This window comes from Sorghum bicolor, chromosome 4, assembly GCF_000003195.3.
Source record: "Sorghum bicolor cultivar BTx623 chromosome 4, Sorghum_bicolor_NCBIv3, whole genome shotgun sequence".
In the NCBI taxonomy this organism is placed as follows: domain Eukaryota; kingdom Viridiplantae; phylum Streptophyta; class Magnoliopsida; order Poales; family Poaceae; genus Sorghum; species Sorghum bicolor.
The window spans coordinates 13798411-13869037 of record NC_012873.2 but is presented as its reverse complement, the minus strand read 5'-3'; the positions used below and the strand labels follow the sequence as shown (position 1 = coordinate 13869037).

At 44.7% G+C, this 70627-nt stretch overlaps 6 protein-coding genes and 1 pseudogene across 6 annotated transcripts; 5 read left to right on the top strand and 2 right to left on the bottom strand.

Moving 5' to 3' along the window:
- LOC8059096 (transcription factor MYB3R-1) lies at positions 10424 to 19719 on the top strand. The gene is made up of 6 exons (XM_021458622.1): positions 10424 to 10641; positions 10881 to 10941; positions 11142 to 11199; positions 12115 to 12176; positions 12262 to 12365; positions 19176 to 19719. The coding sequence occupies exons 1-6, from the start codon at positions 10607 to 10609 to the stop codon at positions 19306 to 19308; spliced, it is 453 nt and encodes a 150-aa protein (XP_021314297.1). The 5' UTR covers positions 10424 to 10606; the 3' UTR covers positions 19309 to 19719.
- On the top strand, positions 26978 to 30290 carry LOC8080391 (rop guanine nucleotide exchange factor 9). Its single transcript, XM_002453633.2, has 6 exons — positions 26978 to 27696; positions 27848 to 28119; positions 28245 to 28319; positions 28423 to 28674; positions 28830 to 29150; positions 29306 to 30290. The coding sequence occupies exons 1-6, from the start codon at positions 27471 to 27473 to the stop codon at positions 29717 to 29719; spliced, it is 1560 nt and encodes a 519-aa protein (XP_002453678.1). The 5' UTR covers positions 26978 to 27470; the 3' UTR covers positions 29720 to 30290.
- On the bottom strand, positions 30456 to 36936 carry LOC8059095. The gene is made up of 4 exons (XM_002451894.2): positions 36775 to 36936; positions 36296 to 36746; positions 34691 to 34771; positions 30456 to 31360 (listed from the first exon to the last, which is right to left on the bottom strand). Exons 2-4 carry the CDS (start codon positions 36693 to 36695, stop codon positions 30921 to 30923), a joined length of 921 nt encoding a protein of 306 aa, XP_002451939.1. The 5' UTR covers positions 36696 to 36746; positions 36775 to 36936; the 3' UTR covers positions 30456 to 30920.
- LOC8059094 (gamma-secretase subunit APH1-like) lies at positions 44092 to 48318 on the top strand. Its single transcript, XM_002453632.2, has 6 exons — positions 44092 to 44289; positions 45918 to 46073; positions 46154 to 46239; positions 46890 to 47015; positions 47205 to 47332; positions 47928 to 48318. Exons 1-6 carry the CDS (start codon positions 44177 to 44179, stop codon positions 48069 to 48071), a joined length of 753 nt encoding a protein of 250 aa, XP_002453677.1. The 5' UTR covers positions 44092 to 44176; the 3' UTR covers positions 48072 to 48318.
- Positions 50187 to 54007, top strand: LOC8059092 (D-amino-acid transaminase, chloroplastic). The gene is made up of 5 exons (XM_021458474.1): positions 50187 to 50491; positions 51526 to 51581; positions 52126 to 52304; positions 52538 to 53211; positions 53705 to 54007. The coding sequence occupies exons 1-5, from the start codon at positions 50305 to 50307 to the stop codon at positions 53797 to 53799; spliced, it is 1191 nt and encodes a 396-aa protein (XP_021314149.1). The 5' UTR covers positions 50187 to 50304; the 3' UTR covers positions 53800 to 54007.
- Positions 56841 to 67120, top strand: LOC8059091 (annotated as a pseudogene).
- LOC110434751 (putative nuclease HARBI1) lies at positions 67653 to 68579 on the bottom strand. The gene has a single exon (XM_021459471.1). It carries the CDS (start codon positions 68577 to 68579, stop codon positions 67653 to 67655), a length of 927 nt encoding a protein of 308 aa, XP_021315146.1.

Sequence of the window (70627 nt, the reverse complement as noted above, 5' to 3'; positions counted from 1 at the left end):
ATGGCTAGAGGTGAGAAAACCCTATAGATCGCAAGATTAGATAAAGAACGGGTGCGAACGGCTTACAATCCAAAGACGAGACGCGTTCCGGACGAAAGATTACAATCGAAATCCGCCGAAGAATACGAATCGACTCCTCAAGGTGCTGCACAGATGAGACGAACCAGATCGAGATCAAAAACCTCATCCTAATCCAATGACACATATAATCAAACACCTTGAGGGCGCAGTTAAGAGAACTCACCCCAAACCCTTGAACTCACGCGAGAGGAGAGAATCTCTACCCAGGGAGGAAGGAGGGAGTCTCGGGGACGAGATCTGCGTGGGGGAGAAGAAGTCACCGGAGGAGAACTCGAAGATCTCGGCGGTGGTGGCTTCACGGCGACTGGGGCACGGGCGCGGTCACGGGGAAGAAAAAGAAACTGCCGAGCCAAACCCCCGAGGCGTGGGTTATATGGGCTGTCCGCGGGGTCACCGGACGCTCTTTATGTGGCACCGGACGCGTCCGATGACCACCGGACTTAAACACAGAGAGCTCCGCAGATGACCCGATCACCGGACGATGGCCACCGGACGCTTTCCTTAGCGTCCGGTGCCCTAGGGCATGCCTGGCTGAGCACCGGACGCACCTCACCGGACGAAACAGGGACACTGTTTCTGCGTCCGGTGAGTGCTTTCCAGCAGGCTCACCACACCGGACGCACCACAGCAGCGTCCGGTGCTTCATCGGGTGCACTCCTGAGCAGTTTTTCAACTTCGAACTTCGCCCGACTTTTACCCAACCAAGTTCCAACTTCAAGAAAACTCAAATAAACACAAATTGGAACTGGTATGAGTGACCTCTCTCAAACCCTCAAATTTTCACAAATATTTAGCCTTAGGTTTAGTAGTTTTTATGAAAATAGTCAAGTGAAAGCACCGAGGAGCATCGTGTGGCCATAAAGCTAGGGGTTTAAATCATAATGAGCTTTGAATGCTCCCCCTATATATGGACGAACACAGCGGATGCTCAAAGAATAACCAAAAAGAAACGGTCAACTAACAAGCATGCATATGATATGAGGTGAAATGCAATACTTGAAAGTAAACTAAAGCTTGTCAAGTTTGATCCAAGGTTAAGCTTTTTCACACACACAAGGGGGTTATCTTAACCATGTTAGACAAGCCCTACAGATAATTCTTTTTGTATTTTAGTTTTGGTATGCAAGATATGCAAAGCAAAAACTATTTACAAGGTCAACACACAACTTCATTTTTTAGTGAAGTTAGAAAGATCAAGCACATGAAGTTCATTTCTCAACATACAAAACCTAGCTTCATCTAGGGGTTTTGTGAAGATATCCGCCAATTGATTTTCCATTCCCACATTCTCTAGAGATATGTCACCTTTAGCAACATGATCCCTAAGGAAGTGGTGGCGGATGTCAATGTGTTTTGTGCGGGTGTGTTGAACCGGGTTGTTAGCAAGTTTTATGGCACTTTCATTGTCACACAACAAAGGTACTTTGTCTAGTACTACTCCATAGTCTAGGAAAGTTTGTTTCATGTAAAGTATTTGTGCACAACAAGCACCGGCGGCAATGTATTCCGCCTCGGCCGTTGACAAGGCAACACTATTTTGTTTCTTTGACATCCAAGAGAGAAGTGATCTACCTAGGAAGTGGCACCCTCTGGATGTGCTTTTTCTATCAATGCGGCACCCGGCATAATCCAAATCGGAATAGCCTACAAGTTTGAATCTTGCACCTTTGGGATACCACAAGCCTAGGCAAGGTGTGTATTTTAAATACCTAAGAATTCTCTTGACGGGAATCAAGTGAGATTCCATAGGCATTGCTTGATATCTAGCACACATACACACACTAAACATAATATCAGGTCTAGATGCGGTGATGTAGAGTAGACTTCCTATCATGGAACGATAGAGAGTCTTGTCAATTGGGTTACCTCCCTCATACAAGTCGAGATACCCATTTGATGCCATGGGAGTCTTGATTGGCTTGCAATCCATCATCTTGAACCTCTTGAGAAGATCTTGAGTGTACTTCTCTTGAGAGATGAAGACCCCTTCCTTCATTTGTTTGACTTGAAATCCTAGGAAGAAGGATAGCTCGCCAATCATGGACATCTCAAACTCCTTAGACATCAAATCACCAAATTCCTTGCAAAAATCTTCATTAGTTCAGCCAAAAATAATATCATCAACATAAACTTGGCAAATAAAGATTTCCCCATTTATTTTCTTGGTGAAGAGTGTTGTGTCAACTTTCCCAATCTTGAAGACCTTCTCAATGAGGAAGTCCCTAAGCCTCTCATACCAAGCTCTAGGAGCTTGCTTGAGACCATAGAGAGCCTTGGACAACCGGTAGACATGCTTGGGGTACCTAGGGACTTCAAAACCGGGGGGGTTGCTCAACATACACAAGCTCATTAATATAACCATTCAAAAAAGCACTTTTCACATCCATTTGAAACAACTTGATATCATGACTAGATGCATATGCAAGTAGGATACGGATTGCTTCAAGTCTTGCCACTGGTGCAAAGGTTTCACCGAAGTCAAGACCTTCCATTTGTGAAAAGCCTTTTGCCATGAGCCTTGCCTTGTTGCGCACCACTTTGCCTTGATCATCCTTCTTGTTCCGGAAGACCCACTTTGTTCCAATCACTCTTGCATCTTTGGGTCGCTCTTCAAGTGTCCACACTTGGTTGCGAGAGAAGTTGTTCAACTCCTCTTGCATGGCAATGATCCAATCCACATCACGAAGAGCTTCCTCTATAGTCTTTGGTTCATCTTCAAGAGACACAAAAGCGTGATGTTCAATAAATAAAGCATGTCTAGAGCGTGTAGTTACACCACATGATGGACTCCCGATGATGAGATCTTGAGAGTGGTCTTGGAGGAGATGTGATGATCTTCTTGGCGCCACTTGAGGGGTTGCTTGGGGAGCATCAACATCTTGTGCTTGTGGCACCGCTTGCTCATGAGTGACTTGGGTGTCTTCATGAGCATCTCTCACATCCTTGTCTTCATCTTGTGGTACATGTGAGGTGGATGGTGGCTCAATGACTTGCACATCATCATCTTCTTTTGGCTTGATGTCTCCCACTGGCATGTTCTTCATGGCATCCCTCAATGGTTCACCACCTACATCATCAAGATTATCACTTGCTCCTTAGGAGCCATTAGTTTCATCAAATTCAACATCAAATGTCTCTTCAACCATGTTTGTGGCATGGTTAAAGACCCTATATGCCTTGGACTTTGATGAATAGCCAACCAAGTAGCCAATGTCACATCTTCTTTGGAACTTGCCTAAGTTTTGGCGCTTCTTGTAGATGTAGCATTTGCACCCAAACACTCTAAAGAATGAGACATTGGGCTTCTTTCTATTGAGCAACTCATATGGTGTCTTCTCTAGGAACTTGTGAGGAAAGAGCCGGTTTGATGCATAGCATGCGGTGTTGATTGCCTCGGCCCACATCTTCTCCGAAGTGTTGTACTCATCTAGCATTGTTCTTGCCAAGGTGATCAATGTCCGGTTCTTTCTTTCTACAACCCCATTTTGTTGTGGTGTGTATGTTGAGGAGAACTCATCTTTGATTCCAACTTCATCACAATATTCTTCAATGTTGGTGTTGTCAAACTCTTTGCCATTATCACTCCTAATCTTCTTGATCTTGACATCAAATTGATTTTGGGCATTCTTTGCAAACTTCTTGAATATTGATGCAACTTCGGCCTTGTCTTGCAAGAAGAATGTCCAAGTGTACCGGGAGTAATCATCAACTATGATCAAGCAATATTTGTTGCCTCCAAGAATAGCATATGTGGTTGGTCCAAATAGATCCATGTGAAGTAGCTCAAGCACTCTTGAAGTAGAGAGATAGGCCTTGGTTGGATGAGTGTTTGCAACTTGCTTGCCGGCTTGACATGCACTATAAAGCTTGTCTTTTTCAAATGTCACATCCTTCAAGCCTCTAATCAGTTCTTTCTTCATCAACTTCTTGAGGGTGCCTATTCCAACATGTGCTAACCTTCTATGCCACAACCAACCAAGTGAGGTCTTGGTGAATAAGCAAGTCTTGACATCAACTTCATCGGATGAGAAATCAACTACATATAAGTTGTTGTGTCGGAAGCCTTTGAATACCATTTCATTGTCATCCTCCTTGGTCACTATTACTTCTTTCTTCTTGAATAAGCATTCAAAACGAAGATCACAAAGTTGTCCAACCGAGAGCAAATTGAAACTCAATGATTGCACATAGAGCACATTGGTGATGGAGTTGTCATTTGATATTGCAACTTTTCCTAGACCCTTGACCTTGCCTTTTGAATTGTCACCAAATGTGATCTTCTCTTGGTTGTCAACATCTTTATCAAGTGAGGTGAACATCCGGGGATCTCCGGTCATATGTTGAGTGCATCCACTATCAATTACCCAATGTGATCCACCGGTCTTGTAGTTCACCTACACACAAGAGATCAAGCTTGAGATTTAGGAACCCACATTTGCTTAGGGCCCTTGACCTTCTCTACTAGTTGCTTTGGCACCCAAATCTTCTTTGGCCTTTGTTTGTTGGGCGGCCCCATGAAGCTAACCTTGACCTTGCCACTCTTGTCTTTCCTTACAATGTAGTGAGCATTGAAGGCAAATGGTCTAGCATGCTTGGGAAAGGGTGGTGGTAGTGGTGCCTTACACTTATGAGCAAAGTGTCATTCTTGACCACACTCAAAGCATCTCTTTGGCTTTGGCTTGCTTGGTTGATCATGAGTGGCTAGTGACTTGATGAGCTTTGTCTGATGAGCCTTGTAGCCAATCCCACTCTTGTCCATCTTCATGACGGTGTTCATGAAAAGCTCACTTTGAAGGTCCTTCCCTTTTGTGAACTTAGCCAACCCCTTGGTTAGATGTTCCTTTTCTTTTTTGATCTTGCTATTCTCTTGAGTTAGCTTCTTGATGATTGGGTCATTGTTGCTTACTAACTCATCTAAGAAGAATGACTCATCTTCTTCTTGCTTGTCATACATCAAACCAAGCTTGAGATATTGATTTTCTTCTTTGAGTAACTTGTTTTCATATGCAAGCTTCTTCTCTTGATCAAGTGACTCAATCACAATTGTCTTGTGCTTGGCTTGCTCTTGCAACTCTTTCTTGAGCATGACAACTTCTTCCTTAAGCTTGATAGTGTCCTCATAGCTCTCGGCCACTACCACTTTCTTGCCCTTGCATTCAACACATTTGCTTGTGCTCTCCACAAATAAGTCATCACAAGATGTGGCTACATTAAGCTTAGCAACATGTGTTTCATTAATTGCAAGTTCATAAGCTATCTCAAGGTTGTCATAGTTTGCTTTTAGAGTTGTTAGCTCTTCTTTCATTGCTCTATATCTAGTGATAAGCTCATCATGAACACTCTCAAGTTTATCATGTTTTTCTTTGAGCTCTTTTAAAGAGAGTTTGAGCTCCTTGAGCTTAGTGGTCATGATCTCATTTTGATCTCTAAGCTCATCACTAGATTTAAGCTTTGCTAGAAGTGCTTCATTTTCAAGTTCAAGCTTTTCATTTTCACTTCTAGTCTTTCTTATGACTTTTGTATATTTGTTTAGCAATTTTACAAGTTCATCATAAGAGGGTGATTCATATTCACTATCACTCTCACTACTCTCATCCTCACTTTGTACCTTCCGGTCACCCTTAGCCATGAGGCATAGATGTGTAGAGGATGTAGATGGTGGTGAAGATGATGGTGATAAAGCATCAATAGCAATGGCGGCAACCTTCTCATCATCACTCTCATTGTCGGAGGAGTCACCACTAGAGCTCTCAATGTCGGTGAGCCAATCACCAACAATGTAGGCCTTGCCATTCTTCTTCTTGTGGTACTCCTTCTTCTTGCCACCTTTCTTCTTGTGTTGCTTCTTGTCATTCTTCTCATCATCACTTGAGTCATCATGCTCTTTGTTCTTCTTCTTGTACTTGTCCTTCTTGGGCTTTGGACATTGGTGAGCAAGATGACCAAGGTCACCACAATTGTAGCAATCCATCTCGGAGATGGGCTTTCTCTTGCTACTTGTGAAGAACTTCTTCTTATTGGAGTCAAAGTTGACTCCATTCTTGTTGAGCTTCTTCAATATCTTGGTGGTTCTTCTCACCAAGAGGGCAATGGATGCATCATCATCACTTGAAGTTGATGACTCAACTTCAATCTTCTTGGCTTTGCCCTTGTGAGAAGCTTTGAGGGCCAAGTCCTTCTTCTCCTTCTTGGCCGATGAGGAGCCATCTTGGGGGTTCATGTGCATATACATCTCATGAGCATTGATCTTCCCCAATATGGCCGTTGGTGTAGCGGTGGAGAGATCGCCTTGATGAAGCACGGTTACTATGTGCCCATATTTCTCAATGGGAAGCACACATAGTATCTTCCTTGCGACATCCACCGCACTCATTTGAGTGAGCCCAAGTCCATTCAGCTCCTCTACAATCACATTCAAGCAAGAATACATTTCATTAGCATTTTCTTTAGGAAGCATTTCAAATGTATTAAGCTTGTTCATCACAAGGTGATAGCGTTCCTCGCGTTCACTCTTTGATCCCTCATGGAGCGCACAAAGTTCCTTCCATAGAGCATGGGCGGTTTTGTGGTTTCGAACGCGGTTGAACACCTCTTTGCAAAGGCCTCTAAAGATGTGATTTTTGGCCTTCGCATTCCACTTTTCATTTTCTTATTCTTGTGGAGTAAGAACGGCATCTTTTATCGGAGGGGTAAACCCTTCGGTCGCGGCTTTTAGGCACTTTGAGTCACATGCCTCAAGGTATGACTCCATCCGTATTTTCTAATACGGGAAGTCATCCCCATCGAACATGGGTGGCGGTCCATCCCCGTTAGACATCTTTCTCTAGGCGATGAAGCCTAAATAATGAGCACTAGGCTCCGATACCAATTGAACGGATCAAGATGCCCAAGAGGGGGGTGAATTGGGCTTCTCTAAAAATTTAAGCAACCTATAAGCTCCAATTCAACCCCTTGTGCCTAGTGTGACTAGAGAGCTACCGATAAAAGTTTTGCAACCTAGTTCCAATCCTATTCTAGCATGGCAATTCTAAGAATGTAAAAACACAAAGTAATTGCACAAAGTAAATGCTAGAAAGTAAAGGAGTAGTGGAAGAAAGTGCTCGACGATGTTTTGCTGAGGTATCGGAGAGTCACCACTCTCCACTAGTCCTCGTTCGAGCACCCACGTAAGGGTCTTGCTCCCCCTTGGTCCGCGCAAGGACCAAGTGCTCTCTACTGGTTTATTCTTCGACACTCCGTCGCGGTGAATCGCCCAAAACCACTCACAAGCTTGACACGAGCCACCCACAAGAACTCCTGGCGGTCTTCGTGCCTCCAATCACCACCGAACCGTCTAGGTGATGGCGATCACCAAGAGTAACAAGCAAAGAACTCTCACTTAACCCAAACAAGGCACTAGAGTGTGGTGGATGCACACTTGACTCTTGGAATTCAACTAGAGAAGGATTCTCACAAGAAATCTCTCAAATCTCAATCCTCTCTAGGATCTTACTACTCTCTTGCTCCACAACAGGTTTCTCAGATGTTCAAATGGGCAAGAGAGCTCTCATGGATGAGGTGGAGGAATATAAATACACCCCACGAAGTCCAAGGGTCGACCGACCATTTTCCACTGAAAACGGGGTCACCGGACGCTGTTGATGTTGCACCGGACGCTCTGCATCGAGCGTCCGGTGACACTTCAACGGCTAACTATACTGCATTACCATGACCTCACTAATGACTTTGCCTCTGCAAAACACACGTTAGTCACAGTAATTAATATTGTCATTAATCACCGAAATCATTAGGGGCCTAGATGCTCTTTCACACTTGATGGATCGCGAGCTAATTGGCAATCCAAAGCCAAACCCTCAGCGGGTGCCGCACATCCACTCACAAGATGGGGATCCTCCAAGCCACGAGCAATCCACTAGAGTAGCCAATTGCGATCTCTCGCGGGGAAGGCTCAAGAACCCCTCACAAATCACTTGGTGAGGCTCGAAACAATCTCCAATCACAAGCTCAACACCACCGCTGCTCCAAGCCGTCTAGGGCGTCGGGAAACACCCAAGAGTAACAAGAAATCCCCAGCAAACTCAAGAATCAAGTGCCACTAAAAGTAACTCTCAAAGCAATGCACTTGAATCTCACTCAATCACTAGGATTAGCAATCAAGCAAGGAGATGAGTGGAGGGAGTGTTCTCTAGCTCAATGTATGTCTCAAGTAATCAAATGTGCAAGAGATGAGCTCCCAAAGCCGGCCACCTTCTATTTATAAGCTCTCTCAAGGAACTAGTCGTTGGCCACTTTCACTAGGCTGAAAAAGGGGGCACCGGACGCTACTAAGTGATCATCGGACGCTCGAACCCCAGCGTCCGGTGCTCAGGGGTAGGCCACGTGTCCTTCTTGAATCCCGCGTGTCAGTTTCTAACGGCTACCTACAACACACCGGACGCTCTGTAGGTCCACACCGGACGCGTCCGGTGCACATCGGACTCATGCGCAGAGAGTTCCGCAAACCTGCAGAGTCACCGGATGTGAGCCACCAGACGCACCCTGAGCGTCCGGTGCTCACCGGACTTAAACACAGGGAGGGTTGCAAAACGCCCTCACACCGGACGCTAACCACTGGACGCTCTCAGAGCGCGTCCGGTGCACAACCCTAGCAGGGTCAAGCACACTAGACTCTGAGGCCAACGTCTGGTGCCTCCGCACTCAGCGTCCGGTGAGTGTTTCTCAGTGAGAAAACACTCCCACGACTTCTCCAAATTTCCCATCGGCGCAATAAAAAATATGCACTTCATTTTCTCAAAAGCCTAGGAACTCCACCTCCTTTGTAAATGTGCTAACACCAACAAGTGTCCACCACCAAAGTGCATATGTGTTAGCTTTTCACAAACATTTTCACCAAAGAAGTTAAGTTAGCACTTTACTAGATCCTAATGCATATGCTCAAGATATGGACCTAGTAGCACTTGATTCGAGAGATAAACGTGATTTCCCCTATTGATAGTTGGCTATCTATCCTAAACCCGGTCAATCACTTCTCTACTCATCTTAGACCGGCAAAAGTAAAACCCTATGTTTATACCTTTGCCTTGATAACTTTGCTTCTCGTCTATCACCATAATCTTCACTTCATGCTTCATCCCTTTGTGATCATGTGGCTACCTTCCACGCCACCTTGCACCTTCATCACATGTGTTGCTATGCCTAACTTAAATCACTTAAACACACGACATTAGCAACTTGGTGTCATTAATTACCAAAACCAAACTTGGACTTTCAACGGTAGGTGGGGAGGGTGGTGTGGCGACAGAGCGCTGCCAACCATGGTAGTAGAGGCGGAGGTTTCGATGGAGCAAGTGTGGAGAACTCTCGTCAATTGATAGAGGCAATGGATTAGCGAACGACGGAGTCAACGGGCGAGGCGGTGAAGTGCATGTCGCTGCCAGCCACTAGTGGTGGTGGGAGGCGGCAGCAGGCAGGGTTTGTGTGCTTGTGTGGGAACACGGAGATAACTCTACCCTATGATAACCATATTTGCACGTGTATTGCTACTAGTACTCATAAATAGTATATTTTAATGGACTATTTGACTATTTTTATGTGCAAACACGGGGATAAACTCTACCCTAGGATAACCATATTTGCATGTGTATTGCTACTACTAGTACTCATAAATAGTATATTTTAATGGACTATTTGACTATTTTTATGTGCAGACAAAGTTTATACGGTTCAAAGTATTTGGCCTAACTTATTAAACAAGAGCTGGATATGGGCCATTTTCATCACAGAAGAAATACATGTGGGCATGTGTCAGCATGTTAATCGAGGAAACTTGCCTCTAGCAGATAGAAGAGCTGGACATGCGCCATTTTCATCACAGAAGAAACACATGTGGGCATGTGCTGCATGTTAATCGAGGAAACTTGCCTTTAACAGATTATAGAAGTTAGAATGCACATAGACTTAAATATTTTTCTCTCATAATAAATTAGTATCAGCATCACCCGAATAGGGCCACGGCCACTATGGGTACTCAACCATTCAACGGTGAATCAACCAACCCTACACAAGTGTTGTAAAAAAACAAAATAAACCCTGCACATGTTAAGCTGCAATGGTAAATATGTAGAGCATCTCTAACAGTTTGGCAAATGACTTCTCATCTATAATTTTTTTAGTAAAATAAGAAAAAACCCTCTCTAGTAATTTGGCATTCCAATTCTCCATCTTTTGGAAGCAAAATTTGCAAATCGTTGGCGATGAGTTTTTTTTCTCTCCATATTTTTTTAGGAGTTAACAAATACCAAAATCTGGAAAACAAATTTTGTCAAACGGTAAGAGATGCTGTGCCAACGCCCCTCCTTGTTGGCAACGCCACCGCGCGTCCACGCCGCCCCCACCTGGCGCTGCCGCCAGCCCGCCACCTTGTCCTCTGGGAGTCGGAGTGCCGGCAGCGGGCAGGCATTTCCCGTGCTTCGGTGCGGGCTTGAGGATTGAGCGATTGGTTCTGTCCCTGCACGCGGCGGCAGCCATGCGGCGGAGCGGAGACGGCGTCACCACGCGGCGGTGAATCAATGAACCCTTCCTTTCGATGTCCCCATTGGCCCCCATGATTTCCTTCTATATGTTCTGTCCTGGTGTTTGAGCACTTTTAGCGATTCTATTCGACGCCCTCTGTTTCTTGGATTAAACCGCCCGAACAGCATTGTTCTTGTTCATATTATCGCTGTCCGGAAATCCATCCAGAGAATCGAGTACAAAAGCAGGAGCTTTCAGCTGACCATTACCCTGTCATGTTCCTGCAGGAGCTCCGGCAGCGGCAGGTCCTCGAGTTGCTCGCGCGAAATCGATTGGATTGCAGACGAGGTGCGGCCACACATGAATGGACTATTTTACTGTCCTGAATGAAGTTTACAGTGACTGGAATCAGAGCTGGCACGAGTAGATCAGAACTAGAATTACTTTGTTAGTCTGTTCCATCTTTTTAAGCCTTCTAAATCAATTCCGATTTGGCTTCTAAATGAATCTCACCTACAAGTTTTATTTCTTCGTAACTGTTAATGTAGCATGGGGGACTCCAGAGGCCTTCTAAACGATTCAAGGCTCAAGAATGGAAAAAGACAGGTAAATGTAGTCTAGTCATAGGTACATCTGAATTTTTGTACTCACATGTCTCAAAGTTCATATGTGGCTGTTTCATGGAAGATAGGTAGTGCCTTTTCTTGATCTAACTAAAACAGACTATATTAATCGATAGATTAGTCTCTCTCTCTCTCTCTCGAATGTAATGGCAGGAGCTCCGCCTTTCAATTAAGAAGAATAGAATTGGCCTAGTTTATAAGGAAAAGAAGTTGATAGATTAGTCATAGTTGAGGGGATGCATCAAGAGTGAGTAGGAGATTGCTTCTATTGAAAGTACTTTCTCTGCAACCAAGCTAGAGCGAGTCACCCACAGCCACAGTGCATCTATATGGTACAAAAAAGATTGTATTGCCTGGAAGCTATTTGTGAAAACTGCATGTGATAATGTACAATCCCAGCATGCTGTACATTATTAAAATTGATTAAGTAGGATAAAATTATGCTATGAGTGTACTGGCCCTGAAAGTACTGGTAAACTGACAGTTTACAGACCACTTGGTTGTAGTGCATCAAGTCATGGTTCCAATTCCTCATTCAGGCATAAGAATAAAAAATGCAAACTTAGTGTGTATCATGAAAAGGGTGTAACCGTGTAAGTTGGATATGAGAGTAGGCAGACTTGTTTCATGATGACTACTTTTGCAGACTGATACTAGTGCCTTTGTTGTGGCATGATGAAGCTAATGGTAGGAAATTTGGATGATATGGGTGAATTTGATTAGCTGAATTGGAGTTGACCATTTTTGCAATGAATATGCATGTGTGTAATTGTGTATATCTCCATTCCATCATTAAATCATATTTCTGGTTGACATTTATTTGACTTTGTAACACTCGCAACCCCAATTTATGCTTTTCAACATCCATATTTGATTTCATTTTGACTCTGCTGTGTAGCTGAGTGTCTATCCCACAAGACAGGTAACTCAGTCAAGAGGAGGAACACATGGTCACAAGATGTAAGTTATTAGTTTATTTCAGCTACCTTCAGTTATTGTATATTTTCCTCCTGTTCACTATTGCTAAAAAATGAACATATGTCAGGAAGATGATATTCTTATTCAAATGGTAGGCCCACATTGCAAAAACAAATGGTCAGATATTGCACGCTCTATACCTGGTCGTAGTCGACGACAATGCCAAGAAAGGTAAAATTTACAGGAACATTGTTGGGTTGCTTCTCTTTATGATTCCAAATGAAAATGATTTGTCCTAGCCATTACTTTTGGTTTCTTGATCCTTTGGCAGCCTCATTGAAGGCATCTCACCACACCAGCATGTGAATACCAGTCTACCACCTTTTAGCTTGTTTGATTTAATCCCGATAAAGGCAACTAGATGGTTGTTTGAGGAAAAGTATTGCTTTCGAGGTCTTGATATTTTACAGTGCAGTCTTTGGTACAAGCAATGCAACTTCTTTTTTATATACTCTCAAGCCAGGGTCTTTTTGTCTGTTTACAGTGTGGTGTGTGGTGTGTGTTGTAAAGGGTTCTTAACCCATCTTTCTTCTTAATATAATGAAGCGCAGCTCTCATGCGTTTTTCAAGAAAAAATATAGTTTATGATGTTTTACACTTTCACAGCATGTCCAACCACACTTATAGCTATATCCAAAATAGTTTGTTCAAAAAACAACTAAAGTAACAATAGAATCTTTGTTGCTGGACTTCCTATCCTTCATAAATTGATGGCTACAACATTTATATTATTCCACAACACCTGTAGAACTATAAACATCAGATGATGGTCCCAAAAAATCAATTAAAATATTAACTCTGAGGTCTTAAATATCTAAGAGAAACCTTGATTACCATTACAACGTTCTATAGCACCGTTTATAAAACCTAAGTGCATGTTTTCCTGAGAACGCATTCTTTAACTAAAAGACACTTTGTGTTCATGTTAGAGTATGTTAGGGGCCTATTGGGCCTGGTCCGGTGGCATAGCCCATTAGTATTAGGATTAATTAAAGATAAGGATCGGTTGCTTAGGGGTTAAGTAAGTCTTGCTTGTAAGTCAAGTAAACCTCTCTATATAAAGAGAGATGTATCAATCTAATCAAGCAAGAATTAAAAAGGAAATCCCTTCCTTCTTGCTTGGCCGTGGGCAAGGCCCACGGTGGTCGGCCCTCTCTCGCCCTCGCAGCCCTAACCCATGAACAGTACCCGTGGTACTGTAGCACCGCAGCCGTCGTCACTCCCCTCAACTCTCACCTCTTAATCCTAGCAGCCACATAACAATCTGGTATCAGAGATGTCAGGTTCTCTTCCGCAGCATGCCTCCACCGTTCCTCCCCTACGGGATGCCAGGCTATGGCATGATGCTGCTGCCGTTTTAGGACGTGTAGCCAACGGTGCTGCCGTTCCTACACGTGCACCACACGGCGCTGCTGCTCCAAGGCGTGCAGGCAACCGCCCCGGTTCCCATCCATCAGCTGCGGATGCCGCCCTCCCCCTTGCCGACTTCGTCTTACGTCATGGCATCGACAACGGGGCCGGTGTTCACCATGGCGAGCGCTCAGCCCTCCGTGGCCACTGTGGCAGAACCGCTCGAAATAACACACTTTTAGAGTACTTGTCTTCCATTAAACACTAAGTATTCCAAAAGATAGCTATTCTAGCCAGCTCTGTCGAGTACAGCCAACAGGAGAACTCGAAACAATCCACGTTTACATCCAGAATCCAATAATGAGTAGAGCTTACAATACTTAATCCATTTCATACAACAAGTCTTGAAATTTATTTATTACAATGCCAAAGTTCAGAGTGCATAAATAAAACAGTGGAAATAAATCTACATCGACGATACAAGGACATCCAGCTGTGTCCACCAGCGGAATCCTCCACACAGAAACCACTCCTCAAGCTGCACCTACAACAGGATAAAATAAACCCTGAGTACACAATGTACTCGCAAGACTTACCCAAAGGGATATATTTACATCTCTCAAGGATTATGAAAGGCTTTGTGGCTGGTGTGCTATTTATTTTGCAGAAAGCATTACTAAGAGTTCATCCTTAGTTTTCATTTTGATCAGCTGTCAATTTTACTTCATTAGCTAACCATTCTAGATAAGCACCTGTTCTACTTTCAAGCAAGAGTTGAGCAAGCAGAACCATTTTACCAACTTCCACAGCTCCACATTCTTACTACGGTGCTAGACAATAGCCAAGTCGGACCGTTGATAACAACGGCGATTCGTGAACCAATGTATCCCAGCTGGGTACCCTGAAACACACATCTCGCTTGCACCCCAGGTACAAACAAGACCAACCCACTCCGCTCCTGTCAAGGGGTCCAGGTCCCCGTCCAAACTTAGACCCTAAGCCCCCGCACATAAGGCTCGGCCTTACTACGGTGCTTAGACCTCCACCTGTTCCCGCCTCCAACCAGTCAGTCCGGAAAGAGCCGGAACCCACGACAAGAGAGTAATGAGCCTTCCCGCTCCCATAAGCAAGTATGTGCTCAAGATAAGTCTGTGACATGACCACCATCAACAGCAACGAACGGTCCTCAATCGACACGGACAGGGAAAACAGTGTAACCAAGCTAAGCCCGTGGTTGCGGGACATAACTTCTCACACCCACCAGTACCCAAACCTTATCCCTGTCTGGTCTCCATTTTCCATTCTCTTTTTATCATAAGTAAGTAGTATTCACCTACTTTGTGAGTAACAGCAGGTTACCCACGCTACCGATAAACCTAAGCAAAGCAGCTATCGATCCTGTACTAGTAAGACTCATAGGATAAATATATTTATGCATGTAGGTTTCATACCATTCCTGCAACATAAATGCACAACACATATATATATATATATAGTGACATTAAAAATAGGGGTTATGCACCGGGGCTTGCCTTGGGCAGGCGCAGTGTCAGAAGTGTCAGCTGCTGGCGGCTCTGGGAACTCTCCGGGCTCGAGCACCTTCAGGTACTCCTCGACGATCTCCTCGAACTCGGGGCTGCCGGGAGACGCGTACTCCACCACTTTGTTCTCTACATGTATGCAATGATGATGCAAACTTAGCAACTAAGCAACAACCACACTACTAAGAGACACACATGCTACTCTCATTAAGCTAACTCTAATGGCTAAGGTATTATTCTGACCAGCAAGGTATTTCATACAGATTTCACTAGCTTTGCCAAGCACTTGATTTATTAATCAATTTTACTTTATTATTCAAGCTTATATAAGGCATATTTATCTACCCTAGTAACCAGTCTAGTCTTAAGCTACAAAAATTACAGTAAACTCCTAATATTACAACTAGGCTACTGTAAAAGTTTCAGGACCAAAGCTATTATAAATTAATCACAAAAGTTACCACAACTTAATCATTTAGCTAATAAAGCATTTCTAAATGATTTTATGATTTCTAGAACTACTCAGATAAGTATTAACAAAGCATACTATCAGATAGAGCATGATTTTAGGAACACAACACTAATTTTGGACATCTATACGATTTCTTATGACTTTCCAAAGTTTGGCACTGAAACTTAAATATTAAAGCATTCTTAATTCTCTAAAAATGAAAAGGCATTCGACCCATCGCGGCATGCGACGGAGCGGCCCACGCGGGAAACGCAGCCCACAGCGGGCGGAACCCGCATCCCCTAGACATTTTGCAAAAATGCCCTCGAGCTATGGCTTAATTATGCGACGGACCGAGGCACTATTGACACAGAGACAAGTTTTGCAAAGACGACCCTAGAAGAAGTCATCTTCGCCACGGGAAGGTCCCTGGCCATGCCTGCGCGCTCCAGAGCGGCAAGGCTGGCACCCGGCCGCTACGCCAGCCACCTAGGGGACTGGTAGAGGGAACCAAGGGGCCGATGCTCATCTGGAAAGCTTGCGCGATCGATTGGCAACGGTTGGAGGGCTTGGGGGGCAGCACCACAGCTCGACCACGACGATACCGATCTGCGAGGAAAGGCGGTCGTGTTCCGGTGAGCCGAGGGGCGAGGGGACCAGAAGAGCGCGCGATAGAGCACCAGCGACTTACCCAGACACTGGCCGCTGCAGTGGTTTGGTCGGATTTCTCCCACACCGAGCCGACCACATGCGGGTGGGATGTGCGGTGGCGCTCTGGCGGTGACAAGGGTGTGTCACCGGTGGCACGGTGCGGTAGAGCACGAATGGGAGTGAGCACGCGGTGGAGAGGGTTGTGGCAAGTCTGCTGGCACGACGAATTTGAAGGGGGAGGACGCACGAGTGAGTGCTGCTCAAACACGGCTAGCTCTGCATAAAGCGCGATGGAAGCTCCACCCAAAAAAATTGAGGCTCACCTGAGCACGAAACCAGGCGGGGTGGGGTCGAGCAGCTCGGTGACATGGATGCGACGTTGTGGACGCGATAGCTCGGGACAAAGTGACCTCTCCTGGCCAGGCATTGAAGGGCACCACGACGGGAAGATCGGTCGAACACAGACACCCACGCTGCGACAAGGCTCGGACGTGAAGCAAGTTAAGGCGGGGTTGGTGCTGGCAAGGAGACACCTCACGTGGTCAACCGACCTTGCGCCATGTGCCGAGACATCGGTGTCCAAGTGCGTGCTCAGACACGACGGCGGCCACGCGGTGGACGCGACGTGAGGGGGGGGCAGCTGCAGCGGAAGAACACAGGCATGGCAACAACGAGGTCGGGGCATGCAGCGCGTAGCGGCGGGGCAGAGAGGTAGCAGCGCGGTGCAAAGAGGTGCACGTGGGTGCGAACAAGGGCACGACGCCGAACGCTGCTCGCGCGGTGATCGCGCACAGAGACCTGTCAGCCGGAACACGTGGTCGTGCACAGATTTTAAAACGAGCACAATGGCTAACTCGATCAACCTGTTACTCAACCAACTGCACTATGACCCAGAGGACAGCTAGGACTGCCAAGGGGACTCAAGACATCGCCCTAGTACTTAACTAGTTTACTCAGAATTAAAATGAGAACTAGCTTGTCTGCAAACTCAAAACAGCACTTAAACCCTAGGTTGAAAACCTATTTTAGATTCAAACTTTGATTCCTCGAAAGAACTAGCTAGAGACATTATTTTTCGATGCCACAAGTTGCATTGCTTTCTTCAAGACTTGTACTAACAACTTTATTAAAGCACTTTCTCATGTTCTATAGCATTTCTGTTCGCAAAAATTACAAGTGCAACCCTACGCAGTAACAGCGAGACGAGAGATTGATTTACGGTTTCCGATTCTCTAAACTTTTTCTTTCCTTACGATGTCACGCATGCATTCACAACCATAAACATGATGCTTATGACAGTTTCAGTGGTTGATTATGCGGTAACACCGAGGGTGTTACAACCACGATGACGATCGCCCTAGCGCCCACCACCAGCGACGTTGTCCTTCACGGTGGACCTAGCATCCAGCACCCATTCCCTGATGGAATCTTCTGTAGGGGCACTGGCGCCCTGAAGATCCAAGACGAGGGAGAGAAGTCGCAGCTGATAGAGCAACCAAACATCGTGATGGAGCCGGCGGGGAAGATGCTTACCCACCAAGTGTGGGCGGCAGTGCGGCTGCAGGCTGCTGCGCGGGGCCTCCTTGCACGTCAGCGGATGCGCGATCTGCAACAGATTAAGCCTTGCACCCCTTCGTAGCTCCTCCAAGTTGCGCTTCGCCGCATGGAGGACTTCAATTCCATCCGTTGCGTTGGGGATCTTCGACATACAATTTCCCCCACAGGCAGTGGGCATGCTGTTTTCCCCGAGGGCGGCGAACTCAAAGTCTGCGGCGTTTGTGGTTGGAAGCCCTCCGCTCTTCTCTGTGCGGTGCAGACTAGCAGCTGTCCAGCGGGGAGAAGGCATGGTGTCACCAGCGGGAGTGCACCGCGTAGCACCGCTGCATTCCGCTGCCGACCACTTCCAAGTGGCCATACACATGAACCCCTTTCGTCCAGATGGTGTCCATTGGATCCAAGAGGTTGTACACGTGCAGGTCTGGCATGCGAACAATGTCCACCTTATGTTCAAGAGTAAAAAATAAAGAGTCCAAGTCCATTTCAGGTTGAGAATAATAAAATAAGTCGAGATGTAAAAGGCTTGTTTTTAGGTGTTAGGTTTGTGTCGAGTCGATTCATCGCTATAAGTTAGTTAGGTTGCAGCTCGAGGACGAGCTGCATGTCCAGGTGGGGTGTAGTGTTAGAGTATGTTAGGGGCCTATTGGGTCTGGGCTGGCGGCATAGCCCATTAGTATTAGGATTTAGTATTAGGATTAATTACAGATAAGGGTCGCTTGATTAGGGGTTAAATACGTCTTGCTTGTAAGTCAAGTAAACCTCTCTATATAAAGAGAGGAGATGTATCAATCTAATCAAGCAGGAATTGAGAAGGAAATCCCTTCTTGCTCGGCCGTGGGCAACGCCCGCAGCGGCCGGCCCTCTCTTGCCCTCGCACCTCTAGCCTGTGAACAGTATCCGCGCTACTGTAGTGCCGCGGGTACTGTAGTGCGGCAGCCGCCAGCGCTCCCCTCAACTCTCGCCTCTCAATCCTAGCAGCCCACATACCAGTTCATTCAAGTAACCCTAGCAAAACTTGGTGATTATTCTACTATGGTTCTTTTCTCAGTAATAATATGTCATAACCCAAATCTAGGACCAATGACCGAGAGTACTTTCTACATACTACAGTCTAGCAAAGCCTGGCAATTAGAGAGCCAACACATATTTTTCAAAACATTGTTAACTTGTTGTGCTATATACCTATTTACACAATAGTTTTTTCTTTTCGAACATGCCTGGCATGTATTTCATTAAGAGGAAACTCATTACTGGGTCGCAAATTGCGTTCAAAAAAAATTACTGGGTCGCAAATCAAAAAAATTGAATCAGTAGTTTCAGTTATACCTATATATTGTAATCCTTGTACAGATTTCTATCTTTGAAATTCATCCTTTCAAATCTGTCTCAGAACTAACTGAGAATTTACCTTTGTGAAATTTGATGATCCAGATGGATGTATTATCTTGACCCTGCTGTGAACAACCAGCCATGGTCAGAACAGGAGGACATAACATTGATCCGTGCTCATCGTATTTTCGGAAACAAATGGTGTAAACTGGCTAAACATTTTCCTGGCAGGTGAGATCATGATGTTGAAACAGAACTTGAAGGACCAAATGTCACCTGTTCAGTTTGTATCAGATTCCTACAGAATAGTAAATAGTAACTTGTACTGAATTATTGTTACGAAACGGGAGAGGGCGAAGGCGATAGGGATGAGAGGGAGCCGGCAGCAAGCGAGGGCGTCGCCGGCGTGTGGGAGGCGCCGTGATCGGTGGCTGCTGGGAGAACGAGAACAGGGAGACAGGGTCCTGACGCCCAGGGGAGACTTATGTCTCAATCCAGGCTTAATCTCCTTAAGAGAAATAATCTCAGCCTTATAGACTTGGCTGGTTACAAAAATAGAAACAAACCTCCTACTTTCTCTCTTCCTAAACAAAACCTCCCTGGACTCTAGAATCCTAACAGCACACGGCCTGGACTCTAGGTCCCTAACAGCCCACGGCTGGCTGCCCTCCCTCAGCCATGCGCCTTCCTTTTCCTTTGATAGGTGTTGCCTACCATAACATCTCTCCCCTCCTCGGGAAACAGCTCGTCCTCGAGCTGTAAGTCCGGGTGTGCTGCTTGGAACTCCTCCCGGTGCTCCCACGTGGCTTCAGACGCTGGCATATCAGCCCACTGCACAAGAACGAACCATTCCCCGCGACGCAGGCTGGAACTGAGGCGCTGAAGAGTTTTCTGGATGCCTTCATGCGCCCCGGTGTGCGCAAGCTGGAGAACGTCGTCGAGGGCCTGCGCATTAGCAGGGATGAACACCCGGCCGTTGTGGAGGATGAGGCCGTCGCGCACGCTCCAGCTGGGGCCGTGCGCGCCCGCTGCGACCGCATCCCGTCGAGCGCGCAGGTCGGAGTTCGCCTGCAGCTCCGCGCGCAGGTCTGCGAAGAGCTGGAAGGCCGGCACAGACAGCGCTGCCAGCGCTGGCTCTGTGATCAGGGAGTCCAGCAAGGGGGAATCGCCGTCCCGACGTGACAAGGCATCGGCGACCACGTTGAGGCGGCCTTGTCTGTACTGCACCTGAAAATCATAGCCGAAGAGTTTGCTCACCCAGTGGTTCTGCGGGATTGTGGAGAGGCGCTGGTCGAGGAGGAACTTGAGGGCGTAGTGGTCGGTGCGAACGATGAACGCGCGCCCCCAGAGATACGGCCGCCAATGCCGGACAGCCTGTACCAACCCGATGAGTTCACGCTCGTATGCTGCTGACTTGAGATGGCGAGCAGCGAACGGGCGGCTGAAGTAGGCGATCGGTCCTTCCCCTTGGTGCAGCACCGCACCGAAGCCGGAGCCGGAGGCGTCGCAGTCAACGATGAAGTCCCGCGTGAAGTCTGGCAGGTGGAGGACCGGTGCAGCCGCGAGGGCTGCTTTGAGCTCGTCAAAGGCCGCAGTCGCCGCGTCGGTCCACTGGAAACCGGCCTTGCGCAGCAGCTGCGTTAGGGGCGCAGCAATGGTGCTGTAGTTGTGGATGAAGCGCCGATAGTACCCTGCGAGGCCAAGGAAGCCACGCAGGCCTCTGGTGGAGCGGGGCTGCGGCCACGCCTGGACCGCAGACACCTTTGATGTGTCCATGGCCACACCGGTCGCCGTGATGACGTGCCCAAGGTAGTGCACGGCCTGTTCGGCGAAGGAGCACTTCGAACGCTTGACGTGGAGGTGGTGCACCCGAAGGGTGTCGAGGACGGCGCGGAGCTGCTGCAAGTGTTCTGTCCACGAAGCACTGTAGACAAGAATGTCGTCAAAGAAAACAAGGACGCACCGGCGGAGGAACGGCTTTAGGACGAAGTTCATGAGCGCCTGGAACGTTGACGGTGCGTTGGAGAGGCCGAACGGCATGACGAGGAACTCGAAGTGGCCGTGGTGAGTCCGGAACGCCATCTTGTGCACGTCATCGGGATGGACGCGCACTTGGTGGTAGCCGGACCACAGATCGAGCTTAGTGAAGAACTTGGCACCGTGCAGCTCGTCCAGGAGCTCATCGACGACCGGGATGGGGAACTTGTCTTTCACGGTCGCTGTGTTCAGCGCCCTGTAATCCACGCAGAAGCGCCATGTCGCGTCAGCCTTCTTGACCAGCAGGACGGGGGCCGAAACTGGTGAGGTGCTGGCGCGAATGAGCCCCTGCTGCAGCATGGTGTCGCACTGGCGTTCCAGTTCATCCTTCTGCAGCTGCGGGTATCTGTATGGCCGGACAGCCACCGGCTCGGTTGAGGCCTTGAGGTGGATCCTGTGGTCACATGGTCGGGCCGGTGGGAGACCCGATGGAGCGGCGAAGACATCGGCGTAGGCGTCGAGGAGCCTCTCCAAGAGCGCCGCTTCGGTCGCCTTGGCAGCGTAGAGGTGGCCTGCATGGGTGCGTGGTGCTGTCTGGTGCGCTGGGCGGGCAGCACCAGTGCCCTGCCAGAGCACGCGGCGTCCGTGGCGGAGGAAGGCCATCTGCAACGCGTCGAAGTCCCAGACGACGGGTCCCAGCGTGCGGAGGAACGCGACGCCAAGGACCATGTCGTAGCAGTCGAGCGGAATGGAGTAGAGGTCCACCTTGAACGACTCGGCGCCAATTTGGAGGGGGACGTTGCTGGTGAGGTCGCTGCACGCGACACGGTCACCGTTGGCCACGACCACGTGCGCGCCCTCACTGTCGGCGAACTGGAGACCCACGCGTGTTGCTGCTGCGGTGTTGATGAAGTTGTGCGTGGATCCCGAGTCGAGGAGGGCTGAGAGTGTCAGCTTGCCGACGCGGACGCGGAGCTGCATCGTCTCCTCAATGCGGATGCCTGTGATGGCAGCCAATGAGATCAGAGGGGCGTCTGGATCGAACGCAGCCTGCTCCGTCGTCGTGGCCTCGGCCGTGTCCACGGCGTCATCCGGTTCCTCGACGATGTAGTCAGCGACCTCCAGGAAGAAGAGGCGGGCGCACTTGTGCCCGCGGACGTAGGGCTCGTCACAGTTGTAACAAAGCCCCTGCTTGCGGCGCAGGGCCATCTCCTCCGGCGAGAGGCGCTTGAAGGGGCGCGCAGGGACGGCGGCCGTGCCCGCAGTTGCTGGAGCTGGCGCCTGCGGGGCGACCGGAGCATGCTGCTATCCTGGAGCGCGACGCGCAGGGCGCTGCGGAGGTGCCGGCAGGGCGAGCTGTGCTGGTGCATTCCGACGTTCATAGGCCCGGGCGAGATACATCGCGCGCTGCAGGTCTTGCGGTTCCAGGAGTTCGACGTCGATGCGGATGTGGTTCGGGAGGCCACCGGTGAACAGCAGCGCCTTCTGGCGAGGCGCGAGGTGGCCCGCATGTGCCGCCCGTGCCTGGAACGCCTCCATGTATGCCTCGACGGTCGACGTGAAGGGCAGGCGTGCCAGGTCGGAGAGGTGGTTGGTGCTGAGCGGCGGTCCGAAGCGCTAATGGCACAGGCTCCGAAAATCCTCCCATGTCGGCCGGCCGTAGTCACTCTCCAGGACCAAGTACCATTGCTGCGCGACCCTGTTGAGATGGAAGGACGCAAGCCAGACCCAGTCGGCGTGGCGTGTCTGCTGCGCCCTGAAGAACTGTTCGCATTTGTTGAGCCACCCGAGCGGATCGTCCTTGCCAGGTGGGGAATTCCAGCTTCTGGTAGCGAGGGACGATGGGATTCGCAGATTCAGGGACAGAAGGCTGGGCAGCGGTGTAGTGAGCGGTAGGCGGCTGGGTTGGGGGATGGGCGCTGCCCATAATGGAGGACATGGTGGGAACTGGTGATGGCGAGTGAGGAAACGAGATTTGGGTGATGGGAACGCCCCCAGTCCTCGACGGCGATGCGATGGAGGGCAGGGCGGGGGTGGTGGATGTGTGCTGCGGCGGCTGAAACGGCAGCATAGCGAAGAGCTCGGAGATGGCTGGCCCTGGTGCTGGCAGCGCCGGTACGCCGCCGTAACCCGGCAATCCGTAGGGGTAAGACTGCGGTGGTGAGGACTGGCGGCCTTCCATGGAGGACATGCGGACCGAGAGATCGCCGATCTGCTTTTGCATCCCGTAGATGGCAGCGACCAGGTTGCCGAAAGCGGCGGCGGTCGGTTTGATCGGCTGCCCAGCTGGTGGCGAGGATGGAACGATCCCCGCGGCGGACGAGTTGGCAGCGCTGTGGTGGTGGTGGGCGGCGGGCTGGTGGTGGTGGACGGCGGCAGCGTGGTGACAGGGATGCCCGACGTCGGCGGCGCGGAGGTGGTGGGTGCTGGAGAAGACATGGTCTCTGATACCAGGTTGTTACGACACGGGAGAGGGCGAAGGCGATAGGGATGAGAGGGAGCCGGCAGCAAGCGAGGGCGTCGCCGGCGTGTGGGAGGCGCCGTGATCGGTGGCTGCTGGGAGAACAAGAACAGGGAGACAGGGTCCTGGCGCCCAGGGGAGACTTATGTCTCAATCCAGGCTTAATCTCCTTAAGAGAAATAATCTCAGCCTTATAGACTTGGCTGGTTACAAAAATAGAAACAAACCTCCTACTTTCTCTCTTTCTAAACAAAACCTCCCTGGACTCTAGAATCCTAACAGCACACGGCCTGGACTCTAGGTCCCTAACAGCCCACGGCTGGCTGAGCCCTCCCTCAGCCATCCGCCTTCCTTTTCCTTTGATAGGTGTTGCCTACCATAACAATTATATCATTTATAAACTTCCTTTGATGCTATTTAAAAGACCATATAGCTCATATCCAGTGATTAAAAATAAAGTACTGCTAAAAATATAGATGAAAATTACTGAAGCTTACAGGTATATTTTTTTCTTTTCATAATGTAAGTGTGGTTATCCTTTGTTAGGTTATGTTGCTTTCAGTCCTATCTTTGAAACAACTCAGTGCACTTTTAATCACTATATCATGTTGTCAATGGTTATGTGATTCCAGGACAGGGAAAGCAATTAAGAATCACTGGCATACACTTATGAATGGAAAAAGGAATTCGGATTATGTCAGAGGTTTGACTATAGATAATAAATGCTCTGGCAGCATTAAGAGTGGCCAGGATTCATGCATAAATATTCAAGTCGCAGTGGATTGCCCAATAAGACCCAAACCAGAACAAGGATTCACAGAAGATGGTAGGAATGCAGCACTGAAGAAAAAGGGTTCTGATTCTATGTCCAGCGAATGGTATGTTTCAGTCAATGTCTCTGAAGGGCAAATTGCTAGGTCTAGTTTGCCTGTGGTAACCAAGGAAAAAGAAGTCTTGCCATCAAGTTCAGTGGATCAGAAGGTCTCTTGTGTTGCAGCAAAATTTTCAACATCCCTGCCAAAAAAGGAATTGGCAAATTGTCTTGAAGCTCCACTTAACGGTTTAGACGCAGGCTTATATCCAGCTCATGATCATGTATCTATTCATGATCATTTTGATGACATATGTAGTAGTGCCAATCCAGAGTCACCAGAGCTACATCAGTTGGCAAACATAGCAGAGCTTCTGGACATGTCATATTGTGATAGCTTGATGATCGTTCCACCTGATTCTCCAAACGATGGAAACTCCATGGAAGGGATGTGGTATTAGTTAAAAAAAAGTTAGGAAGTGCACCTGCACTAGGTCAAGAAAATCAAGAATCTGTCCTTGATCTGAGATCCATGTAACATATCTTCTACTAACAATGAGCATGTTGACCCTTGTACCTGTAAATCCCTGTGTTGTTTAGTTACACACTTTCCTGCGTCGTAGAATGATGGATGCACATGCATTGATGCGTCAGTACATGTTGTGTAATATAGTCTACTCCCTCTGTCCCTTTTTAATTGTCGTCGTTGGTGTGTGTGCCACAAGTTTGACTCGATTTGTAAAAAATACGTGCAACATTTGTATCTCTAAATAAATTTGTTAAAAAACTAGATTCAAAGATCTTTCTGATAATACTAATTATCAAAGATCTTTCTAATGATACTAATTATGTATTATAAATATTAATATTTTTTAATATATAATTGTTGGCAGTTATTTTTCAGAAAGCGCAAGCGCAATTAAAAAAGGACGGAGGGAGTATATAGGCTATGTAGAAGAGCAATGCTGGCTGTCTGCTCTGTTCCTTAATATAGGCTACGTAGAAGAGCAATGCGTGCTCATGCATTGATGCGTCCACAAGATTTCTCAGGCGTAACATCTTCAGAGAAATATTCGTACCCCAAGGCTGAAAACCTGCGGTTGAGTGTTGAAAGATTTCTGCGATTTCTCTGTGCCTTAAATGCTGGTGGTAATACGTACTACTTCAGAGTTCAAACATAAGCTAATCGGTTTTATTATAAGGTCAATCGAGTTTTATTTGTATTTAATAGGCTGTCACATAAGTTTTTTTATGATGTTGCAACATTTCTAAGAAGAGGAAGGAATTCTATTTCGAAGAAACTCTGTTGACACGATTACTAACTCTAATGAGTTATGAAATTAAATGTATATTAAATTATAGAATGAAACTATGAATTGAGTATGGGTGTTTCATTTATATTTTATTTTATTTTAATAATATTAAAAGCAGCGTTATCAAATTCTCCATTGAAAATAGTCTAACGAATATAAAGCTCGGTGGGAAATGTACTTTACTGCCGGTTTAGTACAAAATCTGTAGCGACAATTTGTTGTCGTGCATAACTGTATAACAAGTTAGGTTATTAGACTCCTCTTTTTTTTAAAAAAAAGGTAAAAGCTTTGTTGTAATTTCTATTAGATAAAGAAAGAAAAAAACGACAAGTGCTAGCTTAGTTTTTTTAAAATGAAAATTGGGCCAGAAAAAATATACAACTGAGTAGAGTGCTTCACTCATCGTGCACAACTTTGGTACAACTATCATAACTTACAACACCACTTACAATTTGGTCAAATCAACTAACTAAGGCCTTGTTCAGTTCGCGAAAAATTTTGGCTTTGACTACTGTAACACTTTCGTTTGTTTGTGACAATTATTATTCAATTATGGAGTAACTAGGCTCAAAAGATTCGTCTCGCGAATTATAGACAAAGTGTGTAATTAGTTTTTATTTTTGTCTATATTTAATACTTAATGCATGTGTACAAAGATTCGATGTGACGGAGAATCTTGAAAAATTTTGAAAACTAAACAATAACTTGGCCGAAGAAAAAAAAAACTATGATGCCTCAACTAGAAAAGATCGACAAAATTAGAGCACCGGGCACCATCAACGAGCACCTATGAAAGTTGTTTCAACAATTAAGCAAATGTCATCTTTTTTTATTGTCTCATGTGAGTTTCCTTACTGGAAATCAATAAAATGAAATTGCCCATTGCGATGGGCCCAGTAAAACTTGATTTGAAACAAGAGTGCGTGGTGAGGGGGAAACGAAAAGCAGAAGAACAAAATACGGTCGTTGTGAATACTAACATTTGTGATTTTTTTTTTGTGTGTGTGTCATTGTCATTTCTCAACATTTCAGATAGTCTAAACACAAAACTAATTTCAGTAGGCCAAGAACCGCATTGACAATCAGCTGATCGTCGCACGTCAACTACAGGCATTGGACCGACCGATTTGGCGCCAAGGAGAGGAGTGGGCGGGAGCCTTGTCCCGCCGTTTTTCCCGGGCTCTCTCTCTCTCTCTCTCTCTCTCTCTCTCTCTCTCTCTCTCTCTCTCCCGTCCCCGTCCCGTCCGGTGCGGCTCATCATCACCACCGCAAATCTACTCCTTCGTACCTACTAGGAGGAGGAGCTCCAGTACGTATATCCCTCCCTCGTGCTGGTGCCCCGGCCCGGCCGAGATGCGCCGCACGTTCGTCCCCGGCTTAAATTAGGCGGGGCCGCCGCCGCCCTCCGCTCCTTTTTTTAGTTTTCCCTCGGGCCGGCCGTGTCCATCGCCCCGCTCGCCTAATTCAACCCCCCTCTCCTCGGCCGTCGTGCGCGACATGCTCTCTCCTCCTCCATCCCGCCCCGCCCACCGCTGCTCCCTTGCGTGAGCTGCCGCCCGCCGTCGCCGTGGGATCGATCGGTACGAATCGGTCCAGAGCGCGGTGCAGCGAGCGGCCGGGAGCGAGGGGGTCGTCGTCGCGTCGCCGTCGGCCGTACGTCCGTCGTGCGTTCTTGGCCTAGCTTTGGTCGTCCGCGCGCGCGGCGGCGGCGTCATCAGGTGTGGGAGCGGAGCCGGAGCCAGGGTGGCGCCTCGTGAGGCGGCGCGGCGGTGTAAGACCGCCGAGTGCCGCGCGCCCAGGCCTTGCGCGCCAAGCTCGAGGCGGTGAGCTGGGTGATGGTGCGCTTCCTCCGGCGCGGACACAGCCTTGACAAGACCGGATCGCACAACAGCAGCAACCAGCAGCAGCGAGAGCGCCACCTCGACAGGAGCGGCAGCGACACGGGCGAGATGCACGAGTCCCTTGGCAATGGCGCCGGCGGCACACCGCCGCTTCCCAACGGCCGGGCTGCGGCGGCCGGCGCGGCGCGGACGCGCCTGGGCCGCGACGGCCCACCCTCAGGTACCGTACTATATGCAATGCAAGCAAGCTCTTCTTCATCAGTTCATATATATGCATCTTCGATGGACGACGCCCCCGATTTCATTCGTTTTATTGTCATCATGATCCCATCCGAGATCCTCCTCATCCACTCATTGTTACTTGGTTCCAGAGCTGGACACCATGAAGGAGAAGTTCGCCAAGCTCCTGCTGGGCGAGGACATGTCCGGCACCGGCAAGGGCGTGGCGTCCGCGCTGGCGCTGTCCAACGCCGTCACCAACCTGGCGGCGTCCGTCTTCGGCGAGCACCGCAAGCTGGAGCCCATGGCGCCCGACACCAAGGAGCGCTGGAAGAGGGAGGTGGGATGGCTGCTCTCCGTCACCGACCACATCGTCGAGTTCGTGCCCACGCGCCAGACCGCCGAGAACGGGACAACAATGGAGGTAGGCCGCCGGTGATCATCATCACATTCACATCGTGGTTTTGCATGCCCAGCCTTTGGCAGTTTCGATCGCATGCCTGTCAGCTGCCCCCGTCGTCGTCGTGAACATTCTTGACTGGCACGCAGATCATGTCCACGGCGCAGCGGCGCGACCTCGCCATGAACATCCCCGCGCTGCGGAAGCTCGACGCCATGCTCATCGTGAGTGCTGCGTGCTTGCACGATTATCTGTCAATCATTCTATATACTAACAATTAATGATCCATGGATCAACGATTATATTGAAAAAATTTGGCGCATGCAGGGCTACATGGACAACTTCGTTGACCAGACCGAGTTCTGGTACGAGAAGGGCGGTGACAACAAGCGCGACGACGACAAGTGGTGGATGCCGACGGTGAAGGTGCCGTCGGAGGGGCTGTCGGACGTGACCCGCAAGTGGCTGCAGTACCAGAAGGAGTGCGTCAACCAGGTGCTCAAGGCGGCCATGGCCATCAACGCGCAGGTGCTCGTGGAGATGGAGATCCCGGAGATCTACATCGAGTCGCTGCCAAAGGCAAACAAACCATAATGCTAATCCTTCTCCTTAACTTTCATTATTTTGGATCAATCAATCAATTCAGTCGATAGATCGTCACCTCGATCTCTCAAACCAACATGGCATGCATTATTGACATGACATGATGAATGGCAACGTACGTATGTGTACAGAAAGGGAAGACGAGCCTTGGCGACGCAATCTACCGCAGCATCACCGAGGACACGTTCGACCCTCTGGAGTTCTTGGCCGGCATGGACCTCTCCACGGAGCACAAGGTGCTGGACCTCAAGAACCGCATCGAGGCCTCCACCGTGATCTGGAAGCGCAAGATGCAGACCAAGGACTCCAAGTCCTCGTGGAGCTCCATCGTCAGCTTCGAGAAGCGCGAGCAGTTCGAGGAGCGCGCCGAGACCATCCTCCACCTGCTCAAGATCCAGTTCCCGGGGACGCCGCAGTCGCAGCTCGACATCTCCAAGATCCAGTACAACAGGGTATGCGATGCAATTGTGATGCTGTTCATTATATGGAGCTATGGATGGCCATGGATCAATGGCCGGCGCCGGCATTGACATGGATCCATCCTCCCTTTGATTTATTTCTCGATCCCTGAATCTATCCCTGCTGCTGCTGGATGATGCACTTGCAGGACGTGGGTTACGCCCTGCTGGAGAGCTACTCGCGCGTGCTGGAGAGCCTGGCGTACAGCGTCATGTCGCGGATCGAGGACGTGCTGAGCGCGGACGCGGCGGCGCAGAACCTGACGGCGACGGAGGCGGCGCGGCGGATGATGGAGTCGGCGGAGCTGCCCGCGGCGCGGAAGCTGGACGCCAAGGAGGAGCTGGAGAAGCTGAACGAGGCGCCGGCGTCGATGACGCTCTTCGACTTCATGGGCTGGCACTTCGACCAGGACGAGCTGATGAAGCGCAGGGAGGACGGAACGCTGGACGCCGACGGCGAGGCCATGCTCCTCAAGAAGGCGCCAAGCATGGCGCCCAAGAAGTTCTCCTACGTCGACAGCCTCGCCGCCGGCGGCATGAGGAGCCCCTCGGCGCGCCACTGATAATAATATATATATATATATATATGATCGTCGTCGATCGTCGCGCCGCCGCGTGCAGCCGCCATTGACCGGCCGCCGATCGACGTGCTAGCAGCAGCAGCTCAGTCATCTACACCATGGATTGATCGTCGATGGTTCAGAGGAGAAGAAGCGACGACAATGGAGAGGAGACGGCGGACGGCTCCTCTCCCATCCGATTCTTGCTTACGTGTACATAGCTGAGGCGCAGCACGTACGTACCCATTGTTTAGTGATGTTCTCGATCTCTTACTGATTCCTTGCCTCTACGTTCTAGAACATTCTAGATGAGGGGAAGAAGAGGGCCGGGTGATTTCATCCACCTACTACGCATTCGCATTCAAGGGTTACCGCTGTGCGTAGCTACTTGCTTAATTTCTCAACTAGTACTACGTATTTTGGTTGGACATACATGGCTGATGGATCTCAAGAGCGGTTCTCCAGAAGAGGAGACACTTTGAGCTCTGGAGTATATATGTATCAAACTTTGCAGAGAAAAGAAAAACAAACGTGTATTCTTTGATTCGTTTCAAGCTAATCATTTTTCTGGACTCGGGTTTTCCAGTTCAATTCGTGGATAGTACATATGGAAATGTATGCACTCTATGTTTTCACGGATTGACATCAGAAAACAAAAGTAATCTGGTCCAATCTTCGACGAAAAGTGGACAACATGACATCACCCTCGCTAATTCTCCTAAATAGCGAAAACCAAACAGCATGCACAACTTATATGTACCATGAATAAACCGACGAAAAATGTGAAACCATACATCTTTAACCGTGTCAAATGTGTACAGAATGATCCAATTTGCATGAACAGGTCCCACTCATTCAGCACAATGATCCAATTTGCATGAATAGGTCCCACTCATTCAGCACTTCCTGCTTATCTCAGCATACATCCTCAAGAGGATTCTAGGTGACCTTTGACTTTAGTGAACAACGTGCCCACACGTATGTTGCTATCTACTTTATCTGTGCATGTATATGAATGGCAATGAAACAGCAAAACCCAAATATGAACTTATGAAGCTAACTAATCCCTCATTTTCTCTCTTCTCTCTTATGGAAAAAGAACAAAGACAATCAATTGTTAGTAATTGAACCCGAACCAGGCATTTACAACATCAAACCTCAACGAACAAGTGGGAGGCTCTATGTACATTTATTTATACAGCAGTCAGGTCTCTAGATCATGCTCCTGCTGGTGCTGTTGACCCAAGGCAGTCGGGCTAGGAGCATCGTGCTCAATGTAGTCATCCGTGGCTTCGTCCTCGTCATCAGAAGATAGAAGGGATGAACCCATCCACTGCTTGAAACCATCGTTGATGCGGCGCTGCATCTCTGGAGTCACTTCCATTTTGGACTCCAGCATCTCTAGACCCACATTGTGGGTGGTGTAATCGCCCTCGTCAAGGACAACTGCAGCTTTCCGTCTCAAGAAGAAGGCCGTGCCACCATACAAGACTGCCAAACCCCAGGCTGTAATTTCATAGCACCAGAAAAGAGGAACTGAACAAGTACTTCCAAGGGCCAGCAGTGTTGATCCAAGAATAATTGCCATGAGACCAAATATTACAGCGAAAACTACATTAAGTATAGCCAGGCAACGAACACCACCTGCAATTCATGAAAATATTAGTGACCCAACTAAGAAATTACTAATATCAGTGACCCAACTAAGAAATTACTTGTGTATTCATGTTAGGATTTACATATATCTAAAAGAGATACAGCTGGCAGTGGTGCTACTGCATTATAAAAGTGTATGTATAGTTGAACCAGTAGCTAATGCATCAGCCACATATAATTTCCTTCGCACATAATTAGTCAATATGTTGAACAGGTTGCATTATGGCTTTGTGCAGATATTTCTCTAACATAATAGCGCTCATAAGCTTGAAATTACTAATATCTGGACATTAATAATTTAAACTAAGTAGTCAATATGTTGAACAGGTTGCTAGTAATGGCGCTCATAAGCTTGAAATTACTAATAATGGCGCTCATAAGCATGGCACTATTACATTAGAAATTTACATTAGTTTAGTAAATTTCTCTAACATAATGGCACTCATAAGCTTGAAATTATTAATTTATCTAACATAATGGCGCTCATAAGCTTGAAATTGTTAATAGGAAAGCCATCTACGATATCTGGACATTAATAATTAGTCAATATGTTGAACAGGTTGCTAGTAAATGACTCACTAAATTCCAATCTCGTGCACAGTGAACAGACACCATAAAAAAGGTGGATACATCAAACAGTGAGAAATAAAAATGTCAAGAGCAAATTTTTAAAAAATGATAGCAAGTGGACCTAATAAAAATAATCGTATCCTTGTTTTCCTTTTTTTCGCCAGAGGAAGAGACAGCCCACCGCTTCTCTTAGTAAGAAATGTACTTGTTTATCAACAGACTTATTCAAACGTACTGTTTGCAAGATTCAAAACAGTTGCGCCATAAACTCCAGGTTTGCAAACTAGCCTATAAATAATGCAGGCCACAGCAGGTGCTACTACCAAAAACTAAAGCTCAGTACATTCATTTTCCATATTTCACGAAGAAAAGTAGCTTGAAACACATAGAAAGTGGGAGAATGTGACTGAAGGAGTTGAAGGTTATGCGCGAAGTCATGGTATGTTCACTAGAGAGCCTGCAGCATCTTAATATAACAGAAGAAAAAGGAGAAACATGTCTAATGAAAGGACCAATAGATGCAAGCATGCATGTTTCTTCTGCAGAGCAAATAGAAACATTTTCCCATCCTAATGTCATCATAGCAGCAAGAAGAGGGGAGAAGAGTCCCTCCTGCTTAAGCATGTATACTTCAGTCCTAAGCCTGCCCATACGCGTGGATTGATGGTTGCACTATGGAAACAAGGACCCATGCCAGAAACACGAGGACATCTGCTTCAAGGCTGCCTCCCACACTCGTACCCCTAGTGGCACATATTCAAAAGCCATCCACCCAAATATTCCTACTAAATTGCCATCGGAGAGAGAGAAAAGATATGTTACATTTGTGCCATTTTCACAGACATGGGAAGACAACTCAGAATGCCAGCATGGTGCACAGAGGACGTATGCAAAAAGACATTCTTGCCACTTGGGGTCTTCTTCCCGATGCTCTCATTTCTCCCCTGCCGATCTCCCATCCACTGGCCACCAGCCATCATGACATGCACAAGCTCACATCTGCCTCCCCTGCACCAGCCCTGAATCCTGATCTCCTCCAGCTGGACCCGATGGGCCTGGTCCTTGATGCCAGCAAACTTGACACCAGAGGGAGCGGTGGCCGACCAAGAGGGCTCTGCGACCACCTCAACCTTTGTTCATGCACATTCTCCCATCATTAAGCTCACATCTGCCTTCGTCTCTGCCAACCACCATGTCATGCTTGTTGATGCTAACCCGATACGCCAGGTAGGTGCCGTATCCCATATCGGATACATATTCGACACGGATACATGGCAGATACGAAGTGGATATGTATCCATGAAGTATCCAAAATAAAATTTAAAATCTAATTTTGGATACTTGGGCAGCCCATGCGCTTCGCTCCAGTAGATAAATGTTGTAGTGCCTTGCTATCCATTCGCCCATGTCTGGTACATAGTCAAATTAATCTGAGGTCCAGCCTAACACCCCACATCCAAATTTTGCTTATATGGTGCAGCTCCTCACGTGGAACGGGCCTGCACACACATAGCACCTATCTTACACTTTCGTCCTCACTTATGCAAAAGGGTTAACTCAGACGTGTTATGTTTGGAACAACAAGGATTATAAGCTGACCCTCAACCTAACTTCCAAGGTGGTATTAAACCCACAAACTACAACTCAACATGCCACATGGGTCATATGGGCCAACAATACAATTACTACAAGCTTCTAATGGGCTGGGGTGTTACATTCACCACCCCCCCCCCCCCCTTCCCTTAAGTTGTAGGGACTTATAAAGTTATAATGCATATAGTGAAACACATGCACGGGTAGGGACCTATACGGAGTTGTTCTGTGGGGATAAGAATACCAAAAGAAGGCCTTTATGCCAAAGAAATAGAAAATGTGCAATCTCTATTGGTGAGAGGGGAAACAGTTATCATACATAAGTTGGATTTGTTCGCAAGGAAACTTAGTGATATATAGGGCATGGCTACCCAAACTTGTGGGAATAGGACCAACTTGTTCCTTTTTATGTGATCTCATTAATTGACAAACAATAATAATTTTGGAGAAATAATTAATGCTGACAAGTGCATTACACTCTATAGTAGTATAGTTTACTATGCATCTCATGACCATGCATGGTCTTTGCAACACGTTTAGTAACAAATTTCCTACGCTAGCAAGTTCAACTTGTTTCAGTGCACAATTACTTATTGCGATGTTCTGCATGACACATAAATGATGATTTTGTTGCGTTGCCTGGTAGACAACAATCTCCACTATCCAGACATTAGAACAGCAGAATTTGCTTTCTGCAAAATGCATGCGGACAGCAATTACCAGGAAATACCAGCAGGAGCAATTCAAGATAGAGATGTAGGATTTGCATCAGTTAAACTTTTACTTCGGAATAATTATCTTCCAAGTTATGGCTAGCCATCCCAATAGGCATATTGAATCAAAATATTTGTTCTACCAAACTAATATATTTCTTGCCTGCTTTGCATATCTTAGTGCCATCTTACAAGAATGCAATATACCTTTATAGAGTGCAAAAGATAAGGGTTTCTGCAGATCTAGGGTGAGAATGCGGAATAATGATAATGCACAAACAATAGACCAAACAGGGGTAGTAATGTATCCTTTCAGAAACATAACACATAATGCCTTAAACCCTGAAATGGCCTCAGATAGCTCATAGTTTCTTAGTACCACCAAAGAAAGATTGAAGACAAATCATAAAGATCTTCGAGAAGGACGCATATGTAAACTCACCTCTTCTAGAAGCACAGAAATTATTCTCAACAACACAGATCATTGGATGCCTTCTTGGAGCAGCATATGCAACAGACATTCCTGCAAGTATGTACTGGTTTAATACTTTACTAATGTTCAAATGGAGAAGACGAAAATGAATTTTATCTGCCAAGAAAAGGGCATGAGTCACAAAGGGAATGCCTAATACAAGGCATATATGAGCTATACCAATATGCACCATCTACAAAATATACAAACAAAAGGCATAAAGCTACTGCAGCATAAATATCCCTTTAGAGTAAATTACACGGCCGGTCCTTAAACTATTACGTGGTTTTCATCTAGGTCCCCAAACTACGAAATCGCACGTCTGACTCCCTAATGTATTTAAGTGATCTCATCTAGGTCCCCAAACTACAAAATCGCACGTCTGACTCCCTAATGTATTTAAGTGATCTCATATAGGTCCAAAATACACATAAGGAGGGTTAGAGCTGACATGGTCATCCACATAGATAAGATTTAAGCACATGACCCCTGATTTAAGCTCACGTGTGCGGCCGCTGGCTCGTCCCTACTCACCATCACAGCGCCTGCGGCATACGACCTGGTCATGTAGGCAACAATGGCGGCTGGTTACACTGCCGAGCGAGGTAAGGTAGATATGGGAGAAGAGAGGCTTGGTTTGCGGTCATCCGGTGTTACGCTCACTCACGTGACCCGCCGCCATTGCCGTACACATGACCAGATGTATGCCGTGGGCGCTGTGATGGTGAGCAGGGACGAGCCAGCAGCTGCACGCGTGGACTTAAATCAGGGATCATGTGCTTAAGTCATATACATATGGATGATCATGTCAGCTTCTAACCCTCCTTATGTGTATTTTGGACCTACATGAGATCACTGAAATACATTGGGGAGTCAGACGTACGATTTCGTAGTTTAGGGACCTAGATGAGAACACCTAAATACATTAGGGACTCAGACGAGCGATTTCATAGTTTGGGGACCTAGATGAAAACCACGTAATACGTTAAGGACCGGCCGTGCAATTTACTCATCCCTTTACTTCAGCAAAGCATAAGTATCACCTACAAAAATAGCAATGTAAGAAACCAATCGACCGCTCACCTGCCTAGATGAGTACTGCCAGAGAAATAAAACCATGAGAAGGCTGATTTGTGTTGTTGCAATGTGGAATCTAGTTGTGTTCTTGCAATGCAGAATCTAGTTGCCCTAATTCCAGTATTATTTTGCAAATATGAATAGATACAAAACAGGTTCTCTAACATAACTTCTACATCCATAGCAAAGTTCATCAATATAAAAGACCGTAAACAAAATGAGACGTCATGCCCATTTAGGCTGCATATACAGACAGCAATAACAAAAAAAAAAGGGGGCCCAAGTTCACATGGTGAAGCAAGACAAACAAAGACACATCATGTTCTATTATACATAGAAGAAAGTCTCTTCAAATTGCAATCGACACACAACTTTCAGTCCAAGCCCAATGTCCAATACAGAAAAGATAATAAACACAGCAGCCTATCTAGTATAACACATACAGTTCTACAAAAAAAGAATCACAACAGTGCCGCGGGGAGCGAGATTGTGGCTCACCAGCTACAAGGTAGGTGAACGAGGCGCCAAAGAGGACGGCGGATGGCACGAAGACGACCATCCAGTAGAAGTCGGCGGCCTCAGCGGTGGTCATGTAAAAGGCACCCCCGCGGTACCGGTACGCCTCGGGCTCCTCCTCCCTGCTGCTGGCCGCGGCGGGCAGCGCCTCCAGCATGCGGCGCTCCCGGCAGAAGGGCCGCTCTGCGGGCTCGGCGGGGAACACGATCCCGAGGCTGACGCACGCGGCAGCTGCCACAGCGGCGGCGACGCAGCAGGCGGCGGTCACGGCCAGCGGGCGGCGGAGGCGCGGCGGGAGGGAGTGCTCGTCGTCGCGTAGCGCCGCGTAGGCGCGCCGCGGCATCAGGAAGGCCTGCCGCAGCGCGTCGCCGAGGAGTGCCATCTGCGGCGGCGCCGATGTTGCGGAAGGGGAAGGAGGAGAGGAGGGTAGTGGGTGGGTGGGTGGGTGAGCGGGCGGAGGCGAGAACCCTAGACGCGGTTTTGCGGGAGGGAGAGGGGAGGATTCGGAGGCATGGAGCGGAAGAATTGGGAAGAAGGTGGTCAGGTGAGGAGGGCTGCGCTGCGCTTTCGGGGCTAGTTTGGTTGCCTTGCGGGAAGGGGAAAACAAGGCGGGGGCCGCGAACCCGCGAGGTTGCTCCAATTCTCTGATCTTGTTCAACGCAAGAAAAGTTAGGCCTCTTAGTTCATTAAAAAAATCAAAAACTTTTCAAGATTCTTCGTCACATCAAATTTTACGATAAATAAATGAAGCATTAAATATAATTAAAAACAAAAATTAATTATATAGTTTGACCGTAAATCACGAGATGAATCTTTTAAATCTAGTTGGTCCATAATCGGACAATATTTACCATAAATAAACGAAAGTGCTAGTCCGAAAATTTTTTATTTCGGCAACTAAACAAGGCCTTCAAACATTAGTGTTGCACTGTTGGTCCATATATATCATTATTATTTTCACCCGTTCAAAACAATATATTTTACATAGAAGATTTATAATAGTAATAGTACCAGTGTTTACATATTTTCTTTTTTTATTAATTTGAATCTTTCTTTAATATATAATTGTGAAAATTTCAGTTCATCGTCATATCTTTATATGTCCATGAGTCTAAAGATTAATTAAATGATGCTCCTCTCGTTGGATATGGTTTCCTATTACTTTTAATTTATTTTTTTGTTTATGGCACGAGGACTCCTGGTCCAATTGGGTTAGGGAAAAAAAGAAAAGTTATGGGCTGAATCTAACTCAGAAGCCTAACACAAGTTTAAACCAATTTTAAACGGAAACAAGCGAATAGTTGGGCTTGACCAAAATTCAAAACTACAAGAAATTTTATCTTTTTATTATTAGAGAAGGAGGAGGAAGAGGAGGAGGAACTACAGATTAGGACTTTGATTTTTTTTTTCTTTTGCATCTGATTGACATCTAACTAAATAAAGAAAGCGGAGCAAAATAAATAACGTAATTCTTATCCTTTTCTATTTGATTATTAAGAGTTCTATTTATAATACTTAGGATGTGAGGAATCTATTTATATTAGGACTCCTACTCTATATTAGTTTAGACGCAAGTTATTCTACCTTGTATGCGCACATGTTATATATATAAGTCCAGATAAATAAACTCTGCATCATTCAGTAGTTAGAGGAAGACAGACAAAAAAAAGATGGACGAAAACATAGATAAAATGTTTTGGTAGCTTTTTTTTCTCCCGTTGCAACGCACGGACATTTTTGCTAGTTCTTTATAAAGTTTAAAGAGCGAAAAAAATTGAAACTCAGTGTTTGTTATCTTTTTCTTTGTCGACTAGATAATTGGAGGAATAAAATCGAACTATGCCCATTTTAGAGCAACTCCAAGAGACTCTCTAAATCCTTCCTAAATGCTAGGAATAGAGGCTTTGGTAAAAAATTATCCTCTAAGAGCTTGTCTAAATAGTTATGTAAATATAGCCATCTTCTATTTTAGATTTTTCGCTAGCCAAAAATAGAAGACAGAAATGACTATCTAAAGTGTGCACGAGGGATAGAAAAGTTGTTGGAGAATGAAGAAATATAGAAAGCATTTTTTATGAAAATGGTTCTCTAAATGTTGATTTACATAATAAAAATTGCAAAGACTCTTCGAGATCCTCTTAAGAGTACGTTTGATAGGAATCTAGATTCTTGTATATATTTCTAGTAATGAATTAGAATCACATTCTAAAACCGTTTGGCTATGATTCAAAAAAAATATTTTTTCATAAAAAACATAAAAATAAAAATTTTCTTAAAAAAATCTATAACTTTATTTTAACTTGTTCCACTTGAAGATAATCAACTAAAAATTCTGGTTGCTGATACAAAAGGAGTGAGAATTAGAATCACATGAAACCAGTTATCTTGCGTTTCTACTTCCTTGTTTACTTCCCCAAATATTTTGCAAAATATTTCAGATTCCCCGTCACATCGAATCTTGCGGCTCATGCATAAAGCATTAAATATATGTAAAAAAGATAACTAATTACACAGTTTGTATGGAATTTGTGAGACGATTCTTTTGAGCCTAGTTAGCTTATAATTGAACAATATTTGTCAAATACAAACAAAACGGTTATTGTTTATATTTTGCAAAAAAATTTGCAAGTAAACAAGGTCTTGCTAGACAAAAACGAAAAACGTAGTGACTCTTGAGTGGAATTTTTCTCACCTAGGCCTTGTTTACTTTCAAAAAATTTTGCAAAATAGGAATAGTAGTATTTTTGTTTGTATTTGACAAATATTGTCCAATTATAGACTAACTAGGCTCAAAAGATTTGTCTCGTCAATTCCGACCAAACTGTATAATTAGTTTTTATTTTTATCTATATTTAATACTCTATGCATACGTCTAAAGATTCGATGTGACGGGGAATCTGAAAAATTTTATAAAATTTTTGGGGAACTAAACAAGGCCCTAACCCATTTGGCTGTGATTCTGCTGATTCCTGTTGCCAAACAGGGCCTAAACTTCATATACTATGAAAACAGTAACAAAAAATCTAATTAGCTTGATTAGTCAACAACTCCACAACATGTGGGTGTTATTTAACAATTTGTGAGCTCCATTTTGTTACTTATAATTTTTTGTGGGAAATAGATAATGCTTTCCTAGAGAGAGGGGGTAGAAATATAGATGGTCAAACAAGCCCCCAACATTGTCCGATGAGGTTGGGCCAAGCTGAAGAGGGCTTCATGCCTGGCCATTGTCCTAGGCATGGCACACCGGGCATGTTTTTGGGATAGCCTGGCCCTATAAGCATGGTCTGCAGAGCATGTCATGCTAGCCCGAGGCACGTGTCTCCCATGGCACCATTGCAAATCGTGTCTCGAAGGAGCTGAGAAGGAAGGGGTGTCGAGAAAGGAGGCACCCCGATGAAGGGAGCTAGCGAGCGGGGTGAGGGAGGAAGGCACGTGCGACAAAGAGGTGGAGCGAGCTGCGAGCGAAGTTAGGGAGCTAGCGAAGAGGAGGAGATGCGTGCGTGGAGAGATGAGTGTTTTTTTTTTTAGAAAGCAACTTTATTATCAACAGCAATAAACTATGAGAAGGCTTACAGAGTGCAGAGTTACAGGGAGAAGTGCGTCTCAAAGAGAGCACTGCATATGAGATGCATAAGAGCAGGTACATGTAAAAGTAGAAGAGGAATGGAGTTGGGTAAAACTTTGTGTGTATCAGCAGTACAGTTTTAGTTTCTTTTGATCCTATGAACTGTATGAGCAGCTTCATTGGAGAGGTTGATGTAGGTTTGGGCGTAGAATTTGATTCTCTAGTCAGGCAGGTCATCTGGATTTGCATTATTGAGGAAGTTCACCAACTGTTGATTATCTGAGAGGAATGAAACCTGGTGAAGATCAAGATGTTTAGCTACTGTTGCCGCAAGGGCTAGCGCGGCTGCTTCAGCCATTAGTACTGAAGACGTTTCTTTCATGGCAGCTTTGATGTAGATGGTTTGCACCGGGTGTACCTGATTATTGACAATAAAAATACCAATTCCTGAATCTGTAGATAAGTTAGAAGGGAGATCAGGGGATGTAGAAACATCAATGTAACAGCAAATTCCTGGTAGGAAAGCAGGCATTCTGACAAGATAGGGATCTCTATTGTTTGGTGTTGAAGAGGAGTTGTTCCTAGTTGATGCTGTGCTTAAGTGATTCCCTTGATTTGTGTGTCCACAGAGAGATTATGCATACCTTAAACAGCAGTTTGAATGTTGTGAACTGTCTGATGGAGGGTATCATTGTTGGAGTCATGGTGGTTATGGCTGTTAGAGGTAGGAGAAATAGAAGCATTAAGATTAGCCATCATAGCAGCAGCTGCACCATGAACCTGAATAGGGGACCAAATTTTGTTATTAAATCTTTGATCATTTCTGGCTTTCTAGATGAACCATAAGAGGATTAGAATAGCCTGTAATTGAGTGTCATCAGTATTTGTATTGATGATAATTTGTAAAATGTTGGGTGTTGAAAATACAAAGGGTGAGGAGCCGAGGAGAGCATCTCCAAAGGCTTTGACAAATTGACTTGACATTTGTTGTTGTTTGCAAACTCCCATAACAAAATACAAAGGATAAAAATAGGTCATCTTCAAGGGAATTGGTATTTGGACTTGGCAAAGGATAAAAATAGCAGGTCTCCAGACGCGCGTGCTTTCCTCACGCGTGACTTTGCTCGCGCGATCGGGTTTGCAAAGCCATCCACAGCTTGACATTTTTGCCAAGTTTGCTCCCTCATTTGCCAAGTTGCCCAAATTGCAAACTTCAAATGCAAAACCGTTGGATACCTCTTTTGGAGCTTTTTGGCAAATTACTCAAATGCAAAACCCTTGGAGATGCTCTTACGTGAGGGTGGCAAATTGGGAGGGGAACTATGGTATTAGAGCAACTTCAGCCCAAGTCTCTAAATTAAGTCCTTAAATTTTTATTTACATGCTATGATAAAAAAAATAGGGGCTCAAATTAAGACCCAACTCCAACCCACCTCCTAAACAAGTAGGATAGGGGGTTCTAGATGTGAGAGACTGAAACTATAATTTAGGAGAGCATGGAAAATAGGAGTCCAAGTAGGAGGTGAGTTAGAGTTGATTTTTTTTATCAAGTCTCTAGATTTAGAATAGGGACTTGTTTAAGAGGTGGGTTGGAATTGCTCTTAAAACTGGTCATGCGGTGGATAGGGATTGTTGGAACTCGATAAGGGTTCGTTCGGTTAGAAGGATTCCCGACCAGGAATCGTTCCACTCGTTCACAATTATATAAATTTGACTGTCATTCCTGGCCAAAATAGTTCTCGGTCCCTATTCCAGGTCAAACGAACGAGCCTAAGGGAACTATGGTATAATACTTGACTGGATATCGGTTTTTTGTGGAACATGTGCCATTTTAGCAGACCATGCCATATTGCTCAACATGCCTAACAGATCATGCTCGGGTCAAGCCAAAATAGTGAGCTTCGACCAGGGTACCATGCCCCAATTTGTGTGGCCATCTATTAGAAGCTAGCATCGAGCTTATTATATCAATCTAGTAACAACCATAGTTTAAGTCATGTATATTATACTCCGTATATGTATGTAGGGATGAAAACGGTACAGATATTTTCTGATCATATTCGAGACCGAATTCGTTTAGAGAGGTTCAAATCTGTCTATATCCGAATTCAAGTATTCAACATCCAATACCGTATCCGTATTCAAATACTTAAACCGTATATTTATGATGTCGACATCTAATCGTATTTTATCCGACATGATTGACATTATCCGTATTCGAATCCGACCAGAAATATAAAAACAAACACGATATCGATGATATCCGTCCGTATCAGATCCATTTTCATCCCAATGTATGATATTGTGTACTCTTGCAAGTTAAAAATATGTTTCTTTAGATAGTCTAGGTTCTTAGTCATAAATAAATCACTGAAGGTTCCTCGTGTCCTCAAAATTTTGAACTTACCTTTTTAGCGACTAGATTCGATCTCAAACCTCTTTGCTTCTCCTAATCCCTTACAGTTTTATTATCGTTATATTGCTGTTTCATAGGAAGGGAGATCAGAAAAAGGCAAAGGTTGCCGTTGCCACGGTGAAGGTCAAAAACTCACCTTCAACGCTTATCGATGCCCACATGAATCCATTGCCATCGTTGAAGCTACTCCTTGTCTGTCCCCCGCTTCAATTCCTATAATCCGTGCCAGTCAAACTTGTTTAATTTTAACCAACTTTATAGAAAAGAGCATCAATATATATACCATAAAATGAGTATCTTATGAAAATATATATATTCAATGATAAATCTAATGGTATTATAAATCTTAGCGTTTTTTTTCTATAAATTTGGTTAAATTTTTAAAATTTGACTTAGGACAATTCTAGAAGTTGTAGCTTTCAGGGACGGAGGGAGTACAAGCGTAGGCTGTGCTTATTTTAAGCTACATCCAGTTGCTGCTGCTTCTCCTATCACAAATTACTGTTTACACACTACAATAAGCAGTAGCCCAACTGTTGCAGTAATCAATTTGTGAGAGGAGGAGGAGAAGCAACAGTCGACTACGTCTTAAAATAAGGGCCTGTTTAGATTGAGAACGAAAATTTTTTGGGTGTCACATCGGGTGTGTCGGAAGGATGTCGGGAGGGGTTTTTAGAAACTAATAAAAAAACAAATTACATAGCTCGTCAGGAAACTGCAAGACAAATTTATTAAGCATAATTAATCTGTCATTAGCATATGTGGGTTACTGTAGCACTTAAGGCTAATCATGGAGTAACTAGGCTTAAAAGATTCGTCTCGCGATTCTCAACTAAACTGTGTAATTAGTTTATTTTTTATCTACATTTAATGTTCCATACATGTGTCCAAAGATTCGATGGGATGGATGAAAAAATTTTAGGTGGGGAACTAAACAGGGCCTAAGCACAACTCAGCTACGTCTTAAAATAAGCACAAGGCCTTGTTTAGTTCACCTTAAAAACAAAAAAAAATTCAAGATTCTCTGTCATATCGAATCTTGCGACACATGCATATAACATTAAATATAGATGAAAACAAAAACTAATTATACAGTTACTTGTAAATTACGAGACAAATCTTTCAAGCCTAGTTACTCTATGATTGGATGATGTTTATCAAATAAAAACGAAAGTGCTATAGTGTCAAAATCTAAAAACTTTTTAGATATAAACAAGGTTTGAGTTAAACCGAGAGGTATTTTATCTTTGATAAAGTTGCTTTGAGGTAAAATCGACTTTTATTTTATTTTAAGTTAAACTATCTTAAAATTGTTTAATTTTTGTAAATGATGCTATATCAAGATTTATAACACCATATATACATAATAATTTAATAGTATTTATATGATAACATAAATATAATTTTTATATAAATTAATCAAATTTAAATGATCTGACTTAGAGTAAAGGTAAAATTGTAAATAATATATTTTTTTGTTTCACATACTACTTGCCTTTACATTCGGTCTGAGTGGCCGATGATATTAACGGCATTGATGGTGAAACTTTGATCACCAAAATATGGAAAACCAAGTTTTGAGCAGTGATTTAGTTTGTTGTAAAGTTTATCAACATCTCACACTGACTTGCCATTTTTTTTAAAAATATTTTGATCTAATTTTAAAATCTTTTGTTTGCTAAATTCTTGATTAGGCAAATTTTGGTAATAACAAACCAAATCCTAAAAACTGAATAATTATTTTTCTCGAATGCATAAAATCTGTCCGGCTTAAAAAGGTTTGAGCTTCTATCGGAACTGCGGAAACAGAGCGTTCCCTGTTCCCGAAAATAGCCTTCACTCCTGCCGGCGGGCGGAGGCCGGGTCGACGAGAGAGGAGATGACGCTGGCGGCGGGGCTGGGGTACGCCCTGATCGCGCTGGGCCCCGCTTTCTCCCTCTTCGCCGGCGTCGTCGCCAGGAAGCCCTTCCTCGTCCTCACCCTCCTCTCCAGGTCTTCCCCCAGCCTCGGCCGTTTCTCGTGTTTCTTTAGCCGCGTTTTGGTCAGATCGTCCGTTGCCCTCTAGTAAAAGCGAACATTCGGTTCATCGATTGGGGTAGGAGGCGGGTGGACGTTTGTTTGAGGCGTTCCAGTGTGTGGTTTCGTGAGGCAAACGCGGATTATTGGTTTACTTGTGCACTTGTGCTAGGGTTCAGTCTTTCCTTGCGGATCGATCTGGATGCTGCTAGTTGGATTCAGCTCACATGGCGTATTGGCGTGTACTGTGTGGTTTTTGAGCTCTCAGTTTATCTTATCTGTTTGCGAAATGCGTGAATCTGGTTTCGAATGAATGTGTGGATCTCAGACCTGTAGAACTTGCACTACTGTGCAAATGATACACTCCCTAGTTGGTAAACCAAAGCTTGCTGACAGTTTATGTGTATTGTCTTGACAACTTACTCTAGGTAGTTGTGCACCAATGTATAGGAGATTAGGAGTTGACATTTAATTCAGTCTCATAACGATTCTTTTCTTTATTTCTGATTTGTACATATATATTCATGTAGTATCAACATAAGCATTGAATCTTGTTTAATGTATATTGACTTGACACCCCCCCTCCTCCTCCTCCTCCTCCTCCTTTCCAACTGTCACAATTCATTGCTAGAAGGATGCAAGAGAAATGGTGATTCGTGAAAATGTAAATTGGCATTTCAAATACCGAAGATCAAAGACTGAGGAAGAACTTGTGTCATCAATTATTTTGTTGGTAGTCAACAAGAAGGATATGAGCTACAGAAGAAAAAAAAACATTCGGAGCCTGACTGAAAGATGCATGTGTGCGACTATGTGGGCATCAGACCTGTCTCAGAGCATTTTTCTGATACATTGCTACCTCATATAACTTTTCAGTATCCTGATATTACACCTCTGACGGTCTGACCTCTGGAAGTACTGAATCTGTGTGTTCTCCAATAGAATGCACTGTTAGAAATTGCCCCAGAGATATCTGCAATTGAATTTAATGGATGCATTCATTATCTGGAACGTATAACCTGGGGTGTGAGAAACTTCTCGAATTATAAGGCTTAAGCTGTCATACTTTATTAATCTGAACTCACTACAGTCACTAATAAGTGATGTAACTTTTCTCCATTCATTTTTTTAATGCTTGAATCTTTACATTTGGTAATTTTGAGTGATATGCTGTTCTCCTTTTGTAATGACCTTATCAAGGGAGAGGCACACACGCAGTCTGGGTTGGTTTGAAAGCTTTTATAGTCTTACCAGTTAAGTCTGGTCTCAATCAACAGAGAAGTTCCAACTTCCAAATGAATATGCTTAGTTACTTTGTTCACAAGATAATGCATTAGTTTGAAAGAAAATGTAAGTCGACTTAATCCTCTATGTTAGAGTGAACAGTTTACAGACCTTGAAATGGAAACTAGAAACCATTTTTCTCTCTACCCATGTTGCCTTCAGACCTTGATGGTAGTACGGCGAGTTCCCATTTCCCAGCATTGCTGCCCTATGTTCTTTAGTGCCTGAAACACTAAAGTATATTGTACATTCTCTTATGAATTTTGAAGGATATATTATCATATTTAAATATTAACCTTGGCTTTTATCTTTTAGTGCAGCACCTTGTTTTGGCTTATAAGTTTGATAGTCCTCTCGGGAATATGGAGGGGATTTCTTCCTATAAAATCAGAAGCTTGGTGGGCATATGCAATTCTGATCCTTACATCTGTCGCATTGCAAGAAGGCACTCGTCTTGTGTTTTGGAGGCTTTACAAGTAGGTCCATAAATAGAAGTTGACATGTCCTTATCTGCTGTTGTAATTGAATATATGGGATCTGATAACAATTTTTCCAGGAAAATGGAAGAGATGCTAGATGCTTTTGCTGATAGAATATCCAAGCCACGTCTTAGTTTGACTGACAAGATGCTCATTTCTTTAGGTAAGATTTTGTTATTTTGATACAAGATGAAAAGTATCTTTTCTAATTTCCATTCGTAAGTTATTCTTATTTTGATAATTTGATATAAGATGAAAACATCTGTTGTAGTTCTGGTTCAAGACCAAATGGTTTCTTTTCTAGGCAATTCATGTAATTATTATTTCTTTATTGCTGCATTGTGTTTAACCCAGATTTTGAATTTAAATGAATGTATACATATTGTAAGTTGCACTTGTATATGTGTTTATGCCCCAATTCTATAGAAGGGACACGTTTCATGGACAGAATCGCCTGTCATGTTATTTGTAAGCTTCTAGGATTGTTTGCTAATTTTCTGGGGACTGATTCCAACAAGGTTATTAAATGCGCTAATAAACGCTTTGCCAGGGCTCTAAAATTTGTGTTCATAACAGAACAAACAAAGTTTCTCTGGTTGTGCATTGTTGATTTGAATCTAGGAAGTCTCCCAAACATAGGCATGGTTTGCTAACTCAGATAAGTACTTTAAATCTGAGGATATGCTTCTTTAAATCTGAGTTTATGCTTTTACTTATTGCTTGGTAGGAACAATTGCTCTTCTCTATCACTCTAGGATGTCACATCTATAACTGCTACATTTGCTCATTTTTGTTTGAAAAATGTTTGTGCAGCTGGTGGTTTAGGCCATGGAGTGGCTCATGCAGTCTTTTTCTGTCTCAGTCTTTTGACTCCAGCGTTTGGTCGAGCCACATTTTATATTGAAACATGCTCAAAGATGCCATTTTTCCTTGCTTCAGGCAAGTGTTTTTTCCCCCACCTTACTCCCTAATATGATTCATTACCATGGAAGGGAATAAGCATATTCACTCTAACTGGAAAAACAAATTTGTAAGTAGACACGTTTCGTCCTAGTTATATTTGATGCAGTTTCGTGTTCTGAATTTGTTTTGCATGATATTTACCCTTATCCCTGTGTGCTATTTCAGCCCTAATTGCACTTGGATTCTTGGTCATCCATACGTTCTCAATGATTATTGCTTTTAATGCATATGATGAGAGAAAGAAAAGTGATCAGGTTTTTGTTCCAGTTATTCATTTGGCTGCTGCTGTGATGGTAAGAACAAGGACTTATTTGTTGTGTTGGGTTGAAACTTAATGAACATGATGATGCTTGAGCTGATTTATCTTTGTTTCAATTTTCATAAGTTTCTCTATATTATTTTCTTCTAATCTAAACATAGAAAACACTGGCTGCGACACCACACACCACTGTGACCTTGTTGTAAAATGTTCTTATGCTAAATCATCACTTATATATTGGTCGCTTCCAGTTTGCTCCTAGTTGTAAAATGTTCTTATGCTAAATCATCACTTATATATTGGTCGCTTCCAGTTTGCTCCTATAATTTACATCTACATAGTCGTGCCCATTTATAATCAACATGAGATTTTAATTGATGAAAGTTGAATGCAAAATAATATATTGCTGCCATGCAATGTCAATCATGAAACAACTGTCGGCAATGCCACATAGCAACTCTTTTTATCTGCGATGGTAGTATAGTCATTTAATCTATTCAATGTTTCATTGTGGGTTTAAGACAGGCAACTCTCCAAATCTTGTTGCTTTTAGTCAGTAGAATCTGGAGTTCTGGACAGTACATTGCTGAACATGTGCCCGACCTTACTGCACTGTGTATTCATTTCAGACACTTGTTAACCTCGCCCCAGGAGGCTGTCTCATTGGTACCCCACTGTTGTTGGTCATGGCTGCGCTGACCTTGCAGCACTGCTGGCGAGTGGCATGCCAGAGATTAACTGAGCACCGGCATCAGCAGCACAACAGCAACTAGTTCTTGCAGATTTGCCAGTGCTCCTTACATCATGTAATTTTCCCATGTATGTTTGACTGAATCTTCTGATGTATTAGGACAGCAAAAATCAGGTTCTGAGTCACGTCGTGTAGAGGGTTTATCGGAGTTGCACTGATGTTTGCATATGCAATACATCTTCTTAGCCGGTGAAAACGTTGTAATTGGCATTTTTATCTCTATAATTATGATTGTTAAATGGGCTAGCAATCATTATCTCTTGGATGTACTAACATAAGTTGCTAGTTGCAAAAAAAACTAGTTGATCCGACTAGTCCAACTTTTGGCTAGATCATAGCCTATTTTGAACTTTTCAACCACCAAACTTATAAAAAGCTATACTCTCTGTTCCAAGTTGTTTTAGCTAAACAGGTAGTTTTCACTATGTACTTATCGGTATACTAAGGCCTTGTTTAGTTGGGGATTGAAATTTTTTTGGGGTGTTACATCAGATATTTGGTAGGATGTTAGAAGGGGTGTTCGGATACTAAGAAAAAAAAACTAATTACATAACTTGTCTGAAAACTACGAGATAAATTTATTAAGTTTATTTAATCCATCATTAGCACGTATAGATTACTGTAGCACTTATGGTTAATCATGAACTAAATAGGCTTAAAAGATTTGTCTCGTGATTTCCAACCAACCTGTGTAATTAGTTTATTTTTTTATCTATATTTAATACTTTATACATGTGTCTAAACATTTGATGGGATAGATGAAATCTTTTTGGGTGTGAAACAATGCCTAGGCCTAACAACTTTTACTACACAATGAAATAGGTATAGTATAAAAATATGCCCATACATACCTGTGTTATAAATTATGAGTTGTTAGTGTTGTAAGCACTACACAAATATAAAGTAAAATTATAAAAATTTATGACATGAAATAGGTATACTATGAAAAATATAATTAATAAAAATATTTGATGGTATTTATTTTTTATATTATAAATTTGATCAAACTTAAGGCCCCGTTTAGTTTAGGTCGGTAAAATTTAACTACCATCACATCAAATATTTGAACACATGTATGAAGTACTTAATATAGATTATTTATAAAACTAAAACACAGTTTGAGAGTAATTTATGACACGAATCTTTTGAGCCTAATTAGTCAATGATTAGATACTAATTGGTCAAATAAAATGAAAGAGCTATAATACCTATTAAATTTTAACACCTCCAACCAAATACCCTCTAAGAACATCTCCAGCAGGCTACCTAAACCCACTACCTATATCCTATATTTGGGTAGTGGAGGCGAAAAAAACTACTCCAACATGCTACCTACTTGACTATTTATTTTTGTTGGTCCAGCAAATTCTCCCTCCCACTACCTACATCGTTGGACCAACAAATCTCACTACCTATTTTCTTGTACACCTTTTCCTCCCTACGCACGATGTTGCGCTCGGGACGGATGCTCGACACCGCTGCCATCGCCAGCCCGCGCGCCGCCGACCTATACGGCCTCGACGTCCTCGCGCATGGGATCAACGACGAGTCCCAGAACGTCACACGCTTCCTGCTCCTCTCCAGGCTGTCGGCTGTCGTCGCGCCGCCGCCGTCGCTGCCACCAAGACCAGTATGGTGGTGGCTCACCGGCACGACAGCCAACACCGGTGCACGTGACCTTCCAAGACGACCTCACGCCTCCTCCGCTCCACTGGACCTCCTCTACCCTACACGACCTCCCCACGTGGTGGCCTTCCCTAGTGTGGGCGCATCTCCTCGCCAGCGTAGAATAAGAGGGAGAGGATGACAACACGGCCCCACATGTCATTCACTCTGCAAATGAATTTAGGTAGCCTGATTTATGTAATGTTGTTGGAGTTTAGAGTAAAATATAGGTAGTAGAAAAATAGGTGGTTAGATAGTCTGATTTAGGTAGCATCGTTGGACACGCTCTAAGATGCTTTGGCTCTTAGAAAATTAGAGTAACTCATAATTTAGGATTAAGACGAAGGGAGCAGAGTTAATCAAAATTTAATAATGCAGAAATATATGCTTCCAAAGTAGGCATTCACCGAGGAAGGACAACAACGCTGGACGGCTGGAGCCGGCGCCCGTGACCATGACGGGGACGGGACGAAACAGAAGTAGTAGGACAGTTGGAGAATCGTCTTTGGGATTCGAGCAAGGACGTCCGGGCCTGCTCCACTCACCAGTTGACCACTGTTCCACTCCGCCTGCCTTCTCAGCAGAATCCGATGGCCCACCTTCCCGCCTCTCCGGCGGCCGCGGTATCCACCGGCCACCGCGTCTCGCCCTCGCCTCGCTCTTGCCCTTCCCTCCCGCAGCTGAAGACGACCGTACTGTCGTCGACAGGAGCCGCCGCGGGTCCCCGACCTTCCCGGCCATGGAGGGGACTGGCAGCCACGGGCTCGGATAAGGCCGGTGAGTGTTTCCTGAGATTCGTCCTTCAGCAGCGGAGATACCATACCTCTGCATATACCATACTAGTAGCATTTTCCCCATGCGTGCTGGGTTTCATTTGGTATCTGAGGTAGTAACTTTCTTTCTTTTTTTTTTTTAAAAAAAAGGCCTCTACTCTTTCTGAAATCTGAAGTCATAGGGCCACAGGCTGGGACTTATCTTTGACGAGTTTATGCAAGCAAATCCTCTGCGCACAATCATCTGCAAACTCGGCTCATACGTTTTCTGACGAGACATGTTAGTGGTAACTCTTCTGGATCGAATCCGAGTATTTCGATGTACTCAGAGTTATTTTTGAGCTGTGTTGAAGGTGGTGGGCAGGTACCTTCATGATGATATGAGATTTTGCCTGTTCGTTTGCGCTTGGTCGTTGCCTCGCGGCTTGTGGGCTTGTTGGTGACTTGATTTGATGACGACCCTTTGATGGCAATTTCAGGCCGGCTGCTTTTTGTCGAGTGTGGGGATTCGTAGTTAGTAATAGGATTGCTTCCAAGTTGTCTTCACTCTCTGTCCTTCTCTTGTTGATTGGGATGGGCTGGAGATGGTTGGGCAATTTTGCAAAAAATTAGTCTCAAGATTGTATCCGTCATCCACCTTTGCATATCTTCTGCAAAAGGTTGCTTCTAAATTTTAGATTCGTTTAGATAATTCTGGAATGACAACGACTTTAGCTGTTTCTTTTTGTTTTGGAAAAAGTTCTTTAGTGTTGACCTGAAGTCCTTTCCAGATTAAAAAAGAACAGAAAAACTCTGATAAAATTGGGTGCTCAACATTTTATTTATGTGGACTAGGCAGTTGCTTTTCTTTCTCTATAATCTTTTTTTTTTCTGTAACTAAGGGTACAAGGAAGGAGAGTGCCAGCCTGCGGGTAGAGACATTAGACAGAAATACATTATGAAGCAAAATGTGTTTCAATTCCTAAGAACGACATGTCTTACGATTCAAACCTCATTACAATATTTTTCCTGGAACTAAAGAGCATCTTTGCCATGCAGCATCGACTGGAACAATTGCCAATGCAAACGAAGTTCCTGTCTTGTCTTTCTCTGAGGTGGACTTTCTTGTCTTTTGTATCTCTGGTGGCACAAGTTCAATTTACATCATTGGTAACATTTATAAGACAGTGGTTGGATGCTCTTTCTCTTTTGAGAGATTATATTATTGGTCCTTATTATGCTCTCTTCTTGATTAATTCTTGAGCAATCAATACACAATTGTACATCATATATCCATCGTTGAAAAACCATGTTCCTTTCATGTGTAGTTTTTTAGAACAATTGTTATGAATAGTAATGGAAAACACTAACTCTGCATGACTGCATCTAAAGTTCCACTGTAGATGTATGAATGAATTCCTTTGAAACAACTCGTCTGTTGTTGTACCTTCATCTCCATCCACGCTGGAAGAATGATTACAACATTTAGTTTTTATATATCCATGCAAGTTGGCCATGGGTATTACCAGTAAGGGAAAATTGGTTCTATGATTGTGTACAAGGTCTTAGTTACATGATTAATTTATGTAGTTTATTCTCTTGATTGTGCTGTGAACTGATATACTACTTCGACTCTAATTCCATAACTACTCCCTCAAGGTCGCTGAAAGGCTCGATACATTCCATGCGTCTGGGGCTAGGAATCAAAATTACATGGCCATGTACTCTAGTATTTTTGGTGGAATTACAACAGGCCCTTCTGCAATGGTCATACCAATTGATGATCACATGGTTCATAGAGGTCATGGGGTTTTTGATACTGCTGCTATTATGGATGGGTGAGCTCTTCTATAATATAAATATGAACTACATATTAATTGCAAATAGAATAGCAGTTATAAAACTCATCTATTTAAAAGTTTCCTCATAATATTTTTCTTGTGTGAATGTGAACTACTGAACTTGGGAAGAAAATAAGAAATAAATGTCCCTTTATAGACATATTTCTTTGAATTTCTGATTGAGCGACGTTCCTATCATCTTATTTTCTACATTGACATATTACTGGCAGTCACCTCTATGAGTTAGAACAACACCTTGACCGCTTCCTGAGGTCTGCATTGATGGCCAAAATACCATTACCTTTTGATCGCTCAACAATTAGAAGCATACTTATTCAAACTGTGAGTGCATCAAATTGCACCCAAGGATCACTCAGATACTGGTTGTCTGTCGGACCTGGAGACTTCCAGTTATCTTCATCTGGCTGTGCAAACCCAGCCCTCTATGCTGTTGTTATTGAAAGTCCATCCTTACAAGTACCATCCTGCTGCAAAGTGGTCACATCATCTATACCGATAAAGTCTCCTCAATTTGCAGTCATGAAAAGTGTGAATTACTTGCCCAATGCACTCACCAAGGTGGAAGGTGAAGAGAATGGTGCATTTTCTGGCATTTGGCTAGATGATGAGGGTTTCGTTGCAGAGGGTTCTAACATGAATGTTGGCTTTGTGACAAAGAGCAAGGAGCTTCTCATGCCTTGTTTTGACAAGATCCTGAGTGGGTGCACAGCAAGACGGGTTCTGACCCTCGCTGAGCATCTAGTAGCTCATGGAAAGCTCAGCAGGGTAATATCAAGGAATGTGAGTGTTCAGGAAGGGAAGATGGCCGATGAGATGATGCTCATCGGTAGTGGCATTCTTGTAAAACCTGTTGTTCAGTGGGATGATCAGATAATTGGTTCTGGTAAGAACAATTTTGCATGCTTATTCCATATTGCATTTCAACAATAAATGGTGAATAGGAAGCCTGATAAAATTAAGTTCTGCTATATGTTGTATGAAGTTGATGTTAGAAAGATTTGACCTAATTCTAGGGGAGTTTGCAAATTAATAGGAGAAAAAGAAAAGCTTCTGTTCCTGTGGGTCCGGGACTCCGGGTTATAACGGTTTACATCAAACGATCTACTCACCAGTGATTTATCTCCTACGTACCCATTTCAATGAATGTGTTGGAGATGACATGGTTGATGATTTTGTTTTAATAGGAGCAAGAAACATTGGTAGTAAGATTGAGTACAAGAATGGTTAATAGGCTTTTAACTTGTTGCTGGCTTACTGCCACTCCATAGAGCAAATACAAACTTTTGTTCTTTTTTGGAGGGACTGTGTATATCAAGTATTTAATGCTAATTGTTTTTTTATCTTTAATGCTAATTGTTTTTCTCGTTTCTTCACAGGACAAGAAGGCCCGATAGCTCAAGCGCTTTATGACCTTATTCTTGAGGACATGAGATCTGGTCCGCCATCTGTTCGTATCCCCGTCCCTTACTGAAACTGTTTGAAGTTTTGCATATGGTTGTAAGGGTGAACAATGATTTGTTGTTGTTGGTTATCAGAGTTGTACGGTGGTCATATAAAATCTATGTATTAAAATATATGACATCTAGGAATGCTAATTATGCAAAAGAGTTGGGTTGTACAGTTGAGTGTCCCCTGAGTTCATAGATTTTCGATGGACATTGCTGGGCGTGTACCCTTTCTTCATTTTTACCTTTTTGGCTACCTGATGATACCTGCCCATATCGTTGGTCATAGGTGCAAGCAAATTTCAATTTCGGGTGTGAAAGAAAATAATAACTCAATTTGTTTCCCTTCGGCCTTCGCCTTTCATGATCTCTATTAATGGTGGCGATATCTATATACAAGATATTTTCCTCCTGGGTTGAAAAAGTACTTGCGAGGCATAAAGTGAATTGGAGACTATCACATTTTAGTGACTATCAATAAATTAGGGTATTCGTTAAATTTTAGGTGCCTGAATTTTAGTTTTCTTTTAGTTGACGGTTATTGCATATATTTTATACTAAAATTATAGTCATTCATTGCCACTTCTGTAAATGAGTCTGCAATCTTCGGTACCGAAAAAACTGCAAATCCGAAAAAAATCTGATTTGTGTTGGCATAAAGACAATTAATAATTAACAATTATTTTTATAGGCAGACAAAGACAAAAAATTAATATGTTATAACACAAAGACAAATAACAAATAAAAAAAGTAACAATTTTACTTGTACGAGTCAGTGGCACAAGAGTATTCCTTGAAATCATCATAAAATATAGTGATAAATTAGATCGCCACTTATGCACCTACAAGAAACATCCTTGGTCATATGTGCGCAAGACACCTCGACTAAAAGGCATTTTTGGATAATACAAGGGCTAATTGTTAGCTAGCTAAAACTTAGCTCTACTGCATCCAAACAGGAGGTCTGATATGTATATTAATTTTTTATCAAAGTCTTTAACTAGTTATTAACCAACTAGCTAGTCAACCTCAGCTAATTTGTACTACCCATGTGTATCAAATGGCCTAAGATATAGAAGTGATCAAAACCAAAATGTATAGTACTTAAAAAATATCTAAAATTTTCAGTTCAAAAATATTTAATTTAAATTTATTTAGAGTCTCAAATATGCATTACAATACTCATATGAATAAAAGAATAATGTAGCAACTATTTAGTCATAAGTGATTTTGAGGCACATGATTAAGGAAGGAACGTGCAAGGCATAATATTCTTGTTGTGAGTTCCAACCCTTGTGGCCATGGGGGTACGGTGTTGGCCGGTGAGCAATTTTTAAATAAACACTTTTGCTATTACTTGTCCCTGTTTGCAAATTCTGAAAAATGATTTAGAGACAGCACATTATTTTGCTATTTATTTGCCTGACTTAAAAATTTTAAAAATCAATTTATAGAGGTAGCTGGGATCTAGATCATCGATCTCTAGAGACACTTTATATTTGATCATAGGAAAACATCTAGCAGAGACGGCTTGGATACAATCTTGTCATATTGTCTGGTGCTCCTAGAGTACTATTGACTAGGCTTTCCGATAATTTTGTGGCTACGGTTTGAGTCTTAATATAGTCTTTTTAGAGAAGCCTATGCCTCCTTGATAAATAGTGCACAAGGGCTTCTAGGTAGTCTCTTCTTCTCAAATCATAAGATATTTTGACTTTCTTAGATGTACATCGTTTTTTTATGTCTCTAGCTTAGTTTTTTTGGTTTAGTGCATGAGTGTTTCTAAATGTATTTTGTGATTTAATTTTTAAAGCTTTGTTTAATGGAGATTTATTGAAAATGATTTCACCTAAGAAGCTAGAGAAATTGAGAAACACGTTTAAGTGGCTTCATCCTTTAGTAATTTTTTTTTGAGATTATCCTTTAGTAATTTCTCTCAACCCCCCCCCCCCTCTACAAGTTATCTAATGAGTTAGTGTTCGATATAGGTTCTTTTAACAAACCAAGGAAATCAAAGCTAAAGTCCCTCGAAAAAACCTACCTAAGAGGACCTAGAGATGTATTATATATTCATAGAACAAAGTTTTTGAAAAATACTCACATAGGTATAGTTCATGTGTTTCTCACTTTAATTTAGAGAGGACTAGGGCTTGTCTGTTTGAGCTGTAACCTTTTTTTAGACTTTTGACTAAAAAACTAACTTTCTAACTTTTTACTTTTTGCTTGTTAGCTTTTGTAATAATTTTTTTAGTTCTCAACACATTAAAAGTTTAGTCATCCTCTGTTTAGTTTGGTGGATTAAAAGAGAATAAAAGAGGCATTTTAGTCCCTTTTAGTCATTGTGTTTGGATCTTTTTTTTGGCGATCGTGCTTGTGCACGTTTTTCATTAAAAAGACTGGAACAGAGTTACAGAGTTAAAAACCCACGGTAACCCAGGTTACCAACAGCCAACGCTGAGAAAACAGCAAACTGGAAAACAACTCAGAAAGTCTAGCAGATGCCAATACAAAGCAACCGATTGCGACAGCCGCAGATTCAGTCAGACGCAAGCGCCACCAGCGAGCTCAGGTGCTTGTACCCTGCGACGCACCACTAAAAGGTAGACTTTTAATCCCATTTAGCAATACTTGGGTGACTAATTGACTATTGTATTCATTTTATAGTGATTAACTGATTAAATAAAAATGAATAAATAAGACTATATTTTTTTTTGAAACCATAAGACTAGATTTCTTATTAGGAGGTAAAGAGTGAACCCTAACAGCAAGCAGTGTGTGATGATCCGCCGGACCGACGAGCTCCTCGGGTCGGGGTCTTATCTTATACAAGTTTGCCACCTGCAAGCAGTGTGTGATGCAATCAATCTGCATTATTAGACACTCTCGCTCTCTCTTGTGTTCATGACTGAGGCCTTGTTTAGTTCCTAAAATTTTTTGGGTTAGGGTACTGTAGCACCTTCATTTTTATTTGACAAACATTGTCCAATCATGAAGTAACTAGGCTCAAAAGATTCATCTCGTAATTTACAGGCAAACTGTACAATTAATTTTTATTTTTATCTATATTTAATGCTGCCGTAAGATTTGATGTGAGGAGAAATCTTGAAAAAATTTGGTTTTTGGTTGAACTAAACAAGGCCCTTCAGTATATTAGAGACAAAAGCTACAATCTAGTTCACGGACGTCAGTCTTGCTCGCGGGAGACGACGACAATCTGAGTATTATCGTCTGCACATCCTCGTCCTCGCCGTCACATCACATGGCGAGGCCGCACGTCGTGGTGGTGCCTTACCCGTGCGCCGGCAACGTGAACCCGGCGCTGCAGATCGCCAAGCTGCTCCACCACCAAAGCGTCTACGTCACCTTCATCAACACCGAGCACAACCACCGCCGCGTGCAGGCCACCGAGGGCCCCGGCGCTGTGCGCGGCCACGATGGGTTCCGCTTCGAGGCCATCCCCGACGGCCTGTCCGACGCCGACCGCCGCAAGCAGGACTACGGCCGCGGCCTGGAGTCTGGAGATGGTCGTCAGCACGCGCTGCGCCGCCCCCTTCAGGGACGTCCTCAGTCCTCACGCGGCTCTCCTGCACGCCGGGGCCGGGCGTGCCGCCCGTCTCGTGCGTCCTCACCACGATGCTGATGAGCTTCGCGCTCGACGTCGCCCGCGAGCTCAGGATCCCGACCATGGCGTTCTTGACTGGCAGCGTCGCCTCGCTGATGACGCACATTGTTAGTCCAGGATCACGATTACACACTGTATGTGGATTGGTTTGAAGAAGAAAAATGAAGAACAGATGAACATAGGATTTTGGGAACGCCCAGGTGCCTCCGGGAACAGCGTCCTTTTTCGCCTTTGATTCACCAAGATACAATTCGCCTAACCGGCTTACACGAGATATACTCCACACCTCACACACCCAGCTCTTATACCCGAGCTTAACGCACACGTCTAACAAACTCAAAACAGAAAAACGCACGCGATACATATCACTGGAAACACACGGTTCAAAATACTCCGGAACGTGGGCGCGGTCACCACGCCACCCCGAACGGCCACCACCATTCAGCTCCGAATTTCCTGGCTTGGGCTGCTCCTGACCATCCATGAGTGACTCCCTGCTGTCAGGCTTACTCCAACACACATGAGGCTCCGGCAGCTCCAGGAAAGAGGGTACGTGGCACTCAAAGGTAAGCCGGCCACAAAACAAAATCTTTCGCCAAAAACAAAAATCTTTCGCCAGGACAATGATCAATCATTCGCGGCATGTGGATGCAGATGAGAGCTTGCTGACGAACGGCTACCTCGAGAGCACCGTCATCGACTGGATCCCCGGCATGCCACCGATCTGCCTCGGCGACGTCTCCAGCTTCCTCCGAACCACCGACCCGGACGACTTCTGCCTCCGCTTCAACGAGTCGGAGGCCAACCGCTGCACCAGCGCCGGCGCCCTCATCCTCAACACCTTCGAAGGACTGGAGGCCGACGTCCTCGCCGCCCTGCGTGCCGAGTTTCCGCGCGTCTACACCGTCGGTCCCCTGGGCACACTTCTCCGCCGTACGCTCAACGGCGGCGGCGGCGGGCTGAGCCTGTGGAAGCAGGACGCCGAGTGCGTCGCGTCATCGCGTGGCTGGATATGCAGGAACAGGGCTCCGTCGTGTACGTCAACTTTCGGCAGCCACACGGTGGTGACGCCGGAGCAGCTGGCCGAGTTCGCGTGGGGCCTCGCGGCGACCGGCCAGGCGGCCACCCGTTTCTCTGGGCTATCAGGGACAACCTCATCCGTGGCGATGGCGGTGGCGGTGGCGGTGGCCGCCGCCTGCTGGCGCTTGACGCGCTTCCGGCAGGCTTCACGGCTGAGACGACAGGGCAGTGCTGCCTGACGCCGTGGTGCCCGCAGGAGGAGGTGCTGCGGCACGCGGCCGTGGGCTGCTTCCTGACGCACGGCGGTGTAAGCTGAGAATCAACAATCACAGGCTAGATCACACGGTGGCTAAACCTAAACTCAAGATTGCGCAAGATCACAGCGAGAATTGGACGCACACTTTGGCAACTGCCCGGAGAACTACCGGGAGAGAGTGCCCTTTTTCACTATTGATAACTTTCAAATCAAACACGATTACACCAACTCTTAAGCGCTAACTCACGCCTCTTACATCCAGGTATTTATACCTACACCTGGAACACACACTTGTTGAATGAAAAACTACTCACACACACGATACATGACGGCAAAAACACACACTGCTAACTGCTCGACGCCGTGAGCGCGGTCACCACCCACTCCTCCTGACGCCAACCGTTCCCGCCATCGGCTTCATTCAAATTCTGCTGCGCCTCTGACCAAACCAGCCACAGCACCGCAGTCCCATGACACCTGAACATCGAGCTTAACCAACATTCTCCCCCTTAAGCTTGATGTTCACTGAGTTCTCTCACTCCTAACAGATGAATCATGACTGCCAGCTTCACTGCAGGCATAGGCTTCGTCAATGCATCTGCTTTTTGCTCATTAGTGCCAACCTTCTTCACCAGAATCTCCCCAAACTCAATGCACTCTCTGATGAAATGGTATTTTATATCAATGTGCTTGCTTCTCCCATGAAACACTAGGTTTTTCATCAGTGCAATGGCTGAATTGTTATCCACAAACAGCACCACCCTTTGAGGTTTCTGTGACACTAGCTCACTCAGCAAAGTCCTGAGCCAAATTGCTTGCTTTGCTGCTTCTGTGGCTGCCATGAACTCAGCTTCACATGATGAAATAGCCACCCTCTTCTCCTTGTGTGAGCACCAAGTTATCAGTCCTCCATTTAGGTAGAAGGACATACCACCTGTGCTTCTTCTTCCCACTGTGTCTCCACCCACATCACTATCAGTGTACCCCACCAACACCTCTTCCTTCTTCTCCTGAGTGTATACCAGTCCATAGTTTAGAGTTCCACTCAGGTATCTAAGGATCTGCTTGACAGCCCTCATGTGCTTCACTGTGGGCTTCTCCATGAACCTGCTTGCAATTCCAACTGAGAATGAAAGGTCAGGTCTTGTATGCAGCAAGTACCTGAGACAACCTACCACTCTTCTGTACTCAGTTGCATCCACTCTTACTCCCTCCTTGTCTGCATCCATCTGAATGCCAGGATCCATTGGAACTTTTGTAGAGTTGCAGTCTGACATGCCAAATTTTTCAAGAATTTTCTTGGCATAACTTGTCTGTCTGATTGTGATGCAATCTTCTCCCTGTTCTACCTTAATACCAAGATAGTAAGACAGTTTTCCCAAATCACTCATCTCAAACTGAGTGGTCATTTGCTTCTTGAAGTTTGCAATCTCTGAGATATCCTCTCCTGTCACAATCAGATCATCAACATATACACCTAGTATGACTGCTGTTTTCCCAACACCTCTCTTGTAGACTGCAGGTTCACTAGCACATTTCTTGAAACCAAGCTGTTTCAGACACTTGTCAAGCTTGATATTCCAGGCTCTTGGAGCCTGTCTCAACCCATATAGAGCCTTGCTAAGTTTCAGAACCATTTTCTCCTTGCCTTTCTCAACATAACCTTCTGGCTGAGCTACATACACCTCCTCCTCTAAATCATCATTCAGAAAAGCAGTTTTCACATCAAGATGATGGACCTCCCAGCCCCTGTTTGCAGCAAGTGCCAAGATCACTCTGATGGTGTCCAGTCTTGCAACTGGTGCAAACACCTCTTCAAAATCCACACCTTGCCTCTGTACATAACCCTTTGCTACCAGCCTGGCTTTATACTTCACCACCTCTCCCTCTGCATTTTTCTTTAACTTATAAACCCACTTAAGTCCAATGGGCTTTTGACCAGGTGGTAAATTAGCAAGTTCCCATGTTCCATTCTTGCATATGGACTGCATTCCATTTTCCATAGCCTGCACCCATTCTGGGTGGTCAGCTGCATCTCTGAAACATGTTGGTTCCTCCATCACTGCAAGTAATGCAGCTACTTCCACTGCACCTTCTTCTTCCTCATCAAATTCAAGTACTACTACTTGTGAACGTTGATATACATCATTTATGCTTCTATATCTGTGTAATTCATCTCCTGAATCCACATTTTCATCTGTGTCCATAGTATTTCCATTCCAAGCTGACTGTTGGCTTGATCTAGGTGTTTGTTCAGTCTGTAGCCCTGTTGTCGGATTTCTGTCAGAATTAGCATTGCTCCCAACTCCTGCTGAAACAGACTGAGGACCTGCAGGTGATTGATACCCAGCATCACCTGCTCCCCCTGAGTCATTGACCTCCTGATCATTATGAGCTACATCAACATGCACCTCTGATGGGTTTGGATGAGGAATGTAATGACCAACCTCATCATCACACTCCACTGAAAATATTTCAGTTTCTGCAGCATCCCAGCTCCACTTGACCCCCTCCTCAAAAACAACATCTCTACTCACAACAATCTTGTTGGTATGAGGGTTGTACATTCTGTGGGCTTTACTGCCTTCTGCAATGCCAAAATACACCATTGGCAAGCTCCTATCATCAAGTTTCTTCAAATGTGATACTCCTGGTCTGACATGTCCAGTGCACCCAAATACCCTCAGGTGCCCCAAGTGAGGCTTTCTGCCATTCCAAGCTTCATAAGGAGTTCTATCCCCCATTGGTTTTGTTGGTAGTCTATTCAGCAAGTAGACTGCAAGCCTGACTGCCTCTGCCCAAAACCTCCCTGGAATACTCATGCTTTTCATCAATGCTCTTGCCATCTCCATCACACTCCTATTCTTCCTCTCCACCACTCCATTCTGTTGTGGTGTATAAGGAGCTGTGAAATGTTGCCTAATTCCAGCTTCTTTGCACACATTCTGAAAAACATTTGCCAAGAACTCTCCACCTCTGTCAGACATGACCACTTTGATCTTGTTTCCAGTAGAATTCTCTACTTGTGCCTTGTACTCAACAAAAGCACCCACAGCCTGATCCTTTGACTTCAGCATATAAACAGCACACCACCTAGTACAATCATCTACCAGCAACATAAAATATTTATTCCCACCAGTAGTGACAGGTGTGATAGGACCACACAAGTCAACATGTACTAACTCCAGTGCATCATCAGCTCTCCACTTAGCTGACTGTGGAAATGGTTGCCTAGTCTGCTTTGCAGCCAAGCATGACTGACAAACCTGATCAGGATGCTGAATTAATGGAACCCCCCTGCCATCTCCTTTTCCACTAGCTTCTTCATTGATTGGAAGTTCACATGCCCCAATCTCCCATGCCATAACCAAGCACTATTTTCCAAGCTAGCTAACAAACAGTTAGGTTCAACATTCCTTAACTCAACTTTGTACATTCTGTTTGCAGTTCTAGGGACACACATGATCAATCTATGTGGGTTTTTCTCTGACACTGTTAAGTAATCATCATCCAAGACTACTCTGTAACCTATCTCAGTCAACTGACCCAGACAAATCAGATTGGTTCTAAGCTTTGGTATGAAATAAACACCATCGAGCACCCACTGATCCCCACTACTGCCCTGAAAGACAATTGAGCCAATTCCCTGAATATCAATCCCAGAGCCATCCCCAAATCTCACCATACCAGTGACTGAAGAGTCGATGTCTCTGAACTTCTGACGATCTCCACTCATATGGTTACTGGCACCATTGTCCAGATACCACACTTCTCCTGTGGGCTCTCCATCGCCAGCAATCTGAAGTAATTCCTGCTGCACCATGTTCAGGTTCAGAGTTACTCCACTCTGAGTTGTCAGTGGTGTTGTTTCCTGCAGTCCCAGTTCAACTGTTTCTGCAAACAACACCGATGGCTCCACTCCCACCTTCTGAACATGATGAGCTTCTTCCTCCTTCTTTTTCTCTCCTGGGCCTCGGTTGGCATAGTGCCCATAACCATGGCACTTGAAACACTTTATATGGCTTTTATCACGCCTTTCAGTGTTCTCCTTCCCTGCTTCACCTCGCCCAGCGTGACCTCCCCGGCCACCACCGCGCCCTCGTCCCCGGCCACGGCCACCACTGCTCTGTGTTCTCCCACCACCAGAGCTCTCGCCTCCAGCCTTCTTCTGCCGAGCCTCCCACTCCGCCTGAGTGAGAAGGACTTCTCCTTCACCAGAGCGCTTCCCCTAGCTCCCCACTTGATTCGCTCTTCGAAGGTCTTCAGTCGGCCGACGGCTTCATCAAACGGGATGGTCTTCAGATCACAAAACTGCTCGATCCCGGCCACGACCTGGAGAAATCGTTCCGGCACGGTGTCGAGTATCTTCTTGACCATGACCGAATCCTCCAATGACCCTCCGAGATTGCTGTATCTGACCGACATCGTCGTCAGTCTACTAGCAAACTCGTCGACAGTTTCTTCCTCCTTCATCGTCATCGCGTTAAACTTCGTCTTCAGGTTTTGCAGGCGCGCATCACGTACGCGTTCTGCGCCCACGAACCGCGCCTTGAGCGACTGCCAGACTTCTCTCCCCGTCTTCTTCTTCGCGACTTGCATGAGCAGATCATCTGACAGGCACTGGAACAGATGCGTCCGCACCTTCTTGTCCTTGCTTGTCTCAGCCGCCGTCAGCGCCGTCGAACTCCCCTCCAACGGTTCCACGATCTCCCACCATCCTTGCTCCTCCATGATCGCCTCAACTCGGATACTCCAGCTGGTGTAGTTAGTCGCCGTCAGTGTGGGGAACAGCTGATGCTGGCTGCCATCGCCGCCGCCCCGACCTCCATCACCGCTGCCCGTCAGGGACATGGATGAACTCTATGGTTAAGCACTGCGATTGATTGGCTCTGATACCAAATGTAAGCTCAGAATCAACAATCACAGGCTAGATCACACGGTGGCTAAACCTAAACTCAAGATTGCGCAAGATCACAACGAGAATTGGACGCACACTTTGGCAACTGCCCGGAGAACTACCGGGAGAGAGTGCCCTTTTTCACTATTGATAACTTTCAAATCAAACACGATTACACCAAGTCTTAAGTGCTAACTCATGCCTCTTACATCCAGGTATTTATACCTACACCTAGAACACACACTTGTTGAATGAAAAACTACTCACACACACGATACATGACGGCAGAAACACACACTGCTAACTGCTCGACGCCGTGAGCGCGGTCACCACCCACTCCTCCTGACGCCAACCGTTCCCGCCATCGGCTTCATTCAAATTCTGCTGCGCCTCTGACCAAACCAGCCACAGCACCGCAGTCCCATGACACCTGAACATCGAGCTTAACCAACAGGCGGGTGGAACTCGGTGTGCGAGAGCGTCGCCGCCGGCGTGCCGATGGTGTGCTGGCCGGGGTTCGCTGACCGGTTCACCAACTGTAAGTACGCCTGCGACATGTGGGGTGTGGGCGTGCGGCTGGATGAGGAGGTGAGGAGGGAGCAGGTCGCCACGCACGTCGGCGAGGTGATGGGAAGCGAGGAGATGCGGAGGAGAGCGGCGAGGTGGAAAGAGGAGGCAGACTCCTCCGCTGCCTGTGCCTGCCCCGGCGGTGGCTCGTCGTCGTCGTGTGAGAACCTGATGAGCATGGTGGGAGGACTCATGGAAAAAAGCACACCCAACTCGGAAAAATAAGCCAGGAGATAGGAGTGCTGATGGTAATAATCTGAAACGCAATGCATGGAAACTCCATACCGCTACGGCTTGCGGCAGCATTCCTTATCTGCTCCGTCCAGCGTGCTTCAAGATTTGTGCGCAGTCAACTCCCACTTCCAATTCATTCCATTCCCCAACCCTCAAATACTCCATTCCCATCCTTTCGCATTCCCCACCCGTCCTTCCTTTATCCCACTGTCCCCCACACATCTTTTTTCTCTCTCTTCCTGTCTCTATCTGACCTCTCTCTATATTCGGCGCATCAATGTTTCTCCGTGCCCGCGTCTTTTCTCCTCCCTCTTATTTTTTAATATTTTTTTATGTATTTTTATGTTTGTCTACATCATCTCTCTAAATTTATCTCTTGTATAGTTTTGTCTTCTTCATTATCTCTACATTTTTCTCTCACTGCGAATCTTTTTTTCCAAATCTGTCCTTTTTTTACTTAGGCCTTGTTTAATTGGCAAATTTGTTTAGTTTCAGGTACTGTAGTACTTTCGTTTGTATTTGATAAATATTGTACAATCATGAACTAACTAGGCTTAAAAAATTCGCCTCGCAAATTATAGACAAACTGTGTAATTAGTTTTTGTTTTCATCTATATTTATTATTTAATGCTTCATACATGTGCAGCAAGATTCGATTTCATAGAGAATCTTAAAAATCTTTGGGTACTTTTTTAAAACTAAACAAGGCCTATTACTTCACACGGGCTGACTCATTACCACACGCTAGTTACACTGATCCATCGGCAATAGTAACCACATCCACACCACTCGAACATTTTTAACCTGAGGTTTCAATTATTTTGCCTGAAGCAAACATAAAAATTTACCAAGTGTGGACATTTGATACACTTTCCAAAATAAAGAAGCTTTTTTCCCACTATACTGCAACTAAGAGCATCTCCAACAGTTGCCTAAAACTTGTTGGTATTCTAAAAATAGTGCTAAAACATCAAAAATCCATCTCCAACAGTTTCCTAAAACCCTTTCCTATTTTTAGGAGACGCGCAAAAAGAGTCCTGGAGGGCGTATATTTCCGCGTCGAAGCCCGCTGCGTATCTCCTCGCGCGCGCGGCCGTCGTTCTCTCCCGCGCCCGGTGAAATTTCCTTCCCGCTATTTTCTTCATCACGCCGTGAAAACAATCATTCGCGTGCGCGCCAAAAGGACCGATCGCAGCCATATATATCGACGAACTGTGCGCAAGGAGGGAGGGAAGAGTTGGGCGCCGCCAGGAGGACTGATCGCGCCTGGAGGACCGATCGTGCCAGGTGGAGAGATCGCCAGGAGGAGAGATCGCCTGGAGGTAATCGATCTTGATCGCTCGTGTATGTACGTTGATGTACCTAGGGTTCGTAGTACTGCTCTTGTTGTATTCATGTTTCTTGATCTTGTGGATATCTGATGTTATTGTTCGCGTAGTACTGCTCTAGTTGTATCCATCTTGATCGCTATTCGTAGTACTGTTTGTTTTGGTCTTGATCTTCTTCTTGCCAAGCATAGATCGGTAGTTGATGCTTCTATAGATCGGTAGGTACATGATTGGGGAACTCGTTGACATACAGTAGCTTTTTTGTAGACTCATGGAGACGCAAGGAGATGAATTCTTGTCCGGAATCCTGGCCAATGAACATGTTGATGGTTTGGATAACCTGTCCATTCCAAACACTCAATAGGAAACTGTCAGTTTCGGTCTCGATGTGCAATTTGTTGGTAGTGTTGGTAAAGAGGGCTAAAAATTTTAATTCCAATGAAGATGCAATTGTTTGCTCGGCATGGTTGAATGCTAGCAAAGATCCTCTCCACGGGGCCAATCAAAATCGGTCGAGGTTTTGGGGTAGAGTTCTCGCTTATTTTGATGAGCACAACAAGCGTAACATTCCAAGGACAGAAAGTTCAATTATGCATAGATGGCTCATCATTCAAACTCAAGTGAACAAGTTTTGTTCGTGTTATGACGCGATTACCCGTAGAAATCAAAGTGGTGCAACTATCGAAGACAAGGTAACATGTGTTCACATTATTTACATCATTTCGTAATTTGTTGACGGCTACTAATTGACTCATTTGATGTTCAGCTTGCAGAAGCAACCAAGATGTTCGAGGGATTAGGCAACAAGGACAGCAAAAAGTTCAATGTTTTGCTATGTTGGAATGTGCTAAAGAACGAGGACAAATGGAAAACCAAGAGGATTGAACTGCTCCAGCTTGAGAAAGAAGCAGCAGCAAAATCAAACAAGAAGAGGAAGAAACAGCCTACCAAAGTGTCTGAGCCAAGGGAGCCCGAAGGGACAAGCAATGATCATCAAGAAGCAAATGGTGCTGATGCAGAAACAGGAGCAAATAAAAGGCGGGATGGGATCAAGAAGGTTAAAGCGTCGCTTAGGCGAGGAGGTGGTGAAGCTTGCTTGGAGGCCATTGACAAGTTGTGGGCAAAGAAGGAGGTTGCGGACATTGAGAAAGAGAAGGCTAAGAATGATAGGTTTATGCTTTCTTTTGACCTAGACAAGCAAGCACTAGAGCTAGACAAGGAAAGAGTTGATGCAGAGAAGACAAGAGCTGCTGCCGATGCTACAAGAGCTGCTGCAGAAAAGACTAGAGCTGAAGCTGAAATGGTTAAGCAAGAGAAGGACATTATGCTCGTCGACATGTCCTCCCTCAACACCCTGCAGCGTGAATGGATTGAGCTCATGCAGCAAGACATCATGGCTAAGCGACGTGGACATATAATCTAGTTCCCGCTGGCACTTTAAGTTTGATTCATCATATATTTTCTTTCTTGTTTATGTGAGTTTGATTGAGAGATGCATGAACCTTTTTTTTAATGTCAGTGTGAGTGAGAGATGCATGAACCTTTTATTTTTAATGTCAGTGTGAGTGAGAGATGCATGGATGTTTGCTTTAAGTTCGATTGGCAGACAGATGGAACTGCAGCCTGAACTCTCCTGCTGCTGTCGCCGCTACGTGCTGCTGAAAGCGACGTCCTCCAGTCCTTGTCGCCTGATCAACTACTGAATGCCATGCATCATTGATTGACCATCTAGTACAGGACCATGCACGTATACAAATATTTGTTACTGGGACATAGAGTATTGTTTACACACTTGAATGAAAAATACTATGACAAATAGTTCATTACACTTCAATGAAAACACTATGACAAATTATATTTCACTTGATGATATCATAGAAAATTGTCTATAAAATAAAAAGGTTTGAGTGCACTGGAGATAATATAAATGTGCTAATTAATTACAGTAGATGAAATCATATATTGTACGAGTATAAATCTGGATGGTTGTTCCACAAGTGTTCGATGAGGTCTTCTTTCAACTGAATATGTGTACCCTTGTTTCTAATCTCCCGATGTGCTGCAATATATTCATCAAGCGTGCGAGTAGGCTTTCCATGAGCAGGCTCGACATTCTCACCTCCGTGCTCAAAATGCTCGGTATGGTCGACCACGAATCCTTCGTCTTCGACGATCATGTTATGCATGATAACACATGCCCTCATGATCAATGCCAATGTCTCTTCGTCCCAAATTCGAGCTCCGCCACGAACAATGGCAAACCTAGACTGAAGAACCCCGAAAGCTCTCTCCACCATCTTCCTCGCTGCTTCTTGCGCTTTGGCAAAGTATTGCTTCTTGTTACCGATAGGAAGAGTGATGGACTGGATTAAAGTAGCCCATGCGGGGTATATACCATCTGCAAGATAGTAGCCCATGTTGTAGTCATTTCCATTAACAGAAAAGTTCACTGCCGGAGCTCTACCTTCCGCCAGGTTATCAAACAAAGGAGATCTATGGAGAACATTGATGTCGTTATGAGACCCTGGCATCCCAAAGAAAGCGTGCCATATCCAAAGGTCCTCTGAAGCAACAGCGTCCAAAACGATAGTACTGGGCTTCTTCTCCTTCCCCTTGTACTGACCTTGTCTTTCGTAAGGACAATTCTTCCACGCCCAGTGCATACAGTCAATAGACCCTAGCATTCCTGGAAAGCCTTTTTTCTCACCCATTGCGAGTAAGCGTGCTATGTCCGCCTCATTGGGATGTCTCAGGTATACATCACCAAACACCTCAACAACTGCACGAACAAAGTGTCTCAGGCTATCCAGCGCTGTACTTTCAGCAATGCGAACATACTCATCTGTCGCATCAGCAGCAACTCCATAACAGATCATACGCATTGCGGCGGTGACTTTTTGGAAGCAACTCAAGCCAAGTACATTGGCTGCATTTCTTTTCTGCACAAAGTAGTCGTCATGCGCCTCTACGCCATTCATTATGCGTAAGAAAAGATTCTTAGACATCCTGTACCTGAAAAAATAAAATTGAATCTTGAGATCACACAAAATAATTCATCACATAAAAAAAGTAATCTGAAATTTTAGAGCAACAACCTTCTTCGAAATAATTCGGGGCCGTATGTTGGATTGTCAGCCAAATAATCTTGGAACATCCTTTCATGGCCGCCTTCTCTATCACGGTAAACAACTTTATGTCCCATGACAGAGCCACCATGTGGACCTTTTTCATTGCTAGCGGATTCAACAATTTGAGCAAGTGAGGATATCAGAGTAGCATCGTCATCGGATGATGACTCTTCCAATTGTCGTTACGAACGGGATCTCCTCCTAGGCATGATTCCTGAACAACAATTGTTTCGCTGTAATCACAAATCTAGAGAACCATTGTACCGATGGAAGGATGAAGACCTAGGTCGAGCATGGGTGTCGATGGAAGGATGAAGACCTGTTGGGTGGAGAGGGACCCTTGCTGCGCACGGAGAAGATCAGCTACGGCGGCGCACCTGCACGGCCTTGTTCGTGCGACGGGGGGCGGCGTCGCCCTGGCGTCGAGACAAAGGATGCGCGAGATCGGCCTAGCGTCGATCGAGATATAGGCCGCGCGAAGGGGTACGGGGAGACCGATTCTGTTAAGATTAGGTACAAGTGGGCCCTAGTTTTAGAGTTTAGGAAAGCTTTTTTACCAAACTATTGGAGATAACATGTTTTTACACTTCCTAAAACTTTTATAAACTTCCTAAAACTCAAGATTTGAGAAGTGGATTTTAGGCAACTGTTGGAGATGCTCTTAGAATTCAAAAACTTTTCAAGATTTTCCGTCACATTGAATCTTATAGCATATGCATGAAATATTAAATATAGATAAAAAATAATTAATTGTACAATTTGCATATAATTTGCGAGCCGAATCTTTTGAATCTATTTTGTTCATAGTTGGATAATAATTTTTAAATACAAACGAAAGTGCTACATGTGTTAGCCTCCTACTGCCTTTTGGTTGGCAACATTCTTCCAAAATTTTTTATGTGCAAAAAATGTTATATTATTCTTCCCCTTCAACTCCTCATGCTCATGTTTTCTTTTTCCATGGCTCCCGTCCCCACCGTTACTGCTCGCCCACTCCCCTCACTGTAGAAAGTATGACGCTGTCGCTCACCCGTGGCGCCGCTACACTAGTCATCATCTGAAAAAAGCTTCACCGCTCCCATCCACGTCACAATGAAAAGACGACAGGATTGCTCACTGCCTGCGCCAGTCTGTACCTGAGCTGTAGCTAACAACTGCGGGGTCCAACTTCCAAATAGCCCTGTATCTTGTTTAGGACCTGTTTAGATTGGCAATCAAAATTTTTTGGGTGTCACATCGAATGTGTCGGAAGGATGTCGGAAGGGTTTTTTAGAAACTAATAAAAAAATAAATTACATAGCTCGTCAGGAAACTTCAAGACAAATTTATTAAGCATAATTAATCTGTCATTAGCATATGTGGGTTACTGTAGCACTTAAGGCTAATCATGGAGTAACTAGGCTTAAAAGATTCGTCTCGCGATTCTCAACTAAACTGTGTAATTAGTTTATTTTGTTATCTACATTTAATGTTTCATGCATGTGTCCAAAGATTCGATGGGATGGATGAAAAAATTTTGGGTGGAAAACTAAACAGGGCCTTAGTTGCTAAAAAAATTTGCAATTTTTTTTAGATTTTATGTCATATTGAATCTTACGGTACATGTATAAAGCATTAAATATAGATAAAATAAATAACTAATTATTCAGTTTACCTGTAATTGACGAGACAAATCTTTTGAGTCTAGTTAATCTATAATTGGACAATATTTGTTAAATCTTTCGTAGAACATACATGAAGAAAGTGACAAATATTTACTAGTGACAGGTTTTATTTATCTTAAAACAGTTAAAGTGGCAAAA

Excerpts from the sequence above, each read along its gene's own strand:
- LOC8080391 (XM_002453633.2), top strand. The coding sequence starts at position 27,471 with ATGGTGCGCTTCCTCCGGCGCGGACACAGCCTTGACAAGACCGGATCG. Across the intron at positions 28,320-28,422 it reads AGCTCGACGCCATGCTCATC|GGCTACATGGACAACTTCGT; the intron begins GTGAGTGCTGCG and ends TGGCGCATGCAG. Across the intron at positions 28,675-28,829 it reads ACATCGAGTCGCTGCCAAAG|AAAGGGAAGACGAGCCTTGG; the intron begins GCAAACAAACCA and ends GTATGTGTACAG.
- LOC110434751 (XM_021459471.1), bottom strand. The coding sequence starts at position 68,579 with ATGCGTATGATCTGTTATGGAGTTGCTGCTGATGCGACAGATGAGTAT.
- LOC8059094 (XM_002453632.2), top strand. The coding sequence starts at position 44,177 with ATGACGCTGGCGGCGGGGCTGGGGTACGCCCTGATCGCGCTGGGCCCC. Across the intron at positions 46,074-46,153 it reads GTGTTTTGGAGGCTTTACAA|GAAAATGGAAGAGATGCTAG; the intron begins GTAGGTCCATAA and ends CAATTTTTCCAG. Across the intron at positions 46,240-46,889 it reads CAAGATGCTCATTTCTTTAG|CTGGTGGTTTAGGCCATGGA; the intron begins GTAAGATTTTGT and ends ATGTTTGTGCAG.
- LOC8059096 (XM_021458622.1), top strand. The coding sequence starts at position 10,607 with ATGCGGCGGAGCGGAGACGGCGTCACCACGCGGCG. Across the intron at positions 12,177-12,261 it reads GGAACACATGGTCACAAGAT|GAAGATGATATTCTTATTCA; the intron begins GTAAGTTATTAG and ends AACATATGTCAG. Across the intron at positions 12,366-19,175 it reads CGACGACAATGCCAAGAAAG|ATGGATGTATTATCTTGACC; the intron begins GTAAAATTTACA and ends TTGATGATCCAG.
- LOC8059095 (XM_002451894.2), bottom strand. The coding sequence starts at position 36,695 with ATGGCACTCCTCGGCGACGCGCTGCGGCAGGCCTTCCTGATGCCGCGG. Across the intron at positions 34,772-36,295 it reads GTTCACCTACCTTGTAGCTG|GAATGTCTGTTGCATATGCT; the intron begins GTGAGCCACAAT and ends ACATACTTGCAG. Across the intron at positions 31,361-34,690 it reads TTTCTGTGCTTCTAGAAGAG|GTGGTGTTCGTTGCCTGGCT; the intron begins GTGAGTTTACAT and ends CATGAATTGCAG.
- LOC8059092 (XM_021458474.1), top strand. The coding sequence starts at position 50,305 with ATGGCCCACCTTCCCGCCTCTCCGGCGGCCGCGGTATCCACCGGCCAC. Across the intron at positions 50,492-51,525 it reads CACGGGCTCGGATAAGGCCG|CATCGACTGGAACAATTGCC; the intron begins GTGAGTGTTTCC and ends TTTGCCATGCAG. Across the intron at positions 51,582-52,125 it reads CTGTCTTGTCTTTCTCTGAG|GTCGCTGAAAGGCTCGATAC; the intron begins GTGGACTTTCTT and ends TACTCCCTCAAG.